Below are 64,769 nucleotides of genomic sequence, written 5' to 3'. Positions count from 1 at the left end.
CAGAAAAGAAACCAGCCATGGGCCTAGGCACATAAGGAGTGACTGTAGAAAAAAAGAGAAAAGTACCCAGAACCTAGCCAGGAAATTCCAACATTAAGCGGTCTGGTGGAGGAAGACAGCCAGCAAGGGCCTCTCAGAAGCAGCTGGAGAGAGGCAGTATGAAAACCAAGAAGACACAGTCTGAGAGTGTGTCCGGAAGAGTTTATCAATAATGTAGAGTTTAGTGTCGGCAGTTTTAAAACTAATTTCCAACATGCTAACATTTTGATGTATAGTCTTTCACTTTTTGTCTCTTTGTGTATCTATACTATGATAGTAGCTAACAGTTATTATGCACTGGTCATAGCAAACACCCTCTTCCAACAACACAAGAGAAGACTCTACACATGGACATCACCAGATGGTCAACACCGACATCAGATTGATTATATTCTTTGCAGCCAAAGATGGAGAAGCTCTATACAGTCAACAAAAACAAGACCAGGAGCTGACTGTGGCTCAGATCATAAAGTCCTTATTACCAAATTCAGACTTAAATTGAAGAAAGTAGGGAAAACCGCTAGACCATTCAGGTATGACCTAAATCAAATCCCTTATGATTATACAGTGGAAGTGAGAAATAGATTTAAGGGCCTAGATCTGATAGATAGAGTGCCTGATGAACTATGGAAGGAGGTTCGTGACACTGTACAGGAGACAGGGATCAAGACCATCCCCATGGAAAAGAAATGCAAAAAAGCAAACTGGCTGTCTGAGGAGGCCTTACAAATAGCTGCGAAAAGAAGAGAAGCGGAAAGCAAAGGAGAAAAGGAAAGATACAAGCATCTGAATGCAGAGTTCCAAAGAACAGCAAGAAGAGATAAGAAAGCCTTCCTCAGCAATCAATGCAAAGAAATAGAGGAAAATAACAGAATGGGAAGGACTAGAGATCTTTTTTAAAAAAAAGTAGAGATACCAAGGGAACATTTCATGCAAAGATGGGCTTGATAAAGGACAGAAATGGTATGGACCTAACAGAAGCAGAAGATATTAAGAAGAGGTGGCAAGAATACACAGAAGAACTGTACAGAAAAGAGCTTCATGACCCAGATAATCATGATGCTGTGATCAGTCACCTAGAGCCAGACATCCTGGACTGTGAAGTCAAGTGGGCCTTAGAAAGCATCACTATGAACAAAGCTAGTGGAGGTGATGGAATTCCAGTTGAGCTATTTCAAATCCTGAAAGATGATGCTGTGAAAGTGCTGCACTCAATATGCCAGCAAATTTGGAAAACTCAACAGTGGCCACAGGACTGGAAAAGGTCAGTTTTCATTCCAATCCCAAAGAAAGGCAATGCCAAAAAATGCTCAAACTACCGCACAATTGCACTCATCTCACGTGCTAGTAAAGTAATGCTCAAAATTCTCCAAGCCAGGCTTCAGCAATACGTGAACCGTGAACTTCCAGGTGTTCAAGCTAGTTTTAGCAAAGGCAAAGGAACCAGAGATCAAATTGCCAACATCCGCTGGATCATGGAAAAAGCAAGAGAGTTCCAGAAAAACATCTATTTCTGCTTCATTGACTATGCCAAAGTCTTTGACTGTGTGGATCACAATAAACTGTGGAAATTTCTGAAACAGATGGGAATATCAGAGCATTGACCTGCCTCTTGAGAAACCTATATGCAGGTCAGGAAGCAACAGTTAGAACTGGACATGGAACAACAGACTGGTTCCAAATAGGAAAAGGAGTACATCAAGGCTGTATGTTGTCACCCTGCTTATTTAATTTATATGCAGAGTACAACATGAGAAATGTCCAGCTGGATGAAGCACAAGCTGGAATCAAGATTGCCGGGAGAAATATCAATAACCTCAGATATGCAGATGACACCACCCTTATGGCAGAAGTGAAGAAGAACTAAAGAGCCTCTTGATGAAAGTGAAAGAGGAGAGTGAAAAAGCTGGCTTAAACTCAACATTCAAAAATCTAAGATCAGGGCATCTGGTCCCATCACTGCATGGCAAATAGATGGGGAAACAATGTAAACAGTGACAGACTTTATTTTCTTGAGCTCCAAAATCACTGTGAATGGTGACTGCAGCCATGAAATTAAAAGACAATTGTGCCTTGGAAGAAAAGCTATAACAAACCTACACAGCATATTGAAAAGCAGAGGCATTACTTTGCCGACAAGAGTCTGTCTAGTCAAAGCTATGGTTTTTCCAGTAGTCATGTATAGATGTGAGAGTTGGACCATAAAGAAGGCTGAGCACCTAAGAACTGATGCTTTCAAACTGTGGTGTTGGAGAAGACTCTTGAGAGTCCTTTGGATTGCAAGGAGATCAAACCAGTCAACTGTAATGGAAATCAGTCCTGAATAATCATTGGAAGGACTGATGCTGAAGCTGAAACTCCAATACTTTGGCCACCTGATGCTAAGAGCTGACTCATTGGAAAAAAACCCTGATGATGGGAAAGACTGAAGGCAGGAGGAGAAGGGGTCGACAGAGGACGAGACAGTTGTATGGCATCAGTGGCTCAATGGACATGAGTTTAAGCAAGCTCCAGGAGATGGTGAAGGACAGGGAAACCTGACTTGCTGCAGTCTGTGCGGTCGAAAAGAGTCAAACACAACTGAGCAACTGAACAATAACAATGAGATGTAAGCAAATGTGCCTTTGGGTCTTCCCAAATGCTTTGCAAAGTACCTGACATACTGTAAAGCACTCAGTCAGTACTAGAAATAATTTTACCTTGTAGGTGCTTAATAAATACTTGTGTAATAAATTTTTATGAATATCTTACCCAAAGAGATTACCTACTTCTTAGACATTGAAATGTAATCCTTCCCTTTTGACTGTCAGGAATAATCCAATGAATGTAATTAAAATTTTAAAAAGGACTTAGTCTATAATGGAAAATAATGATTTCTAGCTTTAAGTTGGTATAGCACTTAGTCTCAGAAGAAAGCAAATGACATGCTGAGCTGGTATCACTCTGAGCAGTTTATTTACGGAGGAATTCTTTAAGGAGATGTGAGTGGAAATCGCATGGAGCAGTAGTAGTTTAACCCGGGCTTGGTACTATTGGCTGTTCCTTCCGGATCAGAAGGAATAAACAGGGGGAGCAGTTCCTAGACTCCAGGACAGAATCCTATAGTTGGCTACCTGGAAGAGAGTAATCAGCTGTTGAAGGGCATCACCAGCCTGATGTGACCTTGCCAGGAACAATCCAGGATAATAATTACTCTGACTTCCCTAACCTTTCCCTCTCCAGTCTCCTGCAAGGGCTTATCATTGGCCCAAACCAAACAGAAACCAGAGGTGAAAGAACCCCCTCTATGCAGTGTAGTCTAATCAGGTTAACTTCCAGGAGAACAGAGTGGATGAGGTGAAGAGTGGATTTGGAAGAGCGAAAGGGAAGTTCTTGGCACCATATCAGAGTAAGTGTCCTTGGCATGTTTTTGGTGCTCTGACTGTAAAGCCAGAGATTGGTAATCCAATTGGATGTTATTTAAATATAAACAGTATGATCCTCCAGTTTTAATGGAATAGGAGAATTCTGAATAGCTTTGAGCAATAATACCTTCATTGAATATGTTGATAAATCAAATAAGTGAAACAACTTGGGTAGGAGATTGGAGGCTCACATCACATTGATAAATTAGGTAATATGTGTAACATGAATTCAGGTAACACTCCATCTGGAGGGTATGGGTGGCAACCGTAAGAGGGGGCTCTGCTTCTCCTTCCAGGTCGTGCGGAAGAAGATCCTGGAAGACTGCACTTTCAGACCTCACCCTCACAATCAGCCTAGAAGGCATCTCAAATTGCTTGTGTAGGTTACCCCAAGGTACTTGGGGGTTACTTGTTTCCTTCAGTTTCTAAGTGACTTTTAGCTCCTCAGAGAATTTGGAATGAAGTGTAGAAATGATGGCATAAATCAAACACACGTATGGACTTCCCTTGTAGTACAGTGGATAGGAATCTGCCTGCCAATGCAGGGAACAAGGGTTCGATCCCTGGTCTGGGAGGATCCCACATGCCACTGAGAAACTAAACCTGGGCGCTGCAGGTTCTGAGCCTGCATGCCCTAGACCCTGTGTTCCACAAGAGGAGTCATTGCAATGAGAAGCCCGTGCACGGCAACGGAAAGGAGTCCCCACTCATTGCAGCTAGAGAAAGCCCATGAAACGAAGACCCAGCACAACCAAAACCAAATAATTAAATAAATGAATCAAACCCACCATGTAGTATTATTTTCCAGTTAGGGTTGAGAACATAATACATTCACAAACATGTATTTTCTGTGTTTATGCTGAAGTATTTAGAATATATAAGAGAATCTGGACTATTAAACTTGCTTTGTGGCCTGATAGATTAGCTTTGATTCTAATTTTAAAAAAACTTTTTATTACAGAAATTTCAAACACATACAAAATTAGAAATGAGAGTATAAGAAACCACCACACACCCCTCATTTGGCTTCAACAATTATCAGCTCATGGGCAATTTTGTTTCATCTATACTCCCATCATGCACCTCTCCCTATTTTGAAGCAAATCTCAAGTAGCCTATTATTTCATCTAGAAATATCTCAGTCCGTGTGTTTACTAAGTCACTTCAGCTGTGTCCCACTCTGTGTGACCCTATGGACTGTAGCCTGCCAGGCTCCTCTGTCCATGAGATTCTCCAGGCAAGAATACTGGAGTGGGTTGCCATGCCCTCCTCTAGGGGATCTTCCCTCCAGGGGATCTTCCCTCCTCCAGGGATTGAACCCACATCTCTTCTGTCTCTTGCATTGGCAGGTGGGTTCAACATGCAACTGTCCAAATGGTTCATGAACATATTTTCTATCGAGTTTGCTTGTTTGAATCAGATCCAAATTAGATCCACACTTTTCAATTGCTTAATATCAGGTTTTAAGTCCCTTTCATTTAAGAGTTCCTTCCCCATTTGTCTTTCTCCTTTTTCCTTGCACTTCTTTGGTAAAGAAACAAGGTGTTTGTCTGGTAGAGATTCCCACAGTCTGGGTTTTGGTGAATACATCTTGGAGCAAACTTTAACATGTTCCCGTCTCCTGTGTTTTCTGTAAACTGTGATTCCAATTTGAACTTGTCATTAGGTGACTGATCTAGGCTTATGATTTTATGTTGAAAAGTGTGAAATAATTATATTGTTTGGAAGCAGTGTTAGAATACTTAATAGATGACTCACTGTATTTAAATTGTTTTTCATTTATAAGAATTACTTAGATGTTTGGGAATGTTTACCTATCAGAAAATTGAAGGGCTGGACAAGAAAATTGAGTATGTTAAATTTACAGATGCAACTTCAAATGTTCAAACGTATGTATTTAATTTTATTTTATGGAAAGTTCCCTTAAAAGAGTTTTATTTTAGTTGCTAGTCTAATAAGCAGAATAATAAGATTTGTAAATTGAACTTAAGGAAAAACTAGACTTTACTCTCACTTCAGTAAATTGAATGTTAATTAAAACAATGCTACTTAAACTAATCTATGGATAATCTCCTTGTGCAGGAAAGCTACCTCAAAGACACCAAAAATGCTCTTATTGGTATAAAGATGTTTTTGTCCTCTACTTTCCAAAATTATGCTCAAACAACGAGAACAGAGGTGAACGGCAAGAGATGCAAGAATGGCACCTGATTGAGCAGACCGAAGTTAAGCCTGCAGGCTGTACCAAGGCTCAAACAATTGGTGTCACCACCTATTCAGGAAGCGGGGGTGAGGAAAGGGCTGAACGCTGATATTTGAAAGTCAGTATAAGGTGCGATTAGATCCAAGTCTCCCATACGCATCAGCCCACCCTAGTCAGAAACGGGCATCTGAATCTGAGAAGCTCTGGACTCAGGAGCACCCACAGGCGGAGGAGGGCACCGGAGAAGCGCCCAACAGGGAACTGGTGAGTGAGTCCCCAGGTTCCTGTCCTTGTGCAGCTCCGGAATGTCAGCACCCTTTGTATTTTGAGCCTGGTCTGCAGCCTTCCCTGTGACCATATGAACCACCAGATGTCCTCCCAATAAATTCCTTATCTTTTAGTTGGAGTCAATTTCTATGCCTGCACCCAGGAACCCTGGGCATGTGGGATCTTAGTGCCCCAACCAGGGATTGAACACATGCCATCTCAGTGGAAGCACAGAGGCTTAACCACTGGACCACCAGGCAAGTCCTCTCTATCTTGCTCATAAAAACAAACAAACAAACAAACAACAACAACAGTTCCTAGGGAGGACCTAATACGTTGTAACAGGTAGAGAATGAAGGAAGCAGGAAGAGGTGATATGTGCTGCTAGACACATAGCAAGTAAGAATATGCATGGGTGAAAAGGCAACATGACATCAGTGACAAGGCAACAAGATGTGAAGATGATAGAGAGAACATAGGTATGATGGATCACGGGATTTTCAGAGCAATGATGAGATTGTCCAGACTGTGGGCTGAGGTTGCCTTTGGGAAGCCGAGATAGAAAGCAAGCAGGAGGTTAAGAAAATGTCAGTTGTTTTGTGATTAGAAGGTAACAGGAGTAAGTTTCCTAATTGGTGAATTTAAAATAAAGAACTGGGTCCTCTCAGCCGTGTCTCTTTCCCGCTTCTCTTTCTCTACCTCCCCTCCCTTTCCCCTCTCTTTTCCTTTCTCCTTCTCTCTTCTTCCTCCTTCCTTTCTCTTCTTCCTTTCTTTCCCCCAGCCTGTCTTCTGTTCTTATGCCTGCCTATCTCCTCTGTCTTGGTTTAAGGGGCCTGCAGCTGCCTGACCGTGCTAAACAATTGGGTGGCTATGCCTGCAAGTGGAAAGCAGGTTGGGGAACTATTAATAAGCTCAAAGCACTGCAGACTTAGAGTTGTTTTCTTCCATTAGCTTTACTGGTAATGAAGACAATGTTTTGGTCTCCATCTCTTTCAATGGGTTATAATTTCAGGAACCTAAATTAGGTTTTATTTATTGGCTTCCTCAAAACCCAACAATCTGGAACACCGAACACCTGGACCAACTTAAAACCCCAACAATCTGGAATATCTAACACTTGAACCAAGTGAATTAGAACAGATAGGAGGAAAGATATGGGTATTGGGCCAAAAGGAATTAGAAAAACAGGAACAAGAGAAGTATAAATCAAGCTTGGTCTTATAACTGTTTTGCTTTCTGGAGCAGATCAGATAATATTGGACAGTGATGCTCAAGCTTTGGACCTCTCAGTGGTATCCAGGGAGCTTGTTAAAATCACAGGCGCCTGTGACTTGCACTCAAAATCTTGGATGGGGCTCCTGCACCTGTATGTTTCACCAGCCCCTAAGGTGATTTCCACTCCAAAGTTTGAAAACCTCTGCTTCAGAGTGTGCCTGCTGCTGCTGCGAAGTTGCTTCAGTCGTGTCCGACTCTGTGTGACCCCATAGACGGCAGCCCACCAGGCTCCACCGTCCCTGGGATTCTCCAGGCAAGAACACTGGAGTGGGTTGCCATTTCCTTCTCCAATGCATGAAAGTGAAAAGTGAAAGCAAATTTGCTCAGTGGTGTCTGACTCTTCTCTACCCCATGAACTGCAGCCCACCAGGCTCCTCCATCCATGGGATTTTCCAGGCAAGAGTACTGGAGTGGGGTGCCATTGCCCTCTCCAGCTTCAGAGCATATTACAGCCCAAATCATTGTACTGCACAGCAAAACAAAGTTTTCAGAACACTTCTAATCATGCTGGAAGCAGGCCAGCACTTTCTGCAGAAAGAGAGAGACACAAGTGAGAAGCGTTTGAGAGGTCAGTAGGACTGGAGAGAGATCAGTGATGGGTGGAGGAAGAAAGGTGATGGGAGTGTTCTGACAAGAAACTTGGGCAGGGCACACCAGAGGAGAAGATGTGGGGAAAGAGCTTAGACTGGGTAGGCTGAGTAAGCGCTCACAGGTGGAGTCACCTTGGGCAACTGCTCTCTGGGGTACCTGGAAGAGTGACACACGGAGGCCTGGGGAAAAGCCTTGCTTTCAGAGTTCCTGTTCCAGTCCGGCTTCTGGGCAACCCTTGAGTCACCATCCTCTGGAATCTTGTTTCCACTGGGAACTGGCCCAAAGAGAGGAATATCCTCCTTCAGAATTAACAAGGGGCTAATGTCTCTAGGGGTGCATGCACTTAAAGCTTCCTGTGGGTAAGATAGCGTTCAAAAGTGCTTGGTAAAGCATCAAGTGGTGAAAAAAGGCCAGTCTTATTACCCTGATCCTCTTAGGTCTCATCTTTCCAGAGTCTTTCCACCTTGAGATAGTGCTCCTATGACCCTGGATGACTTCACTGGGTTCCTTCTCATAGGCTGGCATTGTGTGGGCTAACACTTTGTCAGTGCTCAGCTATTTATGTTGAAGTCATGAATATGAAGCAGCAGGGTTTTTGTTTTTTTTTTTCTTTTCTTTTCTAAAATCAGTGTGCAGCCTTTTCTTCCTCCCCCACCAACTTCCTCCCTGAGTCAGTGTTCATGAACCCTCTTCTCAGAGATACTTCTGTCTTGATCACCCATGAAACAGTTTTCTTATTCGTTAAGAAACAAAAAGTGTATTGCCAACAAATACTTCTACCTGAAGGCTATTGCTCATAATAGAAACAGGACCTCTATTAAAGGTGACCGATCTATCATTTTCCAAACTGATCTACTCTGTCTTTAAAAAGCATGAGACAGCTTGTGAAAGAAAAAACAAATAAACAAACAAAAAATTCTGTTGTCCTCCAGGAAGTCAACTTGAAAAGTTTAGGGATGAACATCAACATCCTGTGTTTTCTGTAAGCAACCACTTATGGATGAGGAATTTAGGCAGCCGTTCTCAAACAGGTGCTTGTCTTCAGCCTGAACTCATGAATTAATTTCCTTGACCAGTTCTTTTTGGGAGGTCTCATGTAGACCTAGCCCTGAGCTACGTCCCAGGGATCCAGAGATGCCCGAGATAGAGAAGATCCATGACTCTAAGGAGCTCAGGTAGAAATGTCCTAAGATATTACCTGCAGGGTAAATAGTACATATGCTTCTGATATTATGGCAACCCACTTCAGTATTCTTGCCCAGAAAATTCCATGGACAGAGGAACCTGGTGAGCTACAGTCCATGGGTCACAAAGAGTCAGACATGACTGACTTAGCAGGCATGCAGTGAACATCTGAAATATCCGTGGGAGGGGCTGGGGAAGGAACAGGAAGCACTAAAACAGTATTTTGAAGAGTAAGATTTGCATAGAACAGGAGTCCTCTAAATTCTCCAACACAGCATTCTTGGGCCCTCTTCCCTGTATTATAGTGCAAAGGCCCTTGGAGTTTGAGTTCTGAAAGGAGCAGAGCCTGGGGAAAAAAAAAAAAAAAACCTAGACAAGAAGTAGGTCTGATGAAGAGCCAAAGAAAAGATTAACTAGGGAAGAGTTCTGCCTAGCGCTGTTCAGTTTAGTGAGGCTATTTGGTCGCTCTTATTCATTCAATACCATGGACCGGCATCTTTTGAATTTTGAGTACATGATATCATTCTTTTTTTAAAAATTAGCTTTTTTCCCCTTTTTTCTTTAGTTGCATATCATTCTTTTTATGTATATATTTATTTGGCTGTATCAGGTCTTAGTCGCAGCATGAAAGATATTTGTTGCATCATGTGGGATATTTCGCTGCGGCATACAAGTCTCTCTAGTATGGCTCAGGGGCTCTCACTAGTTGTGGCACGTGGGCTTAACTGCTCCTTGGCATGAAGGATCTTAGTTCTGCAGCCAGGGATGGAACCTGTGTCCCCTGCATTGCAAGGCAGCTTCCCAACCACTGAATCACCTGGGAAGTCCCTGTGATATCATTCTTGGACAGCATGTGAAGAACTTTGAACACCTTTTAGACTCTTGAAATTAGTGAACTGGATTATTTTATGTTGTGAATAGGTAACACATTCAAAATCCAAAGGTTCAGTTTAGTTCAGTTCAGTCACTCAGTCATGTCCAACTCTTTGCGACACCAGGCTTCCCTATCCATCACAGAGTAAAAGTCTGTTTTACTACTGTTCTCCAGCTGTTTTGTGGATATCTTTATTTTTTCTGTATTTTATAAATATGTTAAGATTCTTAACCAGCTTTCTAACCTGAGAATAAACACTGCATCTCAGCCCTGTGGCAACCTGTTCTTCTGAAATAGATCCTGTTCTACAGGACTTACATAAATCAGAAGTCTGGATTTTATTTTCCAGATTAGTGTGAGCTGTTCTCAAAGGGGGAAAAAAAGGGTAAAGACATTTATATATATATGTGTGTATATATATGTATATATATATGAGTGCATGCTAAGAAGCTTCAGTCATGTCCAACTCTTTGTGACCCTATGGACTGTAGCCCACCATGCTCCTCTGTCCTTGGGATTCTCCAGGCAAGAATACTGGAGTGGATTGCCATTTGCCATGCCCTCTCCAGGGAACCTTTCAGACCCAGGGATTGTCTCCTGTGTCTCTTGCATTGCAGGCAGATTCTTTATTGCTGAGCCACTGGGGGGTATATTATATTTTATATATATATAATATTTATCTAAGAGAATTTCAGGCCATCAAACTGATCTTGGCCAATCTATACTGTCAAGTTTTAAAAGATCTGGTTTCCTGGGCTACCCTGGTGGTCCAGTGGTTAGGAATCTGGACATGGGTTTGATACTTGGTTTGAGAACTAAGATCCTACATGCTGCTGGGCAACTAAGTCAGGGTGTCACAAATACTGAGCCTGTGTCTAGAACCTACGTCAAAACAACAAGAGAAGCCATGGCAATGAGAAGCCCAAGCAACGCAACTAGAGAAAGGCTGCATGCAGCAGTGAAGACCCAGCACAGCCAAAAACACAAAAGAACTAGTTGCTTAAAGTGCTTTACAAAAAAATCTGCTTTCCTATGGAAAACTATACATGGTTCTCATCAAGATTACAAAAATAATAGCCCTATATGTTATAAAGTGTTCTAAGTACTTAATATACATATTTGTATATCGTTGAACTTTCACAATAAGCACATGAAGTACACTTTATAGGTGAACAAAAGATCAGACAAGTTAAGCAAATTGTTTTCAAATCTAGGTGGGGCTTCAGTGCTCTCACTCTTAACCTCCAGGATTCTCACTATCCATTCTGATACAGAATAGCCAAAAGAAGGCACTGGCAACATTTTTGCTGTTTATTCAAAATCTTTCCTTCTCAAATTTTAGGATCTATCAACATTACACATGATGTTTACATGCAGAGTTCCAGGCCCCAGCACTGACCTAGAAAATTAGCATCTCTGGAAAAGGGCTCCAGGAATGCTATTTTAACCAGTGTTGTGGATGATTCTAAGGCAGGGGGCTTGTAAACACATTGTGACAAATATACCTGTGGCAGTTTGTGTTTCTCAAAGTTGGCCACAATCGTATTTTCTATCATATGTATACCCTGCTAGTTTCTAGAAGTTGCCACTCTTCTTTCAAGAGAGGGGGGCCATGTGCCCTAGTTTTCAAACTGGGTGGGTTTTTATGACGAGAAGTCAACCAATAGATTATGGCGGGAGTGATGCTACCTGATTTCCAAGGCTAGGTCAAAAAAAGGTGATTCAGCTTCCACTTCTGCCTGCTAGAACACTCATTCTTGGAACCCAGCCACAAGGTAGTGAGGAAGCCCAGGCTGTTCCAGGGATAGGCCCACTTGGAGCAGGACTAACAGCGCGTACCAACTTGCCTGCTATGTGAGCCAACCTGGAAGTGCTTCTGGTTCAGTCAAGCTGCCCAAGCTGACACAGCATGTAGAGAGATGTGCCTTCCCTGCCAAGCCCTGCCCAAATTGCAGATTCAAGTACTAAATAAATGATTATTGTCCTTTTCAGCACTAAATTGAAGCTGATTTTTTTATGCGCTAGATAACTGGACTAGAACCCTTCTAATCCCATATTCACTCTGCCTTTCTATCAAGGTGGGTTCCTGGACCTCTCTGAAATATTCTGCCCAGTGTCTCTGTCCAATGTCATTTACCTTCCCAAATTCTTCTAATGACAGAACTACTCATTTCAGAGTTCTAGCTATTCAAAGTTCTCATTATTGCCTCTGAGGCTTGGTTTCTCATCTAAAAAACAACAGTAATAAGACAGCCTACCTGATACACTTCATCATTAAATGAGATAGTCCATGTAATCATTTAGCATCACGCTAATGACATTTCTCTTATTATTCTTACTAGGTTTCTTGCATTCATATTCTCAATTCTTTAATGCACTAATTTTTTTTTTTTCTTATAGCTCAGTGCAATTCACAGGCTTTCTAGGCCTGGCATGCTCCCCTGACCAAGTCAGTTAGATTCTTCTTCATCTTTAAGGATGCCACTTCTCCTTTGAGGAGACTTCTCTGACTTCTGAAGCAATTAATGCCTGTGTTCAAATAACATCTTGAAGGAACCTCTACTATGGCCCTTAACGCACTGAATTGTAATTGTTGACTTGTCGCTATTCTCCACTGTACTCTTTAGTTCTTGGAAGGCAGGGTCAGCCTCTTTGTAACCTCATCCACTAACACAGCACCGGGTACTTTTTTAGTCACCGTCTACTGTCTGTGCTACTGGGCGAGTAAACTCCATAGCTAAGTAGTTAAGGGGTCCATGTTTTGGTAGATCTGCCTCGGAACAAAACTTCCCACACAACCTTGGGAAAAGTGAATGTCTCTGAGCCTCATTTGTAAAGTGGAGGAAGCACCTTAAGGTTGCTATGATGTGAAAGTAAAATAATACCGCATAAAGTCCATCACAGAGCAAGCAATCAATCATCAGGGTGTTACGAAATGGTTTCCCAACAATCCGATTTTCGGGTACCCTCACTTTAATCCTTTAGCACCCCGGCACTCTAAGGGTAATCCTTCTTTTAGGGATTACTCTCTAATCCTCTCCTAGGTCATTCCTCCAGCGATCCAATAGGCAAGTCAACCGCTAGGGCCAGGCATTCAGAAGCCATTCTTCCCTGCCCCAAACTCTCTCCAAATCCTTTTCTTTTAGCTTTCCTAGGACTAAGGGGTGTATAGAAAAGGCTCGACTTATGCAAAATTTAGGCACCAAAATTCTGGCTAGAGTTTTACTGGAAAACTTTCGAGACCCTACTTGGGAGTTTCGGTGTTTCGCTTCCCTTTGAGGAAAGAGCCTGCGATCAATTTGACCTGTCTTTTGCCCACCGCTAGCCCAGACCGCGCGCAACGCAGTAACGTTGAATGAGCCAACGAACGGATGAATGGGTTACGTCGGCGGCCAGGCCTCTGTTACGTTGCCCAGTGGCGCGGGCGTGGCCGCGGATAAGAGGCCTGCCGGGCGCGGACCACTCAGTGCCACCAGCGCGCGGCAGGCTCGGCCACGAGCGCCGGAGCTCCGCGCCGCCCCGTGCCGCCTCCCCCAAGTCCCTGCCCCGCCGCGGCGCGTCACTTCCGCCACCCCCAGGCCGAGGCTGGGGCGGGGAACGCGGGGGAGGGGGCCAGGTCCGAGGGAAGCCCGCCCGCGCCCGAGCAGGAACTACATTTCCCGAGGGGCCTTGGCGGCGGCGGCGGCGGCGGCGGCGGCGGCGGCGGGCGCGGCAACGTCCCCCGGAAGTGGAGCCTGGGACTTCCACTCGTGCGTGAGGCGAGCGGAGCCGGAGACGAGACTAGAGGCCGAACTCGGGATCTGACAAGATGGCCGGGCTGCCCCGTAGGATTATCAAGGTAACCGCCTGGGCCTCCCGGCTCTGCTCTTGCCCTGTCGGCGTACCGCGCAGCGCGGCCCCTCGCTTTCTCCGGCCCGCGGCCCGCGGTAGGAGGCCCGAGGCAGCGCGGAGAGGGTTTGGACGCGGCGGCGAGGGAAGTCGGGTGCTGGGGAGGGGGCGCCGGGGAGACTTCCGGCCGCAGTGGGGCACCCGGGTGGCGGCGATCGGGGGCCCCCAGGAGGCTCCCCCGCGAGCGAGGAAGGCCTGGCCCGCTCCTAGGCAGAGGGTGGGGCTGCGGTGTTGCGGGACTCTGGTTTTGGGCACGGGCCTCCGCGGCCTCTCAGACCACCCCAGAGCAGAGGCCGCGGGCGCGCGGGAATCGCGGTGGGGCCCGGACTCCGGGCAGGAGTTGTGGCCCGACGCGGTCACTCGGCCTCGGAGCCCCATCTCAGCCGGGGCGGGAGTGCAGGGGTGCGGTAGCCGCAGGTTCAGAATGAATGAACCGGGACGGTGAGGCCGGGCGGGGCCCTGTGCCTCAGGAGGCGGCTCCGGGAGGGCCGCGCGTCCTGCAGCGCCCGGCACATGCTCGCCCCTTCCTGCTGGGGTCCGGGGACGTGGGGGCTTCGCGCCCCGCCGCCCTCGCTTCCGCGATCTCCTCTGCTTTAAATGCGTTTCCGTTCGTTATCTCAGCGAAGTGATTTTACTCTGCTTGGCAAACTCTTCTAGAGCTGTTTCTGTTTGCAGGAAATTGTTTTAACGCGAGACCGGGCGGGAATTGGGGGAAAGAGTATGGGGGACCTTGTGAAATACTTTGCCTCTGTATTTCCTGCACTTTTTAAAAATAGTTTTTTGGTTTCTTATGAATATATACTTTGACAAGTACGAATGGAACCATAGAAAATTCATCTTGGTTTTGTAAGTTCTTTACAGAAACATCAAATACTCAGATGTGAAATGTTCCTTGAAGTCCACGAAGACAAAACCTTGAGAATTTTTGATCATTTTTAATGAAGGAAATTAGCTGAACCTCTGTGTTGCTCACTATGCGAGTTCAAGTGCCTAAATTGCAAAATCGTTTGCTTGCTATAACCTGGTGAACGTGTATTTAACTTAACTTGTCGTTAAAGTTTAGGGGAAGATGGCAAGCTAAGTGAAGTGATAGACCTGTTGAAGGATGATGTATTGTGTAGTGTTCCTGCAGTTGCAGTGAAATATATCTCAGATGGGGTGTCTCTGACCTAAAGGTTCTTCATGTAGAGAAATACGACGTGTTTTGTAAGGTAGAAAGGCTTACTAGAAAGTACAGAAGTAGAACAGATTGTCATTGTGCTCTGGAGTCTGAATGATATGACCCTTCCTAATGTGGCATGAAGCAAACCTTCATTTGTTGTGTTAAAGATTTGTCTTCGACTCTGTCCAAGGCAGTTTAATGGCTGTGTGCTTTGGAGGGTACTTACGATGTGGTTTCAGTTTTAATACAATCGCATGGCCGCAATGGTCATGTTTATTGAGGCCCCAGTTGAATATGAGGGATGGAGGATAGGGTTATACACCAAATATCCTTGGATTTTTATTTGCTGGTATTCAGGTTATCGACTAAGTATAAGTAGACGGTACACATTGACATTCAAGATAACTCTCAAAAATACATAATGAACTAAAGACTTTACATATATTTTTTCCATTTTTGCTTAAGGCTGGATATATTCTGCAATAATATGAAAGCCTTGGATGGGAAAAATAAATTCTGTGGGACTTTTCTATGAACTTACAGATAGGACTTGAAGCAATAAGTTGACGTCTTGGTGATAACATCTCTAGTGAAAGTTTCCTTGGTTTGCATTTTATCTTGCAAGAGGTGGTTTTACTTCAATGCCATTTATAGCGAAAGGAACTGTTTTCTCTAATTTCTAGGATGGATTGAAAGATTACACAATTTTTTTTCCCTATTGCCCATGCTTATATTATGTAGGCTTTTCCATAGTTGGTGAACACGTTTATATTTTATATCAGAATTAAGAAGTTTGCCTGTTTTCTGTCAACTACAATACAAGGTTCTATGTGGAATATAATGGTGGTGGCAGGGGGGTACTGCTGTCCTGAATGATGGGAACATAGTGTCTCTCACTGGCCAGTGTGATGCTTTCTGCCTCAAAAAGGGCATTATTTACATTTGCAAAAGACTTCAACCACTTGGTACCTGCAGAAATCTTGTGAAGTGAACGATACTGTTTTAGGGCCTAAAAGCCCATTCAAAGGACTTTTCCTAGGGCTTTTCAAAGCTAGCAGAGGAGGCAGAACTTGGATCTTGACCCAGTGGACCTTCCCCTGCCTCTTGTTATTGTGAAATGACATAATGCATGTAAAAAAGTACCTTAACAACTGTAACTATACACATAAAGATGATTTTTAAAATTACTCATCACCCAGTTGCTATTGCGGTCAAATTCCCATTTCTAATCCAGCAGTAAATTCTGTAGGCTCTATTTTTCAAATCTCAGAGCCTGTCTGCAATGTGGGAGACCTGGGTTTGACCCCTGGGTTGGGAAGATTCGCTGGAGAAGGAAATGGCAACCCACTCCAGTATTCTTGCCTGGAAAACCCCATGGACGGAGGAGCCTGGTGGGCTACAGTCCACGGGATTGCAAAGAGTTGGACATGGCTGAGTCACTAACACATACCGACACCCACACCCACCCCTGAATCAGATACGTTTCCCTGTCTGTCTGAAACCACTATTCAGTTCCATCATTTGTTGCCTGGCCTACTGTATTGATCTTTTAAACAGCAGCTAGTGTTACTTTTAAAAATACAAATCTAGTCATTCTGCCACTTAGAACTCCACAAAGGTTTTCCATTGCATTTAGAATCTTGACTTTGTTTCCTCCTAGCTACAAGGCTCTCCATGCATCTGGGATCTACCTCCCTCTGAGACCACATCCTGCATTTCTCTCCTTAGGTCGCCCCATTGCAGCCATCCTGCCACTTTGCTGTACCCTGAACAGTAAGAGGCTCTGCATGTTGTCACAGGGCGTTCCTTCTGTTTATTGCATTGCTAACTTTGCCGTATTACTCAGTTCTCGACTTACATGTTCTGTCCTCAGAGAGGTTTACCTAAACTGTCCTAAAACACGGTCCTCGCTCCTCCCCCATAATTGCTCTTTATCCCCTGTTTCCCTCTCTTCAGTATAGCATTCATCATTACTCAAAGTCACATTATTTACTCTTTGTCTCTACTCTCCATGAAACTCCATGAAGGCACGATTTTGCTCAGATCCCTCCAACGCATAATCTACAAATCTAATGCCTAGACTTTGAAATACTGATTGAATGAATGCTATTCAATCTTTTTGGAAGAAAACTTTAGGAGAGTTATTCCATATAATTTATTGTCACTGCCTAGTAGATTCTATCTGAATTGATGTCTGAGCTGAAAGTTTCTAATTCTACCCATAAGATTCATTAAAAACAAATCAGTCTTTTGTTGACTAGGAAATACATAGAGCACCTTTGAAAAGTTCTGAAGGATACGTAGAGGAAGATTAAGACTCTTATTCAGCATTCTAGTTCCCCTCCCCAGACAGCCACAACTTTTATTGTATGTTTTTCCTGAAAGACCAGAGAGACTTCGTGAGTCTATGTTCGGCCTGTTCCCCTGCTCCCCAAATAAATGGGCTTCCCAGGTGGCACTATTGGTAAAGAACCCTCCTGCTAAGAGGAGGTCATGACAACCCACTTCAGTATTCTTACCTGGAGAATTCCATGGACAGAGGAGCCTGGCAGGCTACCTACAGTAGGATTGCCAAGTCTGACAAAACTGAAGCGACTTCGCACACACACATGAAGTAAATACTGTATCTTAATTCCTCCCTTTGCCCCTAAATATATCTTTGAGGTGACTAGTTTTTTTTAAAGGACTGTTTTGAGAAACCTTGTGGTTAGACCTTCATTTTACTAATTGCATATTGATAACTTCTAGATTGTTCCCTGTATTTTGCTATACAAACTGCTGTGATGTAGTCTTACACAGTGATATTTTGCAAATATATGAGTTACACGGAATCTTGGCAGTTATGTGTTTAGCTTGAATTATAGAATTTGCTTTTCTTTCCTCTTTTTCCCGAGCTAAATGTCTTTTAGTTTATATAAAAATGACAGAGCAATTAAAGCTTAAAGTCACATAGGGTGAAAGCTCCCTAAAATAAAAGGTCCTCCTTAATCTATCTGTCATAAAGAATCAGAGTTATTTTGGGAACAGATAAAAGATCTGTAGTTGCGGCTTGGTTAAAAACAAATTTGTGTGTTTTACATGTTACATTGACAGAATGATATTCCTTTAATTTTCTTCTCAAAATTAATCATGAAATCAATAAAATATAGCCTAAGCAAACAGTTACTAAGTTACTCAAGGAGTTGACTTATTTGATTAAAACCTAGCAAACCAACCTTCTGAGATTAGAGTTTCATCAGTTTTTCCTACAATTTGTTTTTCTGTTTCATGAGGTTTAGTTTCAAATTCTTAAAAATGTAATCTGATGTTGTACTGAGTCTTGAGTTCTGTTTTTTATTTTAATAATTTTTATTTTGAAAAAATAGGTTTTTTGTCACTAAAAGTGATACATATTTTAATATCATTAGTACATAAGGTAGTTTTTAGTAAGAAAAGTAATTCAGAAAACCAACCCCTTTTTTAAGCCCTGAAAATCTTTGGCTGATGATGGGTTTTTTTCCCATTTAAGAAAAAAAAAGGCATGAAAAACTTACCATGATCTGAAGATGCACTTGTTATAAATTGTAATGAAAACATTTTTAGGAAGCAGATAACCCCATATAGTAAAAATATGAGTAGAAACTGGTTTTTAGCTCTTTTGGTGGTTGTTCCAATTTAAGAATCCTCTGTGCTTCTTCCTAGTACAGTCAGCTGTATTTTTTTGCATATGACTTCTGGGCATTCAGGTTCTTGACAAGCTTATTTGTGAACTCCCTCAGTCTCCATGGATTCTAGGTTGGAGTCCCTGAACTACTGTTTAATCACTGTAGTGATTAAACTTTCAGTCTGTATGGATATTGTTTAATATGCTACCTAATGTTTTGATTATGGAATGTAGGCATAATCGAAAGTAGGTTAAAAATAGCAGTCAGTTGAGTTTTTTTAAGCTCCTCTTTGTCATGCACTTTGTTCAGGCCTGATTGATCAACTCACACAATAGAAATTGAGTTTTGTCAAATTATTAAGTACTTCCTGTGTAACCGGCCTTCTAAATAATTGTATGAGAAGTATTTCTCATTTGCTTTGTAGAGGTTCTGAGTTTTTTCCACACTTGTGATGACTGCCAGCTGTGTACAGTAGAGAACATTATCCTACTTCTCTGATGAGGAGACTGTAGGCCAAAGAAATCGAATGACTAAGATTCCTGGCTGGCAAGTTAGTATTTATACTTTTTTCCCTGTGCTGTCTATAGTGATTTGTTTTACCTGTGTGTAAATGGATTTAAGAAGAAAATAACTTCCCTGCCTTGGATTCAAGTAGTATGGATTCTGAACATACATTTGAGTCTGAGTTATGGATGCATAAACAGTATAGAAATAAACAGCAGAACCAAGGAAATGAGGATTGCTTTCAACAGGGGCTTTGGACATTACAGTTCTAGTCAACCTGGTTCTGATGTGGCTGCTTAATGTTACATGATTTTACTTGCTAAAACCAAAATAGATCTGAAAGGCATAGTGTATGTAGCAGTGTTACATTAAGAAATAAGGATTCTTCCCCCCCCACCCCCCTTATTAAAGATTTCTTCTTGGTTTATTTGCAAATGTAATACAGGACATCTGTGGATTTACAAATTAGGATATGAAAAATAGGGGTTCAGTTAACTTCAGTTAAAATCTTAGCAGCTTTTAAAAATGCTTCCCAAGTGAAGTTTTTTTGGTTTTGGTCTTTTTAATATTAAGTAGTAATGTTTGGTTTGTAGATTACGAAGGATGTAGGATCACCGTAGTCTAAGAGAGTGAGATCTGTGGCTGGCATTTCAGGCGACAGAAACTATTAAACGTGTGGTTGGAAGACCTGGGGAACTGGGAATCTACGGAAGGAATTCTTCGTCATCAAGTTTTTCAAGAGCTGCACCACACCATTCAGGGTGTTGTATGTTTGTTAAAATTCCGGATGTAGCTATTGTAAAATCCCCTGGAGATACTTAGGAATAGACATTTTTATAATTTGGGGTTGGCCTGTAGCTCAGATGTTTCTGAATAATTAGGATTTGGCAATAATTTGAAGTACATTTAGGTACTGATTTCAGAATCTAATGTTGACATATTTTGCCTTTTTTTAATTTTAATTGACTGTTTTGTCTTCATATTTTCAAACTCCTTTAGTAGTATTCTTGCCTGGGAAATCCCATGGGCAGAGGAGCCTGGCGGATTACAGTCCATAGGGTCGCAGTGTCAGACGTGACTGAAGCGACTTAGCGCGGGATAGCATTAGTTTCCAGTGGTGTCACAATATGCCAGTGTCAGAGGCTTAGTCTGTTTTGGGCAAATCGGTTTCTGTTTTTAAGAGTCTGTCACAATCCAGTGGTTGAAGGCTCTGTAGTCTAGAAAAATACTAGAAAGAAGGGCAATAAATGTTATCTTTGTGTCTTGAGACTATGGGTGCTTTTTATATCTTCATGGCTTTCTAAGATTTCTTTGTAGTTTATACTAAGGAAAACGATATTGCTGTAAAGTCAGTGTGTTTTTAGTGACCTTTAAGGGTCATTGGGATTACTGTCCCCTTTACCTCCTTAGCCTGTTGTTCAGTCACCGTGTTGTTCAGCTGCTCTGTCGTGTCTGACTCTTTGCAACCCCATGGATTGCAGCATGCCAGGCTTCCCTTTCCTTCACTGTCTCCTTGAGTTTGCTCAGACTCGTGTCTGTTGAGTCAATGATGCCATCCACCCATCTCATCCTCTCTTACCCCTCCTGCCCTCAATCTTTCCCAGCATCAGGGTCTTTACCAAGAAGTTGGCTCTTTGCATTAGGTGGCCAAAGTATTGGAGCTTCATCTTCAGTCCTAATGAATATTCAGGGTTGATTTCCTTTCAGATTAACTGGTTTGATCTCCTTCCTGTCCAAGGGACTCAAGAGTCTCTCCAGCACCACAGTTGGAAAGCATCAGTTCATTTCACTCAGCCTTCTTTATGGTCCCAACTCTCACATTCGTGACTACTGGAAAAATCGTAGCTTTGATTATATGGACCTTTGTTTACGTCGGCAAAGTAATGCCTCTACTTTTTAATATGCTGTCTAGGTTTGTCATAGCTTTTCTTCTAAGGAGCAAGCGTCTTTTAATTTCATGGCTGCAGTCACCATCTGCAGTGATTTTGGAGCCCAGGAAAATAAACTCTGTCACTGTTTCCATTTTTTCCCCCATCTGTTTGCCATGAGGTGATGGAACCGGATGCTATAATCTTAGTTTTTTGAATGTTGGGATTTAAGCCAGCTCTTTCACCTTCATCAAGAGGCTCTTTAGTTCCTCTTTGCTTTCTGCCATTAGAGTGATGTCATCAGCATATCTGAGGTTATTGATATTTCTTCCGGCAATCTGGATTCCAGCTTGAGCTTCATAATGCAAAATTCAGACTGAAATTGGAGAAAAATAGGGAAAACCGCTTGGCCATTCAAGTGTGGCCTAAATCAAATCCCTTATACACTGGAAGTGACAAATAGATTCAAGGGATTAGATCTGATAAGAGTGCCTGAAGAACTATGGACAGAGGTTCGTAATGTACAGGAGGCGGTGATCAAAACCATCCTTGAGAAAACGAAATGTAAAAAGGCAGAATGGTTGTCTGAGGAGGCCTTCCCAATACCTGAGAAAAGAAGAGAAATGAACGGCGAAAGAGAAAGGAAAGATGCACCCATCTGAATGCAGAGTTCCAAAGAACAGCAAGGAGAGGTAAGAGAGCCTTCTTCAGTGAACAGTGCAGAGAAGCAGGAAAACGATAGAATGGGAAGACCAGAGAGCTCTTCAGGAAAATCAGAGACACCCCTTACCATTGGATGGTGGCCAAAGAGGCCGTCGTAGGCTAGAAGGAGCCCGAGGCCAAAGCTCAGTCTTCTGTACCATTGTGGTTTGTCTGCCTTTTACCATCCATTCATAAAACATGCTTCAGTTCAATTAAATGGATATTTGTTGACGGCATAGTATGTATTCACTAAACCAGGTAAACAAGACAGGTATCCCTGTCTGGTGAAACAGTTGTGAAACAGGAAATTACTGTGAGGTGTGTTATGAAAGAAGGAAAACCTGGAGTACCATGGTCAGAGGAAAGGCATCTGCTGAGGAATGTTTTTAAATTTGAAAAGGAGGAGGGAGAGCGTGGACACAGGGAATAGCAAATACGAATACTGGAAGGGGAGAGAGAGCAAACGGACGCATCATAGATTCCAGAAATCCAGTGCGGGAGATGGGTAGTGCCTTACCGTCGCTTAGTTAGAGGCTTCTGCGGGAGTCCTGTTTAGGACTGTAGTTTGCCTCAAGATGGAATGCCTCTCTGGGGCGGCAGGGTCCTGTCCTGCTCTTCTGGGCCCCTGGATCTGGGGGCGTCTGGGGTTCCAGTGAGAAGGAACTACAGAGCAGATGGGGAAATACGTTTGAGGTGTCACTGCCTCAGACCATGACCTCTCCAGTGTGAGTTTGAAACAAGATGGTTTTCATTCAGTAAGCCTAAAAATAGATTATGTTACACTCGTTTACATATTAAATTGAATTTTGTGTTTTCCACTGGAGGGTATGTACCTACTTAATTTCCTCACTGCCTCAGAGAGACTAAGGAAAAGTACTTTCCAGTAAAATTCCCCCGACACTTGCACATACGGTTATTCTTGCTTTGGCGTTAAAGAAGTCATTTCTTTTCATAGTGGGTGGCACAGTCTTTTACCTTTAGTTATAAGAGAGCTGTCCCCATTAGGTAATAACCGCCGCCCCCCACCCCCCACCCCTGTGAAGTACTGTCTGCCCTGTCTTTATTGTGGTGGTTCAGATAAGGGTTAAACTAAAAGGGTTGCGATCTCAATTCAGGTTCCTGCCACTGACTGTGATTAGAAATCAGAACACTTGGCCAAACCTTGTCTGTTTCTTATCAGAATCTTTTCCCCGTTTAACTGGGCGGGTTGCTGATGTATTGAGTAGTAGGAACTAGAAGATATTTTCTGTGAAGACTTGTTTATAATCTGAGCAGTTAGTTTATGGTTGTGCATCATAACTCTTTGGGCATTTATAAATTGAACAGTTGTCAGCCCCAGCCTGGTTTTTTGTTATGTTTTGTCTTAAGATCTCCAGATGATTTTGTAGGGTGTACCTTGCAGAAACAGTGGCCTTGTATGTGCTTGGCTCCAGTGCAAAGAGAGGTAGAATGTGGTGGAATTAAAATCACATGTACAGCTACCTTATCATATATAGAAAACAAAGGCATCAGTGAGGATGTTGACGGCTGACATTCTCAGTGGGGAGATCCCTCCAGATCAGTGTAGGGAAAGAGGTTTTTAGGGGAGTGACATTGGAGCTGAATTTTGAAAGATAAGGGGAAAAGTGGAGTGTGGGGAGAATGTTATTCCAGGTTAGACATACCAAACTCTAGGAAGACACTTGAGCAGTGCTAAAACCGTAATGTGAGTCAGCACTTACTTGCTTGGCCCATAGACACTTCATATGCAGTCTTTTAATTTGAAGGTTTTTTTCCTTTAGAAGTGTGTAGTTCATGGATTTATAGTCATTTGCTAAAAATCCAATTAATATAGTAATACAGAATGTTACATACTAAAAATAATCAAGTAATATGGATAATTATTTCCCCTTTACTTTCTTTTGCTGTTCTGATCTCCACTTTGTAGATAAAAATGAATATGAAAACTTACTGAATATGAAAGGAAAACCAAATGCTTCCATTTTTTGATGTACAAATCACATATCATAAAATTCACTCTTTAAAATGTATAATTCTGTGTTTTTAACATATTCACGAAGTTGTGCAGCTATCAACACTATCTAATTACAGAACTTTTTCATCACCTGAAAAAAGAAACCCTGCATCTTCAGCAGTTCTTCTCTCTCCTCACTCCCTCAGCCCCTGGCCACCACTTAGCCACTTTCTGTCTCTGTGTGTTCACCTATTCTGGGCATTTCATGTACACGGAATCACATAATATGGCTTTGGTGTCTGAGCATGTTTTCAAGGTTAATCCATATTGTAGTACGTATCCATACTTTATTCCCTTACAGACTTTTTTTTTGGACTGACATTTTTCTAAATAAATACTTTAAAGAAATTAAATGTTGAATGAAGCAAAGCAGTTTTAAATCTGTTGGTTTCCATAAAACTAATCACATTTGAAATCTGTATTGCTCTCGAAAATTTAAGAAATTTCTTTAGCCTTGTGAGTCATTATTATTTTTAAATTGTCAGTGGGCAGTAAATTTTTATTTTAAAGACTGAATTTTGGGAATTCGGTGGTGGTCCAGGGGTTAGGAACTCAGCATTTTCACTGCTGAGTGGCTGGAATCCACTGCCTGGATTCAGCCCTTGGTCAGGGAGCTAAGATCCTGTAAGCCTAGCAGCAAAGCCAGAAATAAAAAAGATTGGATTTTATCGCTGGATACTGAGAAATTTGAGCCAATTCTGGTAAATAATGAGTAGGAACCAGCATTGACTTTTATTTTTTTCTCAAGGGTTAAGAAACTATGTGACCTTGGCCGAGTCAGTTTCTCTGGGCCTCCATTATATCTGATTCCTTTTTTAAAACTTTTCATTAAGAAGCTATGATTATTTAATCTTGGAACTGATTTTCCTTTTTAGGCCTTAAAATTGGCCCTTAAGCAATTCTCAAAAAAACAGGGGGGGGCACAACTGCTGAGTAGTAGCAGTATTCTGAAATTTTATATAGCTTTCCAGTATAATTAATAAGAAGGCCTTTGTCCTGGGTTTCGAGTCTCTCCAATTGCCTACCAAGTCTGCTTAGATGTCTTGAAGACATTTTGAAATCAGTTTTTATTTTACGGTGGAATATATTCATTTTGCTGTCTCCCCTCCCTTGCATCAGTATTTCCAGTGTTTCTTTTCTTTATTAATTACACTAACATTAACTGAGTTGCCTGCCATTTACGTCTCTCCCCACCCCCTTAGACATTCAGTCTGTTACTAAGCCAGTGGATTGAACCTCAGAAATTCCTCTGCTTCTCTTAACCTATTCCTGTTTCTCATCCTTCCAGTTATCTTTGTATGTGGGCTCTTACCCGCTCCTGTACTTTTTTTTTTTTTGCATTAATCAGAGAACACATCTATCTTCACTTACACACACACGTGCATGCTCTCTCTCACTCTCTTCATTTTCCACCTTGCCACATTATTCTAAAAAACACCCAGTGTGATCATGGTGAGCTTAGGCTCGAGTTCGTATTTCTTGGCTTGGCAGGCAAGGCAAACTTCGTCTTTTCTTCACTGACATTTCCTTCCTTGTCTCCCCTCTCCCATACAACTGCTGATACTGATGGTGTTTACAAGTTAAAATGATATATTTTCTAACTTTTGAATTATGACATGTTGGCAAGAGAACATCCTTCGTATGAAGTGTTACTGCCCAGCATTCTGTGTTGGTTGAGTTTGGGTTGTTTTTTTTTTTTTTTTACTCTCTCAGAGAATCTTGACTGTAGTCATCTTGGTTATATTCCTAGCATTAAGTATATCATGGTTTAGAAACTAGCATACTATTTTCTACATGAAAAGAAAATCAGGCATAAAATTGAAGTCATTTGCTTTATTTTCTAGGATCCTATAAAGGCACTCTAGGAAACAAATGTCCTATTGTTAATTGAGTCATCAAAGTGAAAATTTTTTAACTTTTGACAAATAAAAATTGTAAGTATTTAAATTGGATGAGGTGATGTTTTGATGTATGTATGCATTGTGAAATGATTACCTCAAGCCAACATCTGTCCTTACCTTTGTTGTTTTTGTTCTGGTAGTCAGAAAGAATACTTGTTAGCAAATTTCAAGTATACACTGTGTTAACTATAGTCAGCTGTTGTACATTAGGTTACCAGAAACAGCTGTTGTACATTAGGTTACCAGAACTTATCTTCTGAAAGTTTACATCCTTTGGTCATATATTCTCTTTCCCTCCTCCTCTCAGACTCTGATAACCACCTTTCTAATATGTTACGAGTTTTACTTTAAACAAATCGTTTTTAAGATTCTGCACATAGGTGACACTATGCCTTTCTGTGTCTGGCTTACCACGCTTAGCATTGTATCCCTGGGTTCATCCACATTGTTACAAATGGCAAGATTTCATTCTTTTTTTACAACTGGTGAAAAGATACTTTAATTTGTTCTCTGTAATCAGACAAATAATTTGGCACTACTTGGGTCAGGGTTTTGAGTGCCTTTTATATGCTTATGTTTTGTTTTATTTTACATTCTTTTCTTGGCTACACCATGCAGCTTGTTTCCAACCAGGGATTGAACCTGTGTCCCCTGCAGTGGAAGCTTGGAGTCTTGAACACCGGACCACCAGACAAGTTCCCTGTATATGCTTTTTAAAATGCCTGCCCTCGTGGTTCCTGCAGATACACTAGCCTTTTGTTTTCTGCTGCTGAATTGATAACAGCGGGTTAGTTGTAACCGGGCCATAAACAGGCGGTGGAGAAGCCCAGTGCCGCCTCCCGTCATGGCAGGGCTTGCACCAGCGGGCCCTTGCTGTGTTAGTGTGCAGTGGGACTCGCATAGCCAGGAAGCTAGTCCTCATCAGTGAGCAGCCTTTCACTCCTTAAGCCCCTCAGGTAGGACTTTAAAATGCAGATGTTTAGGTTTACTGTCTTCCGAGGTGGCGAAGTAGTAAAGAATCCACCTACCAATGCTAGAGACGCCAGAGACGAGGGTTTGATCCCTGGGTCAGAAAGCTCCCTTGGAGTAGGAAATGGCAACCTGCTCCAGTGTCTTTGCCTGGAAGATCTCATGGACAGATGAGCCTGACGGGCTACAGTCCATGGGGGTCACATGGGTTGGACATGACTGAGTGACAGCATGTGTGTGCACGCACGCACACATATAATGAGAGAAGAAAATAGAACTGGGACGTTTCCTCTTTTATAACAATTTTAATATTTTAAGAATGCACACATATACTCCTTTACTGTAAAGTGTTTACTTGATTAGTTCATTTGGATCATCAGGCCAATTAGGGTTATATATTTATGTAAATTATGACCAGTGAATGTTAATATTTTAAACATTAAGAGTATTAGTATGCTGAGTATCAACTGTGTTCCTTATACTGATTGTTGATAGGTATCTCTGTGGTTTATGGCAGATTAAAACAAATACTTGAGATAATTTTTTCTGCTTGGTACATATCATCTACTTCATTTTGCTGTTAGCTGGCATGTATAGTCAGAATGCTTTAATTAAAATATTTGCTTTTAGTATATAAACACACTAACATTCATTTTTATAAAAAGATCATGTCCGCCCCCCCAACACACTTATTTATTTATTTAATTTTTGGGCCTCTCCGCGTGGCATGTGGGATTACTTTCCCGACCAGGGTTGCAACCCGCACCCCACAGTAGTGGAGGTGTGGAGTCTCAACCACTGGACTACCAGCAAGTCCCAAAGATTGTGTCTTTTAGAGCCCCAGATACATGTTGTAATCCAAGTCCAAAGATTCACATTATAATTATAAAATTATAGGTGTTTCACATTATCATACTATTTATTCTGTCATTTATATTAATAGAGTTAATCATACAACTTCTGTTGGAAAACAGTTGTCTTGAAAAAAATGTGATTGTGAACTATAGAAATGTTGCCCATTTTGCTCAATATCAAGAGTCTTATTGTTCTCACATCTACTGAAAATGATTTATAGTGAAAGTGAGAAAGATTGAGACGGGATATTTGTATCCTCTGGCAGGAAAATCACCTTCCTTAATATTGATGTGTGCAGCATGCTTTTTTCTATAGATTATTTTTGATGCCCAAATGCGTGAAGTTGTTACCTCAAAGTATTGCCAAGCTGTGTACAGAATTGCTGGACCCTAAATCTTTCATCAGGGTATTGGAGATTACCTGGCTGGGAAGAAGCTGGTTGTATAGTTGTTGGGAGTTCTACCATGATTGTGAAATTCTGTTTGGGTCATTCACACCTGGGTGTGGCTTACTTTGAGCGTATTATCAGATTGTTTTCTAAAGAGCATCTAGCTGAGGTCCTCTGCCTTGAAAGGTGAGGAAGGGTGGGTCTTAGTTCGTACAGGGTTGGTCCTGACTTCTGTGAAACTCACTTTGATACCAGTAAATTGCCTTTGAATCCTGAGTTTGATTATTTTCTACTTATTGGATATGGGCACTGTGGCTTCCGCCAGTGTCAAGTGGAGGGGCTCCCAGACATCTGGGGACTGAGGTGCTTGTGTGGGCAGCTCTAGACTTGGCATTTCCTTAACTGGCACAGCTGCCCTCCTGCTTCTTAGCTGTCCTTTGTGTCTTGCTGAGTGTGGAGGGTCAGAGGGGTAGGGTGGTACCAGGCAGTGTGCAGGCTGGGCTCATCCATTCCTCTGGCAGTTTTGTGAACACCTGCGTGCTGTCACACGTCAGGTTGTTACTTAGGTGACTAAAGGATGAGAAGAGAACTTCAGGGCACTGTAGACGTAGCAGCTATAGGAAGCACACACTGTGCTAGAGCAGATCAAAGCTATATTTTCTGTTTGTAGCTCTGATACACCTTTTAGTTGGAGAAGGAAATGAAAACCCACTCTAGTGTTCTTGCCTGGAGAATTCCATGGACAGAGGAGCCCGGTGGGCTATAGTCCATGGAGTCGCAAGAGTTGGATATGACTTACCTACTAAATCATCATCATCACCACACCTTTTAGTTATAAACTCCTTGTCATTCTCCTAAGTCTGGGGTCAGAAACAAAGAAGTTGAGGTTATTAAAATTTAGCCACTGAGAGAAGGACCCCCAGCTGGGATCCAGAACTCTGAAGCGAGTCTAGCCCTCTGATGGGGGTTCCAGGGGGATGCTCTGACAATCAAACTGGTTCTTTCGGCCAGCGTCAGGGATCATGTTCTATTTAATGGCCACACGCAAGAGAATATTCTATTCTAAAAGACTCCTTGCAGAGGCTAACAGCTCCCGCCTCCTTGAAAGGAGGATGGTCCCTCTAGAGCACTGGTTCTGAGTTAATAAAAGAATGTGTGGATAGAGAGACAGGCAGCAGCACAAACAGCCACATTTCTAGAAGTTTCTAAGCAGTGTGCAGGGCAGTGGTAGAGGGAGTAGGAATGAACAGGCGAAGGACCTGGGGTCATGAGGTTGTTGGGCTGGCGGAGCCAGTGACCAGGAAGGTTCTAGTCTGTTCTGCCTCGCGGCAGCTTTATGTGATCACGCTGCCCAGGCCTGGAATCGGGCCGCACCAGCCGCCTCTAGACCACGGACTCACGCAAAGTGAGCGAGCTTCGAGCCGTCGTGAAAATATGTAAGCAGGACCAGAGTGATCTGCACACTGAGAAAATGTGCGTCCTGGGGGAGTAGCTGGAGAGCATTGGGGGTAAAATACTACCTGCTGCTCATAAAACTAAATTGGAAGAAAATACCAAGGAAGAAAAAACAGATACTAAGAAGGCGGAGGAAAACAAAAAGACAAACCCATCAAGTGAGGAAAGTGATCTAGAAGTTGACAGTGAAGGTGATTGAACCAGACGCTGATGCCTCTCAGGAAATGGGAGATGAGAATGTAGAGATAACTGAGGAGATGATGGATCAGGCAAATGATAAAAAAAAGTGGCTGCCATTGATGCCCTAAGTGATGGTGAACTCCAGAAAGCCATTGACTTGTTCACAGATGCCATCGAGCTAAAGCCTCGTTTGGCAGTTTTGTATGCCAAGAGAGCCAGTGTCCTCACCAAATTACAGAAGCCAAATGCTGCCATCTGAGACTGACAGCTATTGAAATAAATCCTGGTTCAGCTCAGCCATACAAGTAAGTGGCAGGGGAAAGCACACAGACTTCTGGGCCATTGGGAAGAGGCTGCCCATGATCTTGCCCTTGCCTGTAAGCTGGATTATGATGAAGATGTTAGTGCAGTGCTGAAGGAAGTTCAGCCAAGGGCCCAGAAAATTGCTGAACATCGGAGAAAGTGTGAGTGAAAACGTTAAGAGCCCAGGATCAGAGGAAGAGTAGAAAGGGTTAAGAAGGCTCGGAAAGAACATGGGAGAGCCCAGAGGGAGGAAGAAGCCAGATGACAGTCAGGTTCTCAGTATGGCTGTTTTCCATTCCTGGGGGAATGCTTGGTAATTTTCCTGGAGAAATGCCTGGAATGGGAGGGGGCATGCCTGGAATGCTGGGAAAGCCTAGGCTCAATGAAATTAGTAGTGATCCAGAGGTCCTGCATTGCAGGCATGCAGGATCCAGAAGTTATGGTGGCCTTCCAGGATGTGACCCAGAACCCGGCAAATATGTCAAAATATCAGAGCAACCCAAAGGTTAGGAATTTCATCAGTAAATTCTCGGCCAAATTTGGAGATCAAGCATAATGCCCTTCTGACATAAAGCCCTGCTGCAGGAAAAGCAACTTAGATCACCTCATGGATGTTGCAGTGATACAAACCAGTGTACCACTGACCTTCTCATAAAGAAAGCTGGGGTGCTTTGAAGGTAATCCCTTCCCCTTTGCCCCAAATGCAGCTGAAAACATTTTACAGCAGTTTGCCGTTAGGGTATTCATTCAGATAATGTTTTCCGACCAGAAATTAAAAACTTGAAGCAATTTTTAAACCTTAAAAATATTTAAAATTAAAAAGGTGTATTAACCCCCTACATTTTTCTTTACTAATCATTTTGATTTTTCCCTCTGAATTGATTAGGCAAGGAAGATACATCAGTATGGAAGATTTATTGTTCCAAGTTTGAGTGAAATAAAGATTTGTTAGTGGGAGGCTAATAAAACATTTAAATGGATAAAGTTTGAGTTGGACATACAGTTACTGAGGCATTCTGATTTGTCTTTTTAATTGCTTTGTTGTTATCATTTTAAATGATTTGCTTCTGTAACTCTTGGGACCACCAGTATTGCAGTAGGACCTGGGGAGGGACTGGAAGTGCTTGGCAGGGCAGCAGCTGTCTTCCTGCATTTTAAATCACAGGTCCTCTTGTGCACATGCATTTAAACCTTACACTGTGGTGAAGGGACGGTTTTTATAATGCTGCAGTAAAACTGGATTACTTAGCTCTGTTCTTGTCTGATATCTAAAATAAATGTTTCATATTTCCACAAAAAAAAAAACCCCAAACTGGTTCTTGGTGTGGAGTAAGCTGCTGTTAGATGAATGTGCAGCTGGGATATTGATTGGGTAGTGCTGACAGGCGCTTCGGGTGGGCTAGAAGCCTGAAGAAGCGAGTCCATCCTTGCAGCTTAAGCAACCACCTGTGTACAGAGGTCAACAGCGAGCCCTGGAAGAGCAGAAATATGGTTTGCAAAATTCCACCCCCAGAGTCATAAGTACAGAATTTATTTCAGTTGAAAGATATTTAGAGAAGAGCAGGAATCCCCTGAGATGTGGCAATATTTGGCTTGACTTGAGTCGTACAGAGTTAGGAATTTATTCAGGTTTTTAAAATGTGTGTGTATTTCTTTTGATTGTCGTTTTTTTTTGAAAGCATTATGTACTCTTTGTTCCACATCTCAGGAAAGACAGAACTGCATGCCTTCAAGTGGGGATTAGAGAGAGAGTATGCCAAGGGAGACAAGGTCGCCTGTCCTTGATGGCCCTACATCAGCCTTAAAGACACTGCTTCGTACACTACCAGAGCAAATTAAGAGACATGTTGATTCACCTAACGTGAATGCAGAGGTGTGAGGCTCTGCTGGATGCTGAGGATTCCAGACTCTTAAATGTGATGTATGAAAAGAGCTCTTGACTATAGAGTGGCCTTTTGGTCTGTGTTCTGCCACTTGATAGGTTTCTGTGCACATTTCTGAGGATTACATGAAACTGTATAGTATGTGAACATCCAGGTCAATTTTAAGGATCAGTCAGTTGTCAATTCCTGCACCTTAGAGTTCTAACTAAATGCATCTAGCTATCCAGTTCTTTAGGCTCTGAAAGTTCAATGTCCTGCCCAAAGTTTGGCCATTTATTAGTAGTTTAAGGTCTTGAGGTTTCCTTTTGTGTATGTGGTTCTGGCATTGTATGTGGTATAACCCAGACAAGGTCTTTTAGTTGCAAACATTTTGCATGTTTAGTGACTTTTATTGAGTTAGGAGTTTAGCAGCAAATGGTGTGCCCCACCTTGTTGGCTCTTGGTTTTTCCCCTCTTTTCTCATTTCTCTTGCACTGCTCCACTGCTTAGATTCTCTAGTGTCTGGTCAAATTGTGTTGCTCCTGCCCCCAAATCCTAGCAATTACTCACTCAGGCTTAGAATAAAGAACCCCGTTTCCCTAAATTAAGACCCGTTTCCTTCCCTCAGTAAGCTCATGGCACATACTATACTTTTTTTCTTTTAAATCAACTTTAAATTTACATACAATTACATGCACTCACTTTAAGTGTACAGCTTGAGTTTTGACAAATGTGTACAGCTGTGAAACCGCCGTCTAAGTTGAGATTTAGAACATTCCATCACCCCAGCAGAACGCTTAATTGAAAGATCATACTGTTCTGAAGTATGTTTTCAGTTTATATGGAAGGAATATTTTTCTGCACTGTTAGATTTACGGCATCTTTTTCCCCATAGGCTTTGCTGTGAGTTAATCTTTGTCTGTTCTGAATTTTAATTAAAGATTGTCTTGATGAGACATCATTACTTTGAAAATAGGGTTATTCAAAATGCGCATTCAGCGTCTTTAGGTGATTCTATTTAGTCTTCTTGTTTTTGTTTTCGATAAGCAGTACTTGCACATCACAAAATCCAACAAAGGGGTGCTCCTTGAAAAGCGTCCACAACCTCTGTGTCCCAGCCAGCAAGTTCCTTTTCTCAAAGAAGCCGTTGTTTACTTGGACAATTTAAATCAGTTATTTTATGATTTGGTAACATTTTTTTGGTTCAGATATATTTCTACATAATATATTAGCTCACGTTGCCAGCAGGCCCTCATTCCAGCATTTATATTCTTTAAATGTTTGATCACATTGTTTTAGAGACTCAGGCTGCCTGGATGAAGTGGATGAATTTGACCCAGTATTACTGTACACAGGTGTTCTATCAAATAATACTTCGGCCTTAGTGCGTAAATTTGTGCCTCTTTCAGCTCAGTTCAGTTCAGTCGCTCAGTCGTGTCCGACTCTTTGCGACCCCATGAATCGCAGCACGCCAGGCCTCCCTGTCCATCACCAACTCCCAGAGTTCACTCAGACTCGCGTCCATCGAGTCAGTGATACCATCCAGCCATCTCATCCTCGGTCATCCCCTTCTCCTCCTGCCCCCAATCCCTCCCAGCATCAGAGTCTTTTCCAATAAGTCAACTCTTCGCATGAGGTGGCCAAAGTACTGGAGCTTCAGCTTTAGCATCATTCCTTCCAAAGAAATCCCAGGGTTGATCTCCTTCAGAATGGACTGGTTGGATCTCCTTGCAGTCCAGTTGTATTAAAATCTGAGTTGTTGTGGTCATTTCTCCTCTGGCTAAATAGCACAGGACAAAATAAAATCTGAAATCACAGAAGAATTAAAAAAATTACATGTACTGAGTTATACTCCAGTTGGATCTCTTAAGATTATTTAACTTACAACCAAATTGATAATCTGTGAAATATTGAAATCTTTAACTTCATGTTAATTTGGTTTCTTGAGCAATTTTATTTCAAATTCTGCCAAAAATCTTGAGGTAGAGGATGGAATCTTTAATATGTCAGCCAGTTAGTATTGAGCAAATTATCATTATTAAAGTTGAGGAACATAACTATTGGAGTCTCATGGTTGCTAAAGGGACAAGAGAAACTAAAGCCTGCTTTCTCCGGTGCTTAGTATTTGGTCCTTTTAAGTGCACAACCTGTACAGAGGGTATCAAGGCAGGACTTCTTAGCAGAAATTTGAAGATAGTGTGTGAAGATTGGGTTTGAAGTTTTAAACAGTCTCTTTTCTGCGTACTCCAGCTGTGTACAGCCACTGTCTGGCTCGTTAAAGCCTTGAGCCTACCATTTTTGAAAGTTTGAACTGTTTATTCATTTGGAATGTGAGACACTGTGGTGCTCAGCCTTGGGACTGTAAACTTTAGTGCGTTCCTGCTCAGTCGCTTCAGTCATGTTCGACTTTTTGTGACCCTATGGACCGTAGCCCATCAGGCCTCTCTGTCCAAGGGATTCTCCAGGCAAGAATACTGGAGTGGGTTGCCATGCCCTCCTCCAGGGAATCTTACCAAGGTGGGGATTGAACCTGCGTCTCCTATATCTCCTGCATTGGCAGGCAGGTTCTTTACCGCTAGCTTCACCTGGGAAGCCTGTAAGCCTTAGACCTGGGCCTTGATCTGTAGGAGCTGGTGTGGCTTGGAGACCGACAGTGGGGTGGCAGAGCGTGTCAGGGACGCCCTTCTGGAGGAGGCGCACCCCTGCTTTGCAGCAATATTAAGTAGCATTTAGTCAGTTGCTTACCTGTTACGTGACAGTTGACTTTCAAAATAGTAGGAATGCTGCTTTGTGGGCAGAATAATGTCTTATGGCTTAGATCTACTTCCTAATTCTCAGGAGCTAAAGGATTTTGTCTATGTGGAGACGTGTGGTAGGCGTATAGAGTCTGGGGCCAGGCTCTCTGCACTTGATCTGTAGCCCTGCCAGATACTAGCTTGGACATCCTCACTTGACCTCTGCTTCTTTATCTGCTTAAATATACTAATCCTGGTCTAGGGTGGTGGGGAGGGTTAGAGTGCAGAAAACAGCCTAATGTAATTCTGAGCCTTATTTAATATTGCAGATTACTGTTTTCTGATTTTGCAAAGATACTGCCTCTCTGTAAGTCTAAAAAGAATGAACATCTTTTGTGTGGGAAAGCTATGATTGTCATTTCATGTTCAACAAAATAGATGATATTAAACATAGCTTTCTGAAGTGGGGCATAGATTTTTAAAGTAGAGCAAATCTTCATTTGTCAACAGTTGGTAGGAAAATGGGATGTTTGGGATAATCATATATTTTGATTTTATTAGAATTATATATATTATATATATATATAGAGAGAGAGAGAGAGAAGAAGAGTTAATTTTGCATGTGTTAGACAGTGCTAAACTATTTTTACAAATGCTAAACTGAAGTTTTATTCTGTAACCCAAAGTGTTTAGGATCTTGTGCTGCGTAACTTCACGGGGTGCCACTCCTGCCAGCTGAGTGGCATGTTCTTGGAGTTGTGCAGTGTGGCACAACTTGTTAAAGGATGCTTATTCGGGGGAGGCAGAACTCTTAATATCTGATTGTTTCCTCATTTATCACACACTGCATGCGCAGTGTGAAAAAAACTTAATTTTTCCTTTCTGGTGGTTTGGATCTCAGACAGAACTGTGCCAGGGAGACAGTTGGATTGAGAGGGCAAGCCTGGAGCAACTGCAGCTTGTTTTTGTTTGCCTCGCTGAAAATTTCAGCTGCTCTCCCTCCATCTGTCATCTTGTCTGTTAATATCAACAGAGGCCTTTCCTGTTAGTGGAGTCCTCAAGCTTTTAGCACCTGAATTTTCCTGGGATTGCCATGTTTGAAACTCGAAGTAACTAGTAATCAAGGAAAAGGATTGAATAGATGATGTATAGTAGTTGTAGAGGTGTAGCTTCTAGCTGGTAGGCCAGCCAGGAGAAGTGCCTGTTTGTGTCATTTGGTTTCCAAAGAATGTTTACTATCTATGAAGCAACCAGGAAAGCGCCATGCAGTGACGTAATAAGTGAAAAAGTGTAAACGCATTTACCCGTTTCTAAGGACTTTTGTCTTTATCAGAACAAATATGTGCTGGAATGTTAGCCAGATTTTGGTTATTAGGAGTATGGCAATTTTAAGATTTCTTTCTTTTTTTTCTTTTAATGAGCAGGTGAAATAATCTTGGGGGGAAAGCAGGTACCATGAGCAACAAATTTCTTCCTTATTTAGATATTTAAGCATTGGCATAGATGCTGGGCATATAATACTATATGCATAATATCCCTTTTCTCAACAGGAAAGATGAAATGATGAAATATTGTGTATTGAACAGTGATTACAAGGTTAAAGAATATTACAGAAGGGGACTTTCCAGTAGAAGGAAGCATACAGCAGTAAGATTTAACCGTCTCAATAATAAAATGTTCAGCCAAGTTTAGTGCTAGAGAGAACCTTTGAGATGTCTAAGGGACCACGTTTTAGTAGGTGGAGGAGGTAAATGAATTTGTATGGTTTTATACAATTAGAACTGGAATTAAATTCAGATTCTTAGCTCTAAAGTTTTTTCCCTAGTAGGCACACTAGGCTGTCTAGTTGAAGTTAGCTGTCTAATGTAAAGTTAGCTCCCTCTTTAAAGGCCCTTAAACTTGGTAGTTCTTTGATAAAGAGATTAGCCAGCTTCATTGCTCTCCTCCTCTGACCCCGCTTAATTCACAGAGATAGCTGCTGCTTAACCTCTTCATCCCCCCCAGGCCATTAGCTTTTAACCTCCACTTTCTTTTCTAATTTAGACTTTATTTTTAGCAAGCAGTGAAAGCCAGCTTTGGCTGTTTTAATCCGCAGTAGTATTTACTGGGTTATGATATATCTAACACAGTTTTCAGGACCGCCAGAGGGAGAGGCAGCTAGGAACACGGCTGGGACTCAGCGTCACTGACTTCACTGTGGACACTGCATGCATCGCACACTGCGGTGTGATTGCTGATGCTCCACTTGGCTGTCTATGGGTAACTCCTGCTGTCCATTCCAGAAGGCATCCTTATTTCGTATCTTTAGTTTCTAAAGCACAGGTTTTGAATGAGCCTAGGTCTCACATGCTGGATTGCAAGAGAGTTAGGAAATAAGACTAAAGCTTCTGTTGAGGCAGGTGAGGATCTATGAAGGTTGGGGAGTGTAATCTCCAAATACATGGGTGTTCTAGCTGTTGGGTAAAGGAATGACATTGCTGTCGGGTAAAGGAATGAAAAAGGTCTGCTGTGAATCTCCTTTTGCCTTATGGTGCCAGGCAGGCCTATGTGTGACCATAGATAAGTTTTTTTTTTTTTTCCCCCTATAACAGTTACTTCAAATTTTTGCATTCTTCTCAAGCTCTCAATCTGAACATTGCACTAAGGAGGAGGAGGGGAAGGTCTGACACAAATGGGGAATTTTTTATCATTGCTTAATAGTGGACCAATTTATAGATACATGGCTAAGCTTACACATACAGGCCTTGAAATGAATTTCCAACTTCAAACAATGAGTTAAAGCTTGAAGTAAGAAACCCATAGTCTAGATCATTTTTAACTTAGCTGAATTTTTTAAAATGTTACAAGTTCACTGGTTTTTGCTGGTGTACCATCGCTTATAATTAGTGTTCACCATACAGGAACAGGCAATCAAAAATTTCCCCTATTCCTGTTCAGGATGAATTCAGAAGACACCCTTACATGTCTCCTCACAGAATCTTAAATATGCGAGTCTTCTTTTTTGTTTGCATAAGTTTATTAACGGTGCCTTAAGTACCTTGGTACAATGGCAGTCCCAGTGATTGGAAGTTTTACTGTTTTTCAGTCCTCCCTTCATTCAGAGTTCTAAGATACTATTCCGAAGACAGAATTCATTAAGACAGTTACGTTATTCAAATCATTAAAGGCTTATTTTCATTTTTTGTGCTACAGTCAGTTCAGGCCATGAAGTTTTATGGCATCCATCAAACAAGAAATCAGGAGAAATGGAGAAATAGCTTCTGCGAGTCTACTCATGTCTAATTACAGTGCTGGGTATTCAAAGGACATTTTTACCACCAAGAATTTCATGAGTGTTATATGAAGGAGTAGTTGATACTGTCTTTAACTGTGATGTCAATATTTACAAATCTTATGGAAAAAACGAAGGAAAAAAAAGATGGAGATGTAAAGTTTCCAGAAAACATGTAAAGTGTCTTTAGAAATAGCCGAGAAAAAATATGCCCTGATGTAGTCCTGTTGTCCATACAGTGTCTCTAACTCAAACCTTTACCTGCTTCAAGACCTTGACATTCTAACTCTAAAATGCATCTTTAAAAGACTGACTTCTGTGTATATTTTATGAAATTTTAAGTCAAGAACAGTGTATGCTTTACACTCATGTTGAAATAAATTCCTGGGGTGGGAGGGGGCAACGGACTCTCTTACTCAGAGTTAGTTGATACAGTAATACTATGAGCAAAATAAGGAATTAATACATTTGTTAGTAAGTTTGTATTTCAGAGTCATAAGAACATTTCAGAGCACAATGATCTGTGCAATATGAGAGAGAAAATGGCTTACCATAGAACAGATAGTTTGAGGTCAAAATTATGTATGCCTCTCCCTCTCCAAGGGGTCTTCCCACCCCAGGGATCAAACCCAGTCTCCCACACTGCAGGCGGATTCTTTACCAGCTGAGTCACCAGGGAAGCCCGAGAATACTGGAGTGGGTAGCCTATCTCTTCTCCAGCGCATCTTCCCAACCTAGGAATTGAACCGGGGTCTCCTGTCTTGCAGGCGGATTCTTTACCAACTGAGCTATCAGGGAAGCCAGAATTAAATACGCCAATTTTTAAATCAAATATCGCTTATTTTTCCTACCTTATTTGTTTTAATAAGACTACATACTTTTTCAGTTGACAGTCCCAAAAGGAAAATAAAGGTGACATGGTTTAATTTTCCTTTTCCATGAAGCACTTCTACATGACCATGAAACCTTTCCTTAACTTCTGTGCTATTTTATCATCATGGCAAACATTTGAGATTTACTGTTGTTATACTGTAATGGTTACTCTTTTCCTTTTTAAATTTTACTTTGGCTGTTCCAGGTCTTAGTTGCAGAGAGGGAAATCTTTGTTGCTGTGTGCATGATCAAACAGAGATCTGATCTGAGCAGAGATCTCAGATCTGCATGATGTGAGCAGAGATCGAACCCCAGGACCCCCACTTTGGGAGCTCAGAGTCTTTTAGCCACTGGACCACCAGGGAAGTCCCTGTTAAGTGGTCACTCTTAGTTCATCATTTTCCTCATGTGTGGAATGGGTCTGAGGATTAAATGAGTTAATGATACATTTCAAACATCAGTATTTGACCTAGTTTGTTTTATTACTTGAACTTTTATATGCTCTGTGAATCAGGGACTTTGCTTGATAATTGAGTAGAGTCCCTGACCTTATGGAATTCACTGACTAGCGATGGGGGAGTATAACAAACAGACTGCAGCGTGTCCTCATGCATTTAGTGGGGCAGAAGAGCTGGGGGACAGCAGACAAGGAAGTCAAGGAATTCAGCCTAACACTTTTCTTTGTTGGATGCACAGTTTGTTAGTAAGAATTTTCAGATTTTTGTCCACTGTCAGTGATTGGAATAAATCGTACATGCCATTCCTGGGGTGGAAGTTACTAACACAGCAGGTATGGTAATCCTTCTCATCAGCTCTGTGTGGAACCTGAGTGTGCCTGCTTTTATTCCTGGAAGAAACCTGTGTTTAGCACTTAAAACTACCATTTGCTAGCTGGAATGCCCATCTTCAAATAGTGTAGGGTCCAACAAGTTAACCAAATGATTGTGCTAGTTATAATAAGAGGAGTGGAGATAATTAATGCACAGGAAACTGGGAGTACAGGGCAGATGCTTCCAGACTAATTCAGACCTGAGGAATAAGTTGATCAGATATACTTAGCCTTTGAAAAGTCCTTCTTTGGCTCCTAAGTCTCCATTCCTTTTCACTGAACTTAACACGAAAATCTCAATCTGGTCTTGGGTAGAGGAGAAAAATTAAAACAGATTTCTTGTGCAACTCATCCCATCCTATCTCTTGGGTATTACTCCAAGTAGAATAGGTATTACTTTCCTAACACTTACTTAGCAGTCTGATGGGAAATAAAGTTTTTCAACAAAGTGTGATACCTTGGTCTAAGATCTAAGATTTAGTCCTTAGTATCCAGAGCCTTTGAAACAGTAACCTCCATTTTTCCTTTTCTGAATATATCACCTAAAAATAAGTATGTGGGAGTAGAAAAAGGGAGAAAAAGGAGGAAGAGGAGGGTGTGCCTTGAGAATCATCATTCTCATCTAAGTTTAGAATAAGCCATTTTTAAAAAACGATGAGTTAGGATAACATGATTAAATTTTATGATCATCAGATTTTTCATTTACCAAGGAAAAGGAATTGAAAGTAGATTATGTCTTATACCCACTAGGGGGTAGTGTGAGCCATAAAAATTAAAATTATTTCTCACTGATTAACCTGTTTCGTCATGAATTTGCCTTGTTTGAATCAATTTTTCTCCATGCAGTGTTTTTTAATTGCTGTAAGTCATCATTTTCAAATACAGTCTTATGACTGTAACAAACAGTAACACATTCCTGTCTCTAGTGATCTAGATGTTGTGACTTTACTCTTTTTTGTGTTTTTGTTGTTGTTGTCTGTACCCTCTGGCTTGTGGGATCCTAGTTCCCTGAGCAGGGATTGAACCTCTGCCCTTTGGAGTAAAAGCACCCAGTGTTAACCACTGCAGCACCAAGGAATTACCCTGACATGACTTGTTTGTGAAGAATTTTCTGAGCGGAAAATAGGGCTTCCCTAGTGGCTTAGATGCTAAAGAATCCACCTGCAATGTGGGAGACCTGGGTTTGATCCCTGGGTTGGGAAGATCCCCTGGAGGAGGGCATGGGAACCCACTCCAGTATTCTTGCCTGGAGAATTTAGGATCCTGGAGGGCTGCAGTCCATGAGGTCATGAAGAGTCAGACATGACTGATCGACTGAGCGCACACAGGGATACTTTAAAGTTTCTCTACCAAATTTTACTCACTATAGGAAGTAAAGTAAGTTATTCTTTATGACCTGTAAGTAAAATTATTATATAACAGGATTGTCTTCTGTTTCACTGTCCTGTATGGTAGCTACTAGCTTCATGCGTAGATTGTAGTTGAAAGGTGGCTAGTTCAAATTGATATGTGCTCTAAGTATAAACCACACACTGGGTTTTGAAGACTAAGTATGAAAAAAGATTATAAACTATGTCAGTAAGTTTTACATTGGTTATATGTTGAAATGCTATTTTGACTATATTGGGTGAAATAAAACATTAAAATTAATTTTATGTTTTTCTTTTTACCACATTACTCTTTAATGTGGCTACTAGAAAATTTTAAATTACACGTGTGGCTCATATTGTAGTTCTTGTCAACAGCACTGCTGTGGAGAAAAGCATTCACTGACCCGTTTTTATCATGATGTAGCTCTACCTGGCATGATTTGTAAGGAAGGAATACAATGAGGAAGTTGAGCACAACTTTGGTTTTGTTCCTAAGGCAGCTAGAATACGTATGGTCACTTCTGTAATGAGACATATGTGTTTCTAAAATTTATTGTGTTAATAAGCAAAATCACATGGTAGAAATCATAGGGCTCATGGATAAAATGTTAGGAGCATAATACTCAAAAAACATTGGTTATGTTTTTTAAATGCCCACTTAAATGTCAAGGGTGAACTTGCAGATGCCCTCAAGTAATTTACAGTTGTGTTTATAATGAAAAATTGATCTTTGCTTTATTGATAATCTCCCCAAAGAATTCCCTATTACTATTTTAAAGTCATTTAAAGATATAGTGACAGGTTGCAGTAGACAGAGTAGGCATCATTGAGGCATTTCTCATTTTATGACTTACGATAAGAAATTGATGAGTTATTTAGTATGCTTAGATCTTAGATGAGTTAAAAGATTCACAATTGCAGTTTTGTGTTTCAGAGAATATTCTAAATGGGGAAAAATCTAATTGCTGTAGGTATAACATGTTGGGGGTTTATTTGCGAAGTGTGTTAGTCTCTCAGTTGTGTTGGACTCTTTGCAACCTGTGGACTGTAGCCTGCCAAGTTCCTCTGTCCATGGAATTCTCCAGGCCAGAATACTAGAGTGGGTAGCTATTACCTTCTCCAGGGAATCTTCCCAATCCAGGGATCGAACCCAGGTCTCTTGCATTGCAGGCAGATTCTTTACCAGCTGAGCCACCAGGGACGTGTACACACATAATTATTGAATCTAAAAACAGGAGAAGTCCTAATTAATGGAGTTTAGTGTTATTATTTACAGTGGTGTCGTTCTGGGATTAGCTCTTTGAGTCCCAATAGAGCTATTGATAATCAGATCAATTTGATGTTATTTAATTCCTTTGAAAGTATTTGTAGCATGAACTGCTGTGTGCCTTCGGTAAAATAAGATATTTTCCTTGAGACCTAATCTTGTTGCCACTTAAATTCATATTCTGCTTTTATGTACTTCCTTTTCTATTTTTTAGTAACCAGTTTTCTAAACATAGTCTACGTGACTGTCTATTTTGCGTGGATTTTCTAAACATAGTCTACATTACTTCCTATGTTGCATGGTCTAACTTGAGTTATACTTGAGATTCAGTCCCAGGATTGCTTTTGAACAGATAGGATCACAAAATGCAACTAAAAGTTACTCGGTTTTCTTTAAGAATGAATACTGTTATTTAATAAATCTTGAGACTTGTTTCTTTGCTCTGTTCTTACCCTGTGTTATTTTTGAGTTGGTTATGTGCAGACTGGCCTTCTTACGTGACTTCATTTGTCAAGTCGTTTTACAGTGTAACCTCATAGCAGTTCTACATGAGAGGTAATGGTAACTATATAGCTAGCTGAGGAAGCTGAAGCTCAGAGCAGTGTAAATTTCTGCAGGAGTGTAGTTAAGTGAGGCAGTAATAATTCGAACCTATTGTTTCTAAGACTTGAATACTTCGCTGTCTTTCTGCCAAAGGATAGTATAAAACTAGGATGTGTCTCAAGTTAACTGTGTGTGAGTAGTAGCAGAAGGATTTTAGTTCCTACCCAGTTTTTGCCCTTTTAGGGAAAAAAAATCGACAGTTTCTGTTGGGGGGGAGAGTTGTTGCATTTGGTTTGGGTTTTATTCTTTTTTTCCTCCTATAATTTATGCTGTGGGTTTGGGAAATCAGTGCTGTGTAGTCAAATAATTATGCACGGGTATTCATTATATCAAAATCTATCAGAACTTGAGAGCACATTAAAAACTGTTTCAAAAAGTTTTGCATACCCAAGAGCTTATTCTAGAATGTGTTCTGATTAAATCTGATACATGATCAGGTCACATGATACATTTAATATGTATGTTCTTAAGAAAGAGTGTCTGATTTTGAGGGTGAACTGAAGATGAGGAAGTGAAGCTCCATCTGCCTGTGATAATTGTACTGAGTGATTTTAAACCTATTTTCAGATGTGATCTTGGAGGCTTTTCTGGCAGCTTTTTATAGCTTTGAATAGAGCTGCTACTATTTTGTGTAACCAGGGAGTGGTGTTTTGGGACTCTTGGACCCCAGCTTTTTTCCCCCAGCCTCTCTCTTCTAAAAATATGAGGAATTGGGATAAAACAAAAGGAAGATGGAGGTGAGGAGTCAAAATTCAAGGAATTTTACCATCCACTTTTCTCATTCCTTTACGCCTAATATTCATCCTAATAGCTTTACTTTTTCTCCTAAAAGTGAAGACCCGACTCCTGTTCTAGTTACATTTTGGAAGACTTCCTAAGATGGGAGGCTTCTTTATTGCCTTTTGAGATTTTTAATGCTCCAAAAATGTTTGACTTTGTTTGAATCTAAAGAATATTTTGCTGAAAGTAGTTTATAGCATTTCAGTTTTTTATTTGCCCTGGCATTGGAATGCTTAAAATCAAGCAGGCTAGTCTTGAAGTATTACTCTAAATGGCTGTGAGTTTTGGAAAAGAATTTGATTTTATACCTGCATCTTATGACTATTTCAGTATATAACTGTACTAACAGAGAAATCTTTTCTAGTATATGCATTACAGGCTGTAGAATGAAGTAGGTAAGGTGTGTAATTTTTCTTAAGTGAAAGCAGTATAGTATTCTCATTCGTTGTTTTTCATATCTAGAAGCTTAAATACTGCAGTGTTCTAAGCCTTTTTGCCTACACGTACATATTCAAAATGTTGAAAATGTATTGTGCACTCAGTTGCTCAGTCATGTCTGACTTTCTGCGACCCTGTGGATTGTAGCTGGCCAGGCTCTTATGTCCATGCGATTCTGCAGGCAAGGCTACTGAAGCCATTCCCTTCTCCAGGGGATCTTCCCAACCCAGGGACTGAACTCTGCGTCTCCTCCATTGGCAGGTAGATTCTTTACCACTGAACAACCAGGAAAGCGCTGAAAATGTACTGCTAATGCATAATTGACTGGAGATACATCAGTACATTTTTAGAGGGTGATACAATTAACATTACCATGGGAAGTTGTTAGAGCTTAAACTTGATCAAGAGTTCATTATACAACTTCTGGTTGTTGTTATCATTCACATTTTGTTCTGTTAGGTTTTTGTTCCAACCTTGTGTATATATTATAAACATAAAATTTTCAAAAATGATGCATCACAAAATTTTGAGTAAAGAGTTTTCTAGTGAATTTTATGTAGATGGTTCTCTTGTCAGCCTAGTGACATGTATGCTAATGTCTCAGAAGATGATCGGTCTTCAGAATATAGTTCTGATTAAGATGATACGAATATTAGACCAACAAAAAGAAAACCTTAGTGATTGATTCTGATACAGAAAGTGAAAATGAAACTCACATCGCTGGAGTGAGCACTTTTGCTTATATAGAAGAGTGGACTGAAGGAATTTCATGAAAACTATAAGACTTTTCAGCTGTGTCAGTTGTAACTATTGAATGTAATAACCTGCATACTGTTAGTGAAATTATTAATTTTCGGTCAGCCAAGAGAAAAATCACCAGTCACGGGCATTAGTTTCTGCAAAAATCCCCTGGTCAATAATGAGCTAATATATAAAACTATACATACTATTGTCAGTTTGTGTATTGAATATTAACATTTTTCTGACTAAATATTTATAAATATAGATTATTTCTCCTTGTACCTCAGTGGATTCTTTTTCTTGTGTGCATCCTGCTTTGAATAAAAACTGCTTTAATGTTAAAGATGAAATTTCTGATGGTTTACTCCTTGTTCTTTGTATCATTAAATAGATTCATAATTCAGCAAGTGTTACAGAACATCTATAGTACTGCGCACTGTTCCAAAGCTGAGGATTCAGCAGTAAATGCAACAAACACAAATCCCCCCCTTCTGAACAAAATAAGAGAGATATAGTACGTTTAGAGCCCTAGAGATAAACTGTGTAGGGGGTGAGAAGGAGCAGGGCTAGAGGGAGAGTGTGGGGTAGGGTGGAAAGGTGTTTGCATATTCACTTATGGAGGCTTCACTGAGAAAGCACATCTGAATGGAGATCTTCAGGGTCTTTTACAGTGAGTCAGTTCTACCCATCAGGTGGCTAAAGTATTGGAGTTTCAGCTTCAGCATCAATCCTTCCAATGAATATTTGGGACTGATGTCCTTTAGGATGGACGGGTTGGATCTCCAGGCAGTCCAAGGGACTCTCAGGAGTCTTCTCCAACACCACAGTTCAAAAGCATCAATTCTTCGGCACTCAGCTTTCTTTGTAGTTCAATTCTCACATCTATACATGACTACTGGAAAAGCCATAGCCTTGATTAGATGGACCTTTATTGACAAAGTAATGTCTCTGCTTTTTAATATGCTGTCTAGGTTGGTCATAACTTTCCTTCCAAGGAGTAAGTGTCTTTTAATTTCATGGCTGCAGTCACCATCTGCAGTGATTTTGGAGCCCCCCAAAATAAAGTCAGCTACTGTTTCCCCATCTATTTGCCATGAAGTGATGGGACCGGATGCCATGATCTTAGTTTTCTGAATGTTGAGCTTTAAGCCAACTTTTTCACTCTCCTCTTTCACTTTCATCAAGAGGCTCTTTAGTTCTTTGCTTTCTGCCATAAGGGTGGTGTCATCTGCATATCTGAGGTTATTGATATTTCACCCGGCAATCTTGATTCCAGCTTGTACTTCATCCAGCCCAGCGCATCTCATGATGTGCTCTGCATATAAGTAAAATAAGCAGGGTAACAATATACAGCCTTGACGTACTCCTTTTCCTATTTGGAACCAGTCTGTTGTTCCATGTCCAGTTTTAACTGTTGCTTCCTGACCTGCATACAGATTTCTGAAGAGGCAGGTCAGGTGGCCTGGTATTCCCATCTCTCAGAATTTTCCACAGTTTGTTGTGATCCACACAGTCAAAGGCTTTGGCATAGTCAATAAAGCAGAAATAGATGTTTTTCTGGAACTCTCTTGCTTTTTGGATAATCCAGCAGATGTTGGCAATTATCTCTGGTTCCTCTGCCTTTCCTAAAACCAGCTTGAACATCTGGAAGTTCATGGTTCAAGGACTGTTGAAGCCTGGCTTGGAGAATTATGAGCATTACTTTACTAGCGTGTGAGATGAGTGCAACTGTATGGTAGTTTGAGCATTCTTTGGCATTGCCTTTCTTTGGGATTGGAATGAAAACTGACCTTTTCCAGTCCTGTGGCCACTGGTGCGTTTTCCAAATTTTGTGGCATATTGAGTGCAGCACTTTCACAGTATCATCTTTTAGGATTTGAAATAGCTCAACTGGAATTCCATCGACTCCACTAGCTTTTGTTTGTAGTGATGCTTCCTAAGGCCCACTTGACTTCACATTCCAAGATGTCTGGCTGTAGGTGAGTGATCACACCATTGTGATTATCTGGGTCATGAAATAGTTCTTCTGTGTATTCTTGCCACCTCTTCTTAATATCTTCTGCTTCTGTTAGGTTCATACCATTTGTGTCCTTTGTTGTGCCCATCTTTGCATGAAATGTTCCCTTGGTATCTCTAATTTTCTTGAAGAGATCTCTAGTCTTTCCCATTCTTTTGTTTTCCTCTGTTTCTTTGCACTGATCGCTGAGGAAGGCTCTCTTACCTCTGCTTGCTATTCTTTGGAACTCTGCATTCAAATGGGTATATGTTTCCTTTTCTCCTTTGCTTTTCGCTTTTCTTCTTTTCACAGGTATATGTAAGGCCTCCTCAGACAGCCATTTTGCTTTTTTGCATTTATTTTTCTTGGGGATGGTCTTGATCTGTCTCCTGTACAATGTCATGAACTTCCATCCATAGTTCATCAGGCACTCTGTGTATCAGATCTAATCCCTTGAATCTGTTTCTCACTTCCACTGTATAATCATAAGGGATTTGATTTAGGTCATACCTGAATGGTCTAGCAGTTTTCCCTACTTTCTTCAATTTAAGTCTGAATTTGACAATAAGGAGTTTATGATCTGAGCCACAGCCAGCTCCTGGTCTTGTTTTTAGTGACTGTATAGAGCTTCTCTATCTTTGGCTGCAAAGAATATAATCAATCTGATGTCGGTATTGACCATCTGGTGATGTCCATGTGTAGAGTCTTTTCTTGTGTTGTTGGAAGAGGGTGTTTGCTATGACCAGTGAGTTCTCTTGGCAAAACTCTATTAGCTTTTGCCCTGCTTCATTCTGTACTCTAAGACCAAATTTGCCTGTTACTCCAGGTGTTTCTTGACTTCCTACTTTTGCATTCCAGTCCCCTATAATGAAAAGGACATCTTTATTGGGTGTTAGTTGTAGAAAGTCTTGTAGGTCTTCATAGAACCGTTTAACTTCAGCTTCGTTAGCATTACTGGTCATGGCATAGACTTGGATTACCGTGATATTGAATGGTTTGCCTTGGAAACAAACAGAGATCATTCTGTTGTTTTTGAGATTGCATCCAAGTAGTGGATTTTGGACTCTTTCATTCCCTGTGAGGGCTACTCCATTTCTTCCAAGGGATTCTTGCCCATAGTAGTAGATATAAAGGTCTGAGTTAAATTCACCCATTCCAGTCCATTTTAGTTGGCTGATTGCTAGAATGTCGATGGTCACTCTTGCCATCTCCTGTTTGACCACTTCCAATTGGCCTTGATTCATGGACCTGACATTCCAGGTTCCTATGCACTATTGCTCTTAACAGCCTCGGACTTGGCTTCTGTCACCGGTCACATCCACAGCTGGGTGATGTTTTTGCCTTGGCTGCATCCCTTCTTTCTTTCTGGAGTTATTTCTCCACTGATCTCCAGAACCATATTGGACACCTACCGACCTGGGGAGTTCATCTTTCAGTGTCCTGCTATCTTTTTGCCTTTCCATTCTGTTCATGGGTTTCTCAAGGCAAGAATACTGAAGTGGTTTGCCATTCCACTTAGGGGAAAAAGAATGCAAAGCTCCTGAAGGAGGAGTATGCATGACAGGTTGAAGACGCACAAAGCAGCTAGCCCTTCTTTAACAAAGCAGATGAGGAAGGGCGGTGAGGGTTGGGAAGCATAGCTGAAGATGACTAAGAGGTAGGTGGAATAAATGCATTCTTTTTGGGTGGAGGTTATAAAGACTTGGATTTTTAAAAGGTCTGTGGAATACAAACTAGGTAGGGGCTGGGGGACTCAAGATCGGAAGCAGACAGAATAAGTTAGCTGGCTGTTGCAGCCTGCTGGGTAAGAAATGGTGGTGGCTTGGGTCAGAAGTCTAGCAGTGGAGTGATGATCAGAAGTATAGCAGTGTCCAGTCATGGGCAGATTCTGAAGTTTAAGGCAAAGGATTTCTGATCAGATTGGATGGGTGAGGTATGAAGGAATTGGATCAGTTGGAAGGATGGATTTCTGAATGACTCAAGGAATGCTCTGAGGAGGAACAGGTTAAGGGTGGGGAAGGTCATGCTAAGTTTGGGATGGTTACTAGAGATTCAAGAGTAGCTGTCGAGCACAGGGTTATGAATAGGGGCATGATTCAGGGAGAAATCTCTGCAGAATATGCATTTGGGGAGGCTTCATACATGGAGTGGATTGATTATTTAAATTCATCAGACTAGATGAGATCACTGTAGAGTGTGTAGGCAGAGTAGAAGACCTCAGACAGAGCCCTGGTGCCCTTCTATAGTGAGTGTTGGCATGAGGTTGATACCATGCATCTAGGCAGAAAGCCAGGAGAGAGTGGCTGCAGGAGCTGGATAAAGTCTTGCAAGGAGAGCACAAACCAGCTGGGTAAGATGGTGCTTTTAAGTCAGTTAAGATGAAGGTTCAGTGTTAGCCATTTGCTTTAACCATGTGGGACTCATCGATGACCTCAACAAGCAAGCTGGCAGCTAAAGCCTGCTTCGAGAGAGGTGTTCAAGACCAGAGCAGAGGAGGGAGGTTGGAGACATGCAAGTTTAGATGACTTTCAAACAGGAGTAAAGCAGTGGGGCAGCAGCGAGGGTGGGGGGCATTGACTCAAGTCAGGGTCATTTCCTTCCCCCTCTTTTTTTTTTTTTTTTGAGAAGTTACAGTAGCTTTGTACAGTATGGAGAAAATCCAATAGAGGGGAAACAGTGATTCAAGAGAGGAAGGCAATGCTAGAACAATGTCCTTGAGGAGGTGAGGAGATAAGATCTAAAGGAGAGATTGGAGTTAGTCCAGAGTGACAGTCCTTTCAGCCTTAGTAACGGAAGAAAAGGTGCAGAGCACCTGGGCCCACAGATGCAGGTTGATGTGCAGATGCGACAGTGAGAACTTCAGGAGGGGTTTCTGATTTCTCCTGTAGTACAAAACAGAGTTGTCAGCCAAAAGTGAAGATGTGGATGGAGATATTGGAGGTTGACAGGAGAAAGAATGTTCAGTCAATTAGGAGAGGGAGAAAGACAGAAAAGAGAACTAATGATATTGTTGGGGGAGCAGTAAGGGTCCATTTGAGGTTGGTTCATTTTTTATTTTAGAGACTAATCAGCTTGGAGACCAGCCGATCTCCAGCCCTGTTTAAGTGCCTCGTCACTTGTACTTCCTTTGTTCCATTAGGTTTTTCAGAGGGGAGATTTTCAGTGACTTTAAAAACTAGTTCTGCTTTTTAAACAGCTTGGTTTTGGTTAAGTTTAAACAGAGCAGGTTACCTTACTTACGTAGTAATCCTATTGTTCTCTTTTTTTCCCCTTTTCTTTCCCATGGGTATAAGATCAATTTCATTAGTCTGATCCTATTCTCCGCATATTTGTAGACATTTGTAGCTGCAGTTGTACATGATGTCATCAGTATTTGCTGGCGGTTGCTTGCAGCTGCTTATGATGATTTATGTTGTTTTCTTTGAACTTTACATTTTATAAGGTAAATAGAAACCCTTTGAGAGATTGGAGAGGTTCTTTTATATCCAATTCCAAGAAGTAAATTTCTCTAATTTTTATTTTGGTGTTGAGCAAAATGGTACTTGTTTCACAAATGTGTTATGTTTTTCTGTTGCAGGAAACCCAGCGTTTGCTGGCAGAACCAGTTCCCGGCATTAAAGCAGAACCAGATGAGAGCAACGCCCGTTATTTTCATGTGGTCATTGCCGGCCCTCAGGATTCCCCCTTTGAGGGAGGGACTTTTAAACTTGAACTATTCCTTCCAGAAGAATACCCAATGGCAGCCCCTAAAGTACGTTTCATGACCAAAATTTATCATCCTAATGTAGACAAGTTGGGAAGAATATGTTTAGATATTTTGAAAGGTAAGTGTTATCTTTATCATCATATGCTGTTAAGATTTTTTCCTTTTTTCTCGTAAACATTCCGTTTTGAGAATCTGAATATTATAATCTTACCTTATGTGAAGACTGCAGAAGTATGGGAGGGAACCACAGCCGCTCTGGGGCTGTTGTTTTCATGCATGGTCATTCTGGGCCTGTTGCCTTTGTAGATAAGTGGTCCCCAGCTCTGCAGATCCGCACAGTTCTGCTATCGATCCAGGCGTTGTTAAGTGCTCCCAATCCAGACGATCCATTAGCAAATGACGTAGCGGAGCAGTGGAAGACCAATGAAGCCCAAGCCATAGAAACAGGTACTTACTGTTCATTCTCCTCATACCACTTCCACTTTAAGAACAACCTGTACCACAGTTTTTTTGAGGGGGGCGGGGGGGTTGTGTCTTGCTCTGCTTGAGGGGTCTTAGGTCCCAGTTCAGAGATCAAACCCAGGCCATGGCAGTAAAAGTGTCAAGTCCTAACTGCTGAACTGCCAGGGAAGTCCTGTGTATCACCTTTTCAAAAACTTTTAGTTTTAACCAGAAAAAGAAAAGATTCGTTAAAAGGAGAAGATCAGATCTCTCTTAATAGTATGTAAATAACCTCTTAACAAAAGATTTTCAGGTTCCATCTTATGGTCCACTACATGACTCCCAGGTCTACACGCGATTTAACGAATGTCTGAGTGCCTGCCATTCATTTAGCAATGTGTAAAGATAATGGAAGACCTTGAAACTTCCTTGAGCTGTTTTTGCAATCTGTTTGATTAAATTAAACTATGTGTCCGTTTATAGTTAGAGAGTTTGAAAGCAATAAGCTTCTTGCTACAAATTTTAACAGTTAACCAGGAGCATCATATGAGAAAGGAAGGAGACAACTCTTTTCATCCTTTAGAATTTTGTAGAACTTTTGAATTCCATTGTAATGTTTTGGTACAGTCTTTTTGCCCTGACCTAGATTATAGAAAATGACATGAATTTAAGAAATTATAGCATGCTGTTTTCATAATTAACTGAATTCTGTTTGTTTACTTTGTATAGAATTTGGAAAGGAACATATTGAACTTAAGTAATAATCACGTTTGTTTTTGTCCACAGCTAGAGCATGGACTAGGCTATATGCCATGAATAATATTTAAATCGATTCGATCGTCAAGTGTGCATCACTTCTCCTGTTCTGCCAAGACTTCTTCCTTTTTTGTTTGCATTTAATGGACACAGTCTTAGAAACATTACAGAATAAAAACCCAGACATCTTCAATCCTTTGGTGATTAAATGCACATTAGCAAATCTATGTCTTGTCCTGATTCACTGTTGTAAAGCATGAGCAGAGGCTAGAAGTATCATCTGGATTGTTGCGAAACGTTTAAAAGCAGTGGCCCCTCTCTGCTTTTATTCATTTCCCCCATCATGGTTTAAGTATAAAGCACTGTGAATGAAGGTAGTTGTCAGGGTTAGCTGCAGGGGTGTGGGTGTTTTTCTTTATTTTATTATTATTATTATTTTTTTTTGGTGGGGGGGGAAGGTAGTTTTATTTTAATTTTATGGGCTCCTTTCCCCCTTTTTATGGTGATCTAATTGCATTGGTTAAAAGCAGCTAACCAGTTCTTTAGAATATGCTCTCTAGCCAAGTCTAACTTTATTTAGACGCTGTAGATGGACAAGCTTGATTGTTCGAACCAAAATGGGAACATTAAACAGACATCACAGCCCTCACTAATAACATTGTGACCTTGCTGTCAAGTGTAGAATCCTCCCTTCAAGAAAAAGCTTGTGACCATTTTGTATGGCTTGTCTGGAAACTCCTGTAAATCTTATGTTTTAGTAAAATATTTTTTGTTATTCTACTTTGCCTTTGTACAGTTTCTTTTACTGGGTTTATTTCATTTTCCCAATGTGACAATCGTTTTTAAAAATTAAAACTGATGGAACATTCTATTTTGTTCTTCACCATCTGACAAGTTGAATGATGAGAGGTAGATTTTGCCAATCTCTTTTCACTGATGCAGATTTGTGTTAAGATATATCACTGAATGAAGTATTTATAAGCTGGCCCTGAGCATGCCTAAAACATCAGTATGTGACATTTTTTTTTTTACCTCCTAGAAATTTGAAATAAATGTGTGTGTGTCGTCTGATTGGTTAGGCGATCATCGGTGTCTTGCCACAGTGTTTGGAAATCACTGTTCAGGAGAGTCACAGCACAGCCACCCCAGTGACTGACTTTGTGTGGGGCTTCTACTTGTGCCACAGTTGTGTCTGGCATTTGGGTTATGACCTTGCTCTTAGTTCTTGTCTCAAAACTTCATGTGTGACCACTGTTATTAGAAAACAGCAATCTCGTAATCATTTGGGGTTTGCTGAGGCATTTATCAGCAGACCTGCTGAGCAGATCTCAAGCAGTCAGCTTGCATAAGCATCATCAGAAAGGTTTCTTCCTTAGAGGGCATCAGATCCTCAGTTAATGATCCTTACTGTCATCCCTGTAATATTTGGTGCGGGAGCTCCTTTTATTCTTTAATTTGATAATCTGCAATTATCTGCATTGACAGAGTTCTTCCCCACCACAAAGCTGTTCTTTCCCACCTTTCCATATCTAATGCCTAAGTCTTGTTATTTTAAGACATTAATGTAGTCAGTCATAAATAAGTATGTAAATGTTAACCTGTGGGTTGGAACCTTTGTCTCTTGCAGTTTAAGGTAATGGATATTGTAGCCGATCTGAATTTTCCCCACTCTTATTCTCATACCTTCTGGAGTTTCTTCAGAATGTGGTGTATTTTATTGTGCTCCTATGTAAGATGAAGAATATCTATTAAAATTACATTTTCAACATACAAAAGTTTTTGATGACTGGTAACTGGTATCCTTCAATAAATGTGTTGCTTGGAAACAAATATTAGTTTAATTCAGAGTAAAATTGTTCATAACCAAATATAAATTTAAAAGCTTAACAGCAGTTGTCATTTGTAACAATTGTTGATCTCTTTAGAGGTTGTCTTACAACTAAGGGAACTGAATCTCATACTGGCGCCAAAATGAGTGAACACTCAAGCAGTTAAATAGAGATTAGTTTTATTTATTGCAGGTGGCATTGCTCAGTGATAGCTAGTATGACATAGTGGTTTATAAGTTATAAAATTCCAGATTTAAACCTATTGATCCACAAAAATGTATCTAAAATAGGACTCTGATGTCTACTGAGTTTTCGAGTTATAGAAGTACAAATATGTGAATTCCTAATTTCACGGCAACATGGTTTTTTCCTTTGTAATTTTGATAAGAGCCCTCATGGTTTTGATAATACTTGCTTCCCCAACCAGTGGGATGAAACCGGAGCCAGTGTGCTGGCTGGGCTTTCTTAGACTTAAAGGGCTCTGGGAGAGGCCAGGAGAGAGTGTGAAAGCTGGTGGCAGTGTCTGGCTTTGGGGCCTGTTCTCTTTGGCCCACACGGCATGGTTGGTCAAAACATTTTGAGTTCAATGCTGACATTTTAGAAAAATTGGGAGAGTTGCATGAGAATCTATAATTCTGGTAACTTCAATGATCTAAAGTTCTGACAACAGGAAGACGTGACCTGCCTTATGCAAGGCACCTGCTGGGAGGAGCTGGGTAGTCGCCTTCCTAAGATGAGCTTGTCATTCTTCTACTAAGTGATTCTCAGGCCGGTTAGAATCCCCTCCCAGCCCACCTGCTCCTCTCTGTAATCCTTTTCCCTGGTAAGCCTTTGACTTTGTAACTGCTTAGCTTATGGATGCACTAGTGTTTATCAGGGGTGATGAGGTGAATGGGACTGGCACAGGATGTTCCCTCGTGGACCTCATCTAATGAGGGACGCGGGTGGGGCACATGGACAGAGAACAGTGGCAGCTCTGATGGAGAGGGGAAGTACGCACTTGGGAGAGACTGCTCTTCTGGATTCAGTACCTCCAGGCAGGGGACCAGCTTGTGCAGAGCCCTGGGAGAGGAGAAGAATCTGAGTATTTTGATAAATGGCTTCTTGAACATCAGCTGCCCATTCAAAAGCTTTTCTGAAATCTGGAGGGGTTGATAGGAACCTTTTGTTTTTCATGTGATTTTTAAATTTTGTCATCTCCTTTGCTGTGATTTACTTCCATGCTAGTTAGTGTTGGTCTGCTCAGAAGCTGCCTAATGAGATCTTAGATTTGAGATATATATAACTTAAACCATGCTGTAGACCAAGAACATACTTTAATACAAAATTTCAGAAGCGTTTAAAAATAAACACTATACCTAAAAAAGCCATAGGTGCTATGGTTTAGCACTAGTAAAGGAGAGTATGGGGTGGGAAATCCTGTAAAACATTAACACAGTTTTGGAACTAAATGGTATGGGAATAGTAGGAATTGGCTACTTAACTCTAGCCACATCAACTTTTTGTTAGTTGCAGTTGCAAAGGTTTAAAAATACAGCCTTATCTACAAAAGCTGGCCAAAAGAAAAAGGTAAAATGCCATGATTATAGGGCAGCTAATTCAACAATCTATTTTAAAAAATGTAATTTCATTGGAATAATGTATTTTGGGACTGGGGGCAACATTTCATTTAACCGTGCAGCATGCGCTTAGTTTAAGAAATTATATTGGGGGTTATTTTTAAATGACTTAATGATCACAAAAACAAAACATGTTGAATGTAATAACTTGGAATATTAAGAATAAAAATCTGTACACCACCACCCAGACTGATGATACTTTGTTTCCTTAACTATATCTTCCACCCCCTGCATTAATTTCCATTTTTTTTTATCATTGAGGTCGGAAATCAGGAGGATTTGTTCCAAGAGTTGGTTTTGCTACATCTTTATGTTACAAATTGGACAAGTTCCCCATTGGCTGCAAAACTGGATTTGGACTAAAATTTTCCTTGTTAAGTATAGAACTCAACCTGAAGAGTCTGGGTCCTTCCTCCTCCTGGCAATTCATCTTTGCTCCCGTTAGCTGATTTAATTTTATATGTGCCAGTTGTAGCATTTCAAGTGTATGAATGCAGACTTGCTAATAACCAAGCTGAGCATCTGTGGACTTTATGTAGTTTCTGATTGGAGAAGCATACGGTAAGTGCCTGGATATTTAGACCTTACTGTCTCTTGTAGCAGAGCAACAACTGAATCCCATGATCTTAGTTTATTTCATGGTGCTCTTTAATGAGCTTTAACATTATCTGCTAATCACTTTTACCTATGGGACAAAAAAGCTTTAGAAATATGAGAGACTTGATAGGTAGCTCAGGTTCCCTATTGTAGAATAACTAGCGCATTTCCATTTTATATATTCCTGATCCATACTCACCCACCATGTGACTTATTGAAATAAATAGTTCATGATCTAGATTGTGGTTGTCTCTCAGTCACGTCTAACTCTTTGCGGCCCTGTGGACCCCAGGCATGCCAGGCTTCCCTGTCCCTCGCTATCTCCCGTAGTCTGCTCAAACTCATGTCCATTGAGTCGATGATGCCATCCAACCATCTCATAAAAATGGAACACTTCATGAACTTGCGTGTCATTAGTAAATTCCAGTAGCTCTCTAAGTTTCATTATAGTCTAGTAAGTTCACCAAGTATACTGGTTTATGTTCTAAGAGTAGACTACTCAAGAAGACTTGCTTAGATCTGTCAGGCAGCTTAGACGTGATAGGTTGGTTGCACCAGATTTCAAGTTGGTGCTCTTTTCCTTATATTTTGGCAGGAAGTATTAGAACTGTGAGTAACCAAAGGAGTAGGACCAAATGGTTGCAATCCGTGTTTTTCATTCTGAAGCAGTAAATATTTTGGGCTTTCCAGGCCATGGGTCTGTCTCAGTTACTCAGCTCTGCCAGTGTGGTGAGAAGACAGTTATAAACAAATGGGCATGCTGTTCTCTGTTCTGACAAAACTTTAGTTTTCATGTCAGAGTATTTTTTCCCCAACTACTGAAAATGTGAAAAGCATTCCAAGTTTGTGGAATATACAAAAACAGGCTGGGGTCTCCATTTGTCTTGTAGGAGAAGGAAATGGCAACCCACTCCAGTATTCTTGCTTCTTGCCTGGAAAATTCCATGGACAGAGGAGCCTGGCGAGCTAGTCCATAGGGTCACAAAGTCAGACACAACCAAGCACGCGGGCACCAGGCTGAGTTAACCCCTACCTACTTGACAGTGACTGATTACTTGCTCTTGTGTTATAAGCAAGATATGTCTCCCCCTCCCCTTTTAAAAAGTGATGTGTGCACGTTAAGTTGCTTCAGTCGTGTCCAGCTCTTTGTGACCCCATAGACCATAGCCCGCCAGGCTCCTCTGTCCATAGGATTCTCCAGGCAAGAATACTGGGTGGGTTACCAGGGGATCTTCCCAACCTGGGGAGTGATCCTGCATATCTTAGGTCTCCTGCATTGGCAGGCAGGTTCTTCACCACCAGCTCCATCTGGGAAGCCTTTTAAAAGTGATACGTTAACTGTCACTCCAGTAACAGGAATGATGTGTGCAGGTTTCATTTTTCTGCTTTGACATTAATGTACTTTGACAAGTTATACAGATTGGGCATTTATCGAGCCCTGATTTTTTCATTTGTGATATATTTTCATGCCAAATTTCTCAATGTTCATAGGAATGAACATTGAACTCAGAATGTTCAAAATTATACAGGATTTGATTTTTAAAATCTGTACAGGCTTCTTTAAAAGTGACCTTTAACAGGAAATTCTGTGTGGTGTTTTTCAATTAGCAATTACTGAAAGGAACTCCATCTCTGGCAGCACATTTCTTTGCTATCTATCAAATAGATGACTAACAACCCCACCCAATTTGTACATTTAAGTTGATGTGAGTTTTATAAATAATGCAGTACACACCTTTGACCATATTTTGATTGTGCAACTTGAAGCATTTTTGTTGACTAGGTTCCCAGAAGTAGGTGAGTTATATGCGTTTTTTAAAAAATTTTTGGCTGTGTCAGGCCTTTGTTGATACACAGACTTTCTAATTGGGGAGAGCATGGGCCATCATTGTGGTGGCTTTTCATGTTGCTGAGCAGTCTTTATGGCACGTGGGCTTCAGAAGTTGCAGCCCCCAAGGCTCTAAAGCACTGGCTCAGTGACTATACGTGCACTTAGCTGCTTCATGGCATGTGGGGAACTTCCTGGATCAGGGATCAAACCTGTGTCTCCTGCACTGGCAGGTGGATTCTTCACCACTGAGCCACCAGGGAGGCCTGCATTTAAAAATTTAATAGTGGTACTACATTGCCATACACAGTTTATTCTGGCATCTTTAACCTGAATACCATTTTTATGTCTGTATAATATTCCACCATGTGGACACATTCCTAGTTAACCATCATGCCTTTGGGCCTGGGCATTTTATTTCCATGCCTCACCAGTTTGGTTCCCTTACCTTGGTAGGTACATTTGTGTCTGCATTCCTAGAGATGAGATTCCTGGTGTAGTAACTTGATCAAAAGGTATGTTTAATTACACATACCTCTTGTTTTACAGTAATAGCCAAATAAAGTATTTCACGGACTAGGGAATGAATTTGAGTAAAAATTGAGAAAAGCAGGAAGATTTACAGTACTATGCCTGCACTAGTATTTAGAACCAGATAACGTGATGTCCAGAGGGTAGTACTCCACATATTGGGAAGAGTAACTTTTCGGATCATAATCAGTTGAAATCACATCAAAGCAGACAAACATAAGACTGTTTCTGAGTAGATTAGGGTCTTTGCCATAATGCAGTGCCAAGATAGCACTTGGGGCCTTCCCATCGTACTGCTCGAATTTAGCCAAGGGAACTAGTCAAGTAAAAGTGGAAGTTGCTCAGTTGTGTCTGACTCTTTGTGAACCCATGGACTCTACAGACTGTGGAATTACAAAATACTGGAGTGGGCTGCCTTTCCCTTCTCCAGGGGATCTTGCCGGCTCAGGGATCAAACCCAGGTCTCCCACGTTATAGGCGGACTCTTCACCAGTTGAGCCACAAGGGAATTTAGTCAGGAAGGTACTAAAAGTAAGGAGAGGAGCAGCACCAGGGATGAGGTCACTTTTCAACCTGAGTTTTGTCCTACAGTTCCATATAAAATGTATAAAAGTATTTGATGGGGAATCACATTTTCAAATAAGGATTTTGTTTTTGAAAATGGTACATGTCTTAAAAAATAGAGCTTACATCTTCAAGGACATTTTCTGATGTATAAATAACTCATTTCTGTGCCTCACTAGAATATAAGCTCCTTGAGGGTAGAAACTTTTCTATGCTGTTGCACTAATGCTGGGCATAAAGCAAATGCTGACCATTGTGTAGCTAACGGTGAATGCTGCATTAAGAATTTATGAAACAAGGGACTGTACTGGATGGAAACTTCATTTGAGGACAATCAGCTACAACATTCCAGCTGTAACATATCTGTCACAGATCATACTTTAATAAACTCAACTAACTAGTTCTATGTAAGAGATCTATAGAAGATTCTTGTATTCCAATGTGAAGACATTAGAAAATGCCAGCCTTTTTCTTTTCTTCCAATTTAACAATCTTAATCCAAACCAAATGAGATCTGAGTAGAACTTTTATGTGAGGATTCTAAAGTTCATCTTACGTAAACAATTATTTTGGGTAAATGGCCTCACCCGTCACCTTTTTAAATAGCTGTAATAATTAACGTGACCATAGTGTAGAAAGTATCTGCAACATAGTACACCAAAGTACTCAGGATAAGCCAAGCCCCTTGAAAATTAACACATAAGAGTGGAGAGTAAGGGCAACACCTTACCGGTGAGCCCTTCCTTTTACGTTAGTTAATTCCACTAGTAAGAATCATAAAAAGCAAGTGTATAAATAAACGACTAACAGAAAATTATATGGCCATCAATGGGAAGACAGCGAGTAAAGCTGTTACTGTGCAACGCCAGACAAGTTTTCACTTTGACAGTGCTAAGCTGTGCTAAAGTTCATTTCCATTTTTTATTTGATGTTTCCAAATATAAAAAAGTCAAGATTCTTACACCAATTATCTCAAATGAGACCATGCAAAGCAAAGTGTATACAACAATCATTTCCCCTTCAGTTCTGTGTGATTGACAGAAAATTGAATGGCATATGCCTGGTTGAAAAATTTCACCAGTTTACAAAAAAAAACCAACAACCCAGCAACAAACATGCAAGCCAGTTGCTACTTTGTGTCTACAAGTTACTTTATAAACTTCTTTAATTAGGAGGCACAATGAACTGAAAATTCTAGCTGCCCAAATTTATCCTGCTACCCCACAGAAAGCACAAGTGACAGCCCCAGCACTCTGTAAGCTCTGGAGAGTTGAGCTAGTAGACACTATTTGTTATCTGCAGTAGGTTCAGCTCTTGAGTCTGCAGAAGTCAGCTTTTTCTCTTAACAGAAATAAGTCTCCTTAGGGCCCTTCCTCTAGGAAATTTTGCTAGGCTGGGTTCCAAAAGAATAGTGAAGTGTGAAATTTAAAGTGTGACAACTGAAGTATTTTGATGCATTATACAAATTTTTCCTAGTTGCACAGACTAAAGACAGGTGGTTTGCTAAACAGCACTGAAGAAAATCCTGACCCAGTGGTTCTACTTCAAATGTTTCTGACCAAAGAAAATAATACAACAATATTTATAGGCTCACTTTTAAGAAATGGCTGACATTAATACTGTACATATTTTACATGTCAAATACATAGTCCAAGAGTTTATAAAATAAGTTCATGCATTATTACCTCTAATAATATCATATACAAGATACCCAGCCTCCCTCCCCCAGTACTTCTGACATTTCAGGTGGACACAAGTCTTATATACAAAAACAATCCAGTTCTCTCTGCTGTGTTAAGTATATAATTTAAAGAAACTTCAGAGATTACTGAGAAAAAACTACAAAGTGTCAATCTGTGGGATTTAAAATGTTTCCTTAAAAAAAAAAAAAACACCCAGAATACATAACCTCTGTACAAAGAAAAATATAAAAATTCTGGATGATCATGTTTGATCACATTACATAATTTAGGATGAAATGTCATTGGTTAAGTTTTTTTACTTTACTCATTCCTTTGACAGCATTCATTTGTGAACTAATATTTATATTTAGTTCAGCTGCATTTACAGCATAAGATCTCATTTTCAAAACAGTGGCACCAATTTTCCTTAAGTGTAACAGTATTGTTTTTAGCAGCAATTATGTTTTAAAGGTTGACAATTTAGAGAACAAATGTGTAACTATGCTTACTTTCTACTTTATATTCACCAGTTATGATGTTTACATATAGAATCATCTTTCACTTTGCCCCACCTCATTTCTTGCTTGGTCAGCAAAGTCAGAAAAGGTATTCATGTGTTTCTGTTAGATGGGATTCTTGGATTTAAGTGAATCTAAAGACAAGTGTAAGACAAATTCTTAGTCCAGGTATGTTCCAGAGCCCCAGTATTTAGTTATATAATACCTACTGACCAGCTATAAAAGATGAGATGTTCTAAGGTGCCTTAACAATCTACATCTGTAACAGCTGAACGAGAAGGCCATTTCACTCAACTGTGATGCAATCAGCACCGACTGGCCTTTACCAGCAAGTTTAACCGATGTCACTAAATTATTTAAATTAGTTTACATTGAGGGACGTATAGTTCTCATGTATTCTGTGTGAAGAGAGTATGAATAAAGGGAACTGGCCATGGAGCATGTTAACGCAAATTCTAGGAGTACAGTTTTCATGATAAGATGTTATCTACTACATGCAATTTGCTTATAGTACCTGCCTAACAATCACTAGCTCTATAGAGTTAAACTTTGTCTTAAAGTGACTGTTGAGTCCCTTTACGGGAATTGGCCATATCAGGTGATGTAATACCACTTGGGAAAATTGACACAAGTTGACAAATTCCTGAAAATAGGGTCATATAGAAAAAACAGTCCAAATCTGGGATCTATGAATTAAAATTGTGATCCTATGATGGACTGCTTTAATATCAGAATTATTGTCATAAATTCCCACAACAGGATTTGTTGAATATGTGAAAATGATTTTGTGTCTATGTGTATGTGTATGCTTTGTTAAAACAATTTGAGGGGGGAAAATGTACCCACAAATAAGCTGATGTGACAAAACCCACAGACTGATAGCAAATGGACAAACACTGAAAAAAAAAATGCTGTGAAAATGCCAACCAAAATAACAAGGTGGGTGGGTGGACTGGAGTAAGGGGGGTACAGTTAAGGCATCTAAAAAAAATTCCACATGGCTTTGGCTTATTAAAATATTTTACACTATCTTTTTTTTTTTTTTTTTAAAGATTTGAAAGCATCTGAAAAACAGGCAAATTGTTTGAAAATCCTGCATGGCAAATTCAGACAGTTTGCAAGCGTCATTCAGATGTTTGTGAAGGATAATAAAGAAGCCTCTGCCCACAAGACTGCACAGGGTGGAAGAGGTCTTTCCAATTCTCTCTTATCTTACACTAGACGGCAGCCCAGAGGTCTGTGCAGCAGTTACAAACAAGGTGTTACTGTCTGGAAGGGACGGGACTGTAGAGTTTCCATTGGTGGGAGAACAGCCCAGCTTTAGTTTTTCCAGATACTCTGCATGGACAGGCTTGTGGCACTGGAGCACTTTGATGGCATCTTCCACTTTGAACCACTCTCTTTTCCTTCCTAAAAAAACACCAAATGAAATAAAAATAAATATATAATAAAAATAAATGAAGTTAACTTACAATTGTAAGATAACTCAAACTGGCAGATGTATATTGATCTTCTCTAAAAAGCAGCTAGAAACTAATTTACGATGCAAACTGAATATACACATGTAGTATGAATTTAAAGAATTCAGATAGCAAAAGGAAAGGGAATTTACCTATATTAACAGAATCTTCCCAGTCTTCTAGTATTTCAGTGACAGTAAGAACATAAACGTATGTTCTGTGCTTGCGGTCTTGGTTCTGCTTGAATATAAAAAGAAAAGCATTTTAATCTACAAGAGCTAGTCATGCACGTTTCGAGTGAAGAATTCAGTGCGGCCTACGTTAGCATAGTTTTCTTGCCAACACAGGCAAGTAAACTCAGTCATACAACCCTCAGCACCAGAGTGAATTTATGTAAGACAAAACATGAGCAGACTTCCTAACCTAGACCAGGGCCTCTCAACCTCGACCATCTATTTCATCACCCAGGACGCAGTTTGTTTCTTTTTTTTTTAAAGAGACGCTGATTCAGTTAGTCTGAGAGGAGGCCTAAGTATGTAAAAGCTTCCTGGTGAACACAGCAAAAGTTGAGAATAGTATGAGGACAGTCCATTTCTAGAATGCCATGTCCTATATGCTCCAACTCAGTTTTTACTCCTATTAAAACTGCCACCTAACCTTGTGTCAAGGTTCAAAATTAAACACAATTGGCCTTAAAGGAAGGGGCTCATCTTCACCTTGACTAAAGTTGACCTTGTTTGCCATAGTCTAAGACGTCAGACAACTGCCCTAATTTTTTTTTTTTTTTACCACAAATCACCCGAGTAATTCACTCAATCAGTATCTTATGTCTTTGGGAATGAAAGAGAACGGGAATAAAACAGAGGCCTCTCTCACTTAAAACATTATGTTTAAGGATCTTAACTCTATGCCTGGAAAATCAATACACTTATTTGCTATGTTCACAAATTAATCAAAATCACCATGGTGACTAGGCAGGAACATTCTAACTTTCCCTTATATTTTTCTAAGGGGAAAGGTACACTGATTACCATTTTCTGTTCAGATTCTATGAAATTTAAATAGTAATTATAAAGCACTTATTACTGTTGCCTTCCCATGTTACACAAACATGAGAAGTTTTCTTTAAAAATCTTGTCAGCATATTCACATATGCACTAACGTGTACCTTGGTTACTCAGTTACAGAAGACTCAGTGTTTTTCAGTTTAACCAGGAGATGGTGCTATTTAACTGGGTAAGGCAAGTGGTGAATTCTGGAAAATTATAGTACCTTATGAACTTTACTCTTCCAGTGTTATGTATTCTGGGAGTCATCAATTTTACCAGGTGCTGTACAATCAGAATTTTTTCTGATTTCTGAAAAAGGCTAAAAGATAAAATCTTTAAGGACTGTATTTATAGTCCTATCAGCAGGACTAAGCTAACACTTTAAGGGTATCTTGAAAAAAAAAAATCACAATGTGTCTGATATACCATGTATCTAGGTCTGAATCTTGTATGAAAATATATTTGAGAACAGCTTGGGTCTCATGACCTGACCTCATTTCTCCCCACCTTCCATGGAATACTTGTCACTTTCAAATTTCCTCTGCACAAATTCCATTCTGCCTCAAGTAGTAACACATTATAGCAGAGAATTCTATCCTAGTGTCTAGTCTGCGCATCTGAGTTTTGCATCCTCACGGTGTCCTTTCAGGATAAAGTCGTTATGCATATCATCCAGTGTTACATGCTGAAGGCAAAGGGTTCATTTCCAGGCAGTATCCATGAGAGACCTAAGCCCTTAGGTGACACGGAGAATATTGTAGTAATAGTGTATGAAAGTCAAACAGCTTCCACTTCCCTCCCTCCTAAATCCTTATGACTTCCTTGCCTACTGGTAGCTTCAGAGGAATATCTAGTTCAGGCTGCTGCCGATTATCTGGCCTGTTAGGAAGGAAGAAGTCATTAATTCTATCAGCAAGATGAGGATTACTTTTGTAACTCACCTCAAATATGCCCAGGAGTCTGCCCAATTTTCCTTTTACTCCAGCCTATTAAAAAAAAGACGAAATATAAAATTTTTACGTAACAGAATTTATGTGCAAGTTGTTTTCTCTGTGTTCCCCTTCCACTGCACAGTCCTGTTCCTTTTACCTGGTACTGTGACAGACTGGAACTTCAGTGTGTGCCACAAACCCAGAATGAAAACTAACAGACTGGCACGTGCTTTCTCTGAAAATGCTTATCCCTTAAGACCCGTCCCTAGAAAACCTTTCCAATTACCAACACCCAATGAGAGCCTTATCACTCACTTCTCATTATGCTCTAACTGCTGTTCAAGAAGTTTTTATGGCCCTTGATCTATGCTGTTTTGCTCCTGAGTAAAAGTAAGTTCCATCTCCTATCAGTTGTGAGAAGACAAGCAGGCCAAGTGTGCTTCTGTGCATGTGTGTGCCCTCATTTTACTGAACTTTAAGACAAAGCCAGTAAAATAAAAGCAACTGGCTTCCTATATGTATGTCTGAAAATGAATTGTAGCACATGATGAATTTTCTCTCTGTACATTTTTGCTCAGTTAACACTAACCTTGCTTTGGGGCAAGGCCATCATGTTATATATTGATCACTGATGAGACTGTTATATAACTGTGTTATTCAGCTCTGGGGGATTTTCACATTGATCTTTAACTATTTTACCAGGTAGAAAAAAATAATCTGCTTACCAAAGTGCTAGCTGTAGTTACGTGCTTTAAAATGTTGAATCAGACAACCAAACAGCACTGTGTGGCCTGCCTGTCTTCATGCCTCTTCCTCGGTGT

The 64,769-nt window shown here is 40.8% G+C and overlaps 2 protein-coding genes and 1 pseudogene across 3 annotated transcripts in view; 2 read left to right on the top strand and 1 right to left on the bottom strand.

Annotated features, from left to right (window-relative positions):
* Window positions 1–13,266: 13,266 nt before the first annotated feature.
* On the top strand, window positions 13,267–54,970 carry UBE2N (ubiquitin conjugating enzyme E2 N). Its single transcript, XM_069584186.1, has 4 exons — window positions 13,267–13,676; window positions 50,014–50,260; window positions 50,449–50,589; window positions 51,370–54,970. The coding sequence occupies exons 1-4, from the start codon at window positions 13,647–13,649 to the stop codon at window positions 51,408–51,410; spliced, it is 459 nt and encodes a 152-aa protein (XP_069440287.1). The 5' UTR covers window positions 13,267–13,646; the 3' UTR covers window positions 51,411–54,970.
* Window positions 14,155–30,227, top strand: LOC138435189 (hsc70-interacting protein pseudogene; annotated as a pseudogene).
* Window positions 54,971–59,209: 4,239 nt separating the features above from the next.
* The window catches only part of NUDT4 (nudix hydrolase 4), a 16,817-nt gene continuing 11,257 nt past the window's right edge, over window positions 59,210–64,769 (bottom strand). The window contains exons 3-5 of one of the 2 annotated variants that reach the window (XM_069584185.1): window positions 63,958–64,002; window positions 62,120–62,204; window positions 59,210–61,917 (exon numbers count right to left, since the gene is read on the bottom strand). In XM_069584185.1, coding sequence (XP_069440286.1) covers window positions 61,715–61,917; window positions 62,120–62,204; window positions 63,958–64,002 — 333 coding nt within the window. In that variant the 3' untranslated portion in view covers window positions 59,210–61,714. Of the gene's footprint in view, window positions 61,918–62,119; window positions 62,208–63,957; window positions 64,003–64,769 lie in introns of both variants that reach the window. The other variant, XM_069584184.1, reaches the window with a different exon arrangement.

The sequence above is a fragment of the Ovis canadensis genome, chromosome 3, assembly GCF_042477335.2.
Source record: "Ovis canadensis isolate MfBH-ARS-UI-01 breed Bighorn chromosome 3, ARS-UI_OviCan_v2, whole genome shotgun sequence".
NCBI classification, from domain to species: Eukaryota; Metazoa; Chordata; class Mammalia; order Artiodactyla; family Bovidae; genus Ovis; species Ovis canadensis.
The sequence above is the reverse complement of the archived record's forward strand: the minus strand, read 5'-3'. Positions and strand labels throughout refer to the sequence as shown.

Bases quoted from the DNA above. Each gene is read 5' to 3' on its own strand.
- UBE2N (XM_069584186.1), top strand. From the start codon at position 13,647: ATGGCCGGGCTGCCCCGTAGGATTATCAAG. The intron at 50,261-50,448 runs GTAAGTGTTATC...TTGCCTTTGTAG, and splicing joins ATGTTTAGATATTTTGAAAG to ATAAGTGGTCCCCAGCTCTG. The intron at 50,590-51,369 runs GTACTTACTGTT...TTTTGTCCACAG, and splicing joins AGCCCAAGCCATAGAAACAG to CTAGAGCATGGACTAGGCTA.